Raw genomic sequence first — 54,178 nt, 5'->3', positions numbered from 1 at the left:
TTCCTTTGTTGAAAATCAATTACCCATAAATGGATGGGTTTACTTCTGGCTCTCAATTCTATGCCATTGATATATGTCTATCCTATGCCAGTAACAAACAGTCTTTCTTACTAGGGTTTCATAGTAAATTTTGAAATGAGGAAGTGTGAGTGCTCCAACTTTGTTCTTCTTTTCAAGACTGCTTTGGCTATTCTGGGCTCCTTGCATTTCCATGTAAATTTTAGAATTAGCATGTCAGTTTCTGGGGGAAAAAGCTCTGTTGGGCTTTTCATAAGAATTGCATTAAATCTACAGATTAATTTGGAAACCATGGCCATCTTAACAAGATTAAGCCATCCCATCCATGAACATGGTATGTATTTTTATTTATTTAGGTGTTCTTTAACACTTTCAAAGATATTTTGTAATTTCCAGTGTACAAATCTTGTTCCTCCTTGGTTAAATTCATTCCTAAGTACTTTCTTCATTTTGATGCCATAATTTTATAAATTATAATTTTTTTGTAAATTTATGAATTAAATTTTCTTAATTTCAAATTATTTATTGCTATTGTCTAGCAATGCAATCAATTTGTGTATATTGACCTTGTATCCTGCAACCTTGCTGAACTTGTTTATGAGTTCTGATAGTTTTGTGTGGATGAGGATCCTCAGATTTTCCATCCACAAGATTATGTCACCTGCAAAGAAAGATAGTTTATTTCTTCATTTTCAATCTTTCCCTTTTCCAATTTTTGTTTCTTTTTCTAATTGTCCTGGCTAGAATTTTCACTACAATGTTGAATGAAAGTGGCAAAAATAGACATCTTAAGTTTTTGCTGATCTTAAGAGGAAAGTCTTCAGTCTTTCACCATTAAATATGGTGTTGGCTGTGAGCTTCTCATAGATGCCGCTTATCAGATTCGTGAAGTTTCCTTCTAGTCTTAGTTTGTTCAGTCATGAACAGGTGGTAGATTTTGTCAAATACTTTTTCTGCATTGATTGAGATGATTATCCTGTGGTTTCTGTCCTTTATTTTGTTAACATGATGTATTACATTGATTGGTTTTGTATCTTGAAAAATCCTTGTATTCCTGGAATAAATCTCACTAGGCCATGTAGTAATTTGAGTCTTCTTTCTTTTTTTCTTGCTCAGTGCAGCTAAAGGTTTGTCCATTTTGTTGATTGTTACTAAACACCAACTTTTGGTTTCATTGGTTTTCTCTACTATTTGTTTATTTTATTAATTTTCACCTTAAACTTTATTATTTTCGTCCTCTGCTTGCTTTGGGTTTAGTTTGTTCTTTATTTATAGCTTCTTCTTATGGTGGAAGTTTAGGTCATTGATTTGAAGTATTTCTCTTTTTTAAATAGAGGTTTTTAAAAGCTATAAATTTTCTACTTAGCACTGCTTTGGCTACACCCCCTCAGTATTGGTATGTTGTGTTTTGTTTTTATTCATCTCTTTACTTTGCGATTTAGTTGCTTTTTACATATTAATCTTACACATAGGCACCTTACAAAATTTTCATTATTTTTAATAATATTTCCATAGATCCCTTGAGTTTTCTGTGTAAATGATAACATCAAGTGTCATAAAATTTAGATTTATTTATTACTTTCCACCAGTAACCTTTACTTTTCTTTTCTTTCCTTTTTTTTTTATTTTTTTGACAGTCTACTCTGTCTCCCAAGCTGAAGTGCAGTGGCATGATCATAGCTCACTGTAGCCTCAAACTTCTAGGTTCAAGTGATCCTCCTGTCTCAGCCTCCTGAGTAGCTGGGGTTATAGGCACAAGCCACCTCACCTCTCCAAAATACGTATCTTTTATTTATATTTCTTCTCTTACTACTCTAAGACCTTGAATACAATGTTGAATAAAGCATTTTAGATTTTTAAAAATCCATCATTTTAATGGTAATAGGTCAGGTGCATCTCCCTTAAAATTAGGCACAAGACAAGGGTATTTAAAGGCTCCTGTCTTTCTCTGGGAAAATTATAGTATTACATATCCCCTGGCCATAGTGATTGCTTCAGGAAAGGACATATAACAAGCTGGCCCATCAGCCTTCTTCCACGATCTGTCAAACTGGATTGGGGAGGGAATAAGCTATTCTCGCCTCTTTGATTGGAAAACTATAAGAATTCACTCAGAAATACCAACCCCATATCCTCTGCAGAGTGAAAAAAGAACAGTTGCAGGAACAGCAAAATAGACTGCTACCTCTCTGTCTCTCAGACACACACATACACACACACACACACACGTGCACACACACACACACACCTCCCTAAACCTCAGTTTTCCTGCTGGGAAAATTGGAATAATTCTTACCTCATGGGTTGCTATGGACACTTAATAAAGTAATGATTAAGGATTTAAAATGTTTAGCACAAAGACTCAATAAATACTACATGCTAATTTAATGTTATTAATGTTTTAAACAAGATTATTCTACATGTGCTTCTTTGCGCTCCCCTTACTCTCACCTGGAATCCCCCACTTACCCACCAGTGTAGCATGTGGAAAGAATACTCTTCCCTTCAACTTGCTAGCTTAAGAAAGGAACAAATATGACTCCCTTTATCACATATCAGGAGATATGAAAGTTTTGCTGCACTGATAACTTCCATCTGCTCAGGATCTGTTTCCAGAATGGCAACTCCAGCTTATATAATTTTTAAAAGTTATTATTCTTTTTAATTGTGGTAAAATACACATGGTATGCATGGTAACATAAAACATACCTTCTTGATCATCTTGAAGTGGATGGTTCATTGGCATTAAGTATAGTCACATGATTGTGCAACCATCACCACCATCCATCTCCAGAACTCTTCCATCTTGCAAAACTGTAAGTCTGTTCTCATTAAACAATAACTCTCTTTTTCTCCGGATTCCAGCCGCTGGCAACCACTATTCTACTTTCTGTCTCTATTTGGCTACTCTTGGCACGTCATATTAAGTTTTATAATATTTGCTCTTTGTGACTGGTTTATTTCACTTAGCTTAATGTCCGCAAGGTTCATTCATGTTATAGCATGTGTCAGAGCTTCATTCCTTCTTAAGGCTGAATCATATTCCATTGTATGTATATATTATATATTTTTTTATCCATTCACCCACCAATGGACACTTGGGTTACCTTCTCCTCTTGGCTATTGTGAATAATGCTGCTATGAATGTGGATGCTCAAATACCATTTTGAGATCCTGCTTTCAGTTCTTTTGGGTATATACCCAGCAGGTTGTATGATATTTAAAAAAGAAGCTCTAGAGTTCCAGCACGAGCCATTCCTAGCTGTAATTGCCTGCCCCCCTTACCAGTAAGGACCCTGAGTCTCAGGGAAGATGGAAGCTTGCCCGAAGTCTTACATGCAAGTCATGAAAGGAGGTGTGTTTGAGCCTGGCCCATTTGCCCCAAAGCCCATGTCCTTCCCACTGTTGTTTGCTCTCTCACCAAGCAGAAAAATACTATTAGAGACTATCAATGGATTCCCCAAACTGACATGCTGTAAGACAAATCCACAAATACAATCACTTTCTAATATAAGGCATAAACTAAGAACAGTGAAGGAGGAAATCCAGTTCACAAAAGTTTTAAAGAATATACTTGGAAATTAACCTGGTATGGAAAAAAATTACAAAATTCTGGTGGTAGGAATAAATAAAGTATTGAAGAATTGGGTGTTGGGCTCTGTTTCAGTCTAGGACAATTTAAAATGCTAAAGACCAAAGAGCTCCCTTAGCAATTAAAATTCCCACAGAAATCACATCAAAATCCATCTGGAAGAATAAATAGTTAAGAGTATTGCATTTGGGAAGGAAAATAACAGCAGAACCAGGAGAACTAAACTTCTCAGATAACTATAAAATATATTGTTAAATGATAATCAACAAAACTAGATGATATCAGCATAAGAAGAGGAAAAATAATGAATAAAATAAAGCACAGATTGCTTATATATGCCTAACCTTTTTGGGAGCTATTATTAAGACTAGCTGGGAATAAGAAAATAATGGGAAAGGAAGTGACTTTTAATAGTGTCATGGGGAAGGTGGGTGACAATAACAGCTAATATTTAATGAGAATTAACTCTGCACCAGGAGTTCAAGTGCAATAATTAATTTAATACTAATGACAACTTCATAAGGCATATTATATTATTATCTCTATTTTATGGATGAAGAAACTGAGTTACCAAGAGCTTGTATAAACTTGCCCAAAGTCACACAGCAGCTCTGTGGCAGAGCTGGAATTTCCACCAAAGCATTCTCATTCCAGGCCTCTCAAGCCCCATGCTGTAGCTCCTCTCATGCTAAAGTGAGGAGAGAACCTCAGTCCAACAGTTTAAACAGGCTTTAACAACCCTACTAAAAATGCTAAAATAGGCCGCATGTGGTCCCATTTTAATCCCAGCACCTATAATCCCAGCACTTTGGAAGGCCAGGAGTTCGAGACCAACCTGATCAACATGGTGAAACTCTGTCTCTACCAAAAATACAAAAATTAGTTGAGTGTGATGGTGCATGCCTGTAATCCCAGCTACTCAGGTGGCTGAGACAGGAGAATTGCTTGAACCTGGAAGGCAGAGTGCCACTGCACTCTAGCCTGGGTGACAGAACAAGACTGCCTCAAAAAAATACAAAAAAAAAAAAAAAAAAAAAAAAAAACTTACATGAAAAGTGTATTTAATATGTATCTCAAATGTAGAAGGAAGTAAATATACTGGCACTTAATAAATAGAAGAAATTATCTGCCAGGTGTGTCAATTACACAATTACAGAATTACAGGCCTGTAATCCTAGCACTTTGGGAGGCCAATGCAGGAGGATTACTTGAGCCCAGGGGTTCAAGACTAGCCTAGGCAACATAGTGAGACCCCCATCTTTACAAAAAATAAAAAATTAGCCAAGCATGGTGATGCACGCCTATAGTCCCAGCTACATGAGAGGCTGAAGCAGGAGGATCCCTGGAGTCCAGGGGTTCAAGGCTGTGGTGAGTTAGGATTGTACCACTGCACTGCAGCCCTCACAACAGAGTGAGACCGTGTCTCACAAAAAAAAAAAAAAAAAAGAAAGAAAAGAAAGACAAAGAAATTATCAGTGACAAGTGATTTTTATTTTTATTTATTTATTTTTGTTATTATACTTTAAGTTCTAGGGTACATGTGCACAACGTGCAGGTCTGTTATATATGTATACATGTGCCGTGTTGGTGTGCTGCACCCATTAACTCGTCATTTACATTAGGTACATCCCCTAATGCTATCCCTCCCACTGCCCCCCGACCCACAGTAGGCCCCGGTGTGTGATGTTCCCCTTCCTGTGTCTATGTGTTCTCATTGTTCAATTCCCACCTATGAGTGAGAACATGCGGTGTTGGTTTTTTGTCCTTGCGATGGTTTGCTGAGAATGATGGTTTCCAGCTTCATCCATGTCCCTACAAAGGACATGAACTCATCCTTTTTTTATGGCTGCATAGTATTCCATGGTGTATATGTGCTACATTTTCTTAATCCAGTCTATCATTGATGGACATTTGGGTTGGTTCCAAGTCTTTGCTATTGTGAATAGTGCCGCAATAAACGTACGTGTGCATGTGAGTGACGAGTGATTTTTAAAAGGCTGGTAAAAAATAAAAATTTTGCTACCAAAAACAAGTTTGAAATTAGATACAAGATCATGCTTTGTTAATTTCATGGTGGCTATGCTCCACCACCAGAATGACTGAAATTAAAAGAATAACAATACCCAAGTGTTGGTGAGAATAAGGAGCAACCAGAACTCATTGCTGGGGAGTGGGTTGTAAATTTACTCACCTGCTTGGAAACTGTTTGGGACTACCTACTAAAGCTGTGCACAATCCACTCTAAGGCATGTACATAAGAGATATGAGTGCATATATCTTTCAAATGACATGTACAAGATATTTAGAGCATCTTTATTCACCATAGCCAAGAAACTAGAAACAATCCAAATATCTACCAACAGGAGAGTGAATAAGTAAATTGTGGTACATTCAGACAATGGAGCAGAGCTCAGCAATCGAAAGGAGTGAGTCACTGACACACACAGCAATGCGGGTGAATCTTGCAGACACTTAAGAGTACATTCTCCATGATTTCATTTGTAGAATGTTCAAATGCAGGCATACCAGTCGAGAGTTTTTAAAAATCAAAACAGGAGTTACTTTTGTGGTGGGGCAAGTATTTGACTGGAGAGTTTTTTAGGGTGTTGGAAATGTTCTACATCTTGCTCTGGATGATGTTTGCACAAGTGGAAATGTAAAAAAATCACCGAGCTGCACACTTAATATGCACACTTTAACATACGTAAGCTATAGTTTGATAAAAAATTAAAACCAGCAAATCAACAAACAAAAATATGTTAAATATGTGTGATACAACACATTTTATTCGTTCAACAAACACTTCTAAAATAGTTCTTGTGCCTGGAATGCTGAGGACACCTCACTGACTAAATGAGGCCGTCCTCTAGGAACTCAAGATCCTGAGGGGATACTGATCAGCAAATACATATAGACCTCATGAAATGTGATCAAGTGGGAGGCAGAGGTTGTGGGACACTAACTCTGCTTGGGGAAATCAGGGGAATTTTAACAGGAGAGACGAGGTTTGAGTGAGGTCAAAGATGAGTAGAACCACAGTGAAATACGCCACCCACCCATTAGGGTGGCTACTATCAAAAAGAATGTAAAATAACAAGTGTTGGGAATGACAGAGCAATGGGAACCCTGTGCACTGTTGGTGGGGATGTAAATGGTGCAGCCACTATGGAAAACGGTATGACAGTCCCTCAAAAAATAACACTACCGGCCGGGCACGGTGGCTCACGCCTGTAATCCCAGCACTTTGGGAGGCCAAGGCAGGCAGATCGCGAGATCAGGAGATCGAGACCATCCTGGCTAACACAGTGAAACCCCATCTCTACTAAAAATACAAAAAACTAGCCGGGCGTGGTGGCAGGGGCCTGTAGTCCCAGCTACTTGGGAGGCTGAGGCAAAAGAGTGGCGTGAACCTGGGAGGCGGATCTTGCAGTGAGCTGAGATTACGCCACTGCACTCCAGCCTGGGCGACAGAGCGAGACTCCGTCTCAAAAAAAAAAAAAAAAAAAAAAAAGCACTAGCATATGATCTAGCAATTCCACTTCTGGATATGTATCTCAAAGAGATAAAAGTAGAGACTCAAGGAAGTATGTGGACACCCATGTTCACGGCAGAATTTTTCACAATAGCCGAGAGATGGAAGCAATCCAAGTGTCCGTTGCTGGATGAATAGATAAACAAAATATGAGATAGATACAGATATAATGAAATATTATTCAGCCTTGAAAAGAAAGGAAATTCTGACACATGATACAATGTGATGAACTTTGAGGACATTTTGCTACGTGAAATAAGCCAGTCACAAAAGGACAAAAACTGTATGATTCCACTTACATGAGGTATTTAGGGTGGTCAAATCCAGAGACAGAAGTAGAGGGGGATAAAGTGCGGATGGTTAATGGGTACACAAATACAGTTAGATAGAAGGAATAGGATCTAGTGTTTGACACACAACAGCGTGACTATAGCCAACAGTAATCTATTGTATATTTTTAAATAACTAAAAGAGTAGAATTGGAAGGTTCCTAGCACAAAGAAATGATAAGTGCTTGAGGTGATGAATATCCCCAATTACCCAGATTTGATCATTACACATCATATGTCTGTATCAAAACATTGTATGTACCCATAAATATATATACCTATTCTGTACCCCAAATAATTAAAAATAAATTTTTTTTTTTTTTAAAGAAAGCAGAGTGGAGGTTGCAAAGGGCTGAGGGGAAAGGGAGTGGGAGTTAGTGTTTAACAGGTACAAAGTTTCAGTTTTGCAAGATGAAAGAATTCTGGAGATGGATGGTGATGATGGTTGCACAGCAATGGGAATGTCCTTAATGCCACTGAACTGCATCCTCTTTTTTTTTTTTTTTTTTTTTCTGAGATGGAGTCTTGCTCTGTTGCTGAGGCTGGAGTGCAGTGGAGCAATCTCGGCTCACTGCAACCTCCGCCTTCTGGGTTGAATCAATTCTCCAGCCTCAGCCTCCCCAGTAGCTGGGATTACAGGCATGCACCACCACACCCAACTAACTTTTGTATTTTTAGTAGAGACGGGGTTTCACCATGTTGGCCAGGCTAGTCTCGAACTCCTGACCTCAAGTGATCCTCCCACCTTGGCCTCCCAAAGTGCTGGGATTACAGGCATGAGCCACCACGCTCGGCCTGAACTGCACACTTAAAGATGGTCAAGATGGTACATTTTATTTGCGTATGTTTTATCACAATTAACATTTTTAAGCAGAAAAAAAAAAAAGAGTAGAGAACGTCCTGGCAGATAAGAGCACCCCTAAGTGTGGAGCCTTGAAAGAGCCCAGGGCGTCTTCAAGGAATGGCGAGCTGGTGTGTGGTGAGTGTGAAGGAAACCGGGGGGATGTGGGAGATGGCACCAGCAATGTAGGTGGGCACTAGATGGGAAGGGCCTGAGTTATCATTTAAGGAGATTGAGCTTGAACTGATAGGAGCCATCGAAGGGTCCCAGCCTAAAGCACATCTCCCTTGAGACCCCAACAACACTGCATCTCCACCCAGCCTGGGCTGTAAGCTCCGGAGGGCAGGGGCGTCACCTGCTGCTCCACCATTGCATCTCCGGCACCCAGCACAGCAGATGTTGAAAGAACAAATAGCGCATTTTGCACTTTAGCAAGACCATTCTGTTGGTGCGCAGAAACCAGAATGGAGGGTGGGGCAGGAGCTAGAGAGCAGTTGGGTAACCCCAGCAGGGTTCCAGTTATGGGAAGATAACCAGCAACAACAGCAGGAAGCAGAGGACAGTGGCTGCAGGATGAGGCATGTTTATGAGACAAGGATGAGAGAGCTTGGGATGGATTGGATGTGAAGTGAGAGGGAGAGGTGAAATGTGAGCTGTTTCTAAAGCTTCAGGATGGAGCACCTGGGTGGTTTCCTTGTGGAAGGGATGTCCTGGGGCAGGTGGCAGCAGACGACGAGGATCACTCAGGCCCAGAGCTAGGGTGGACCCCATCAGTCTTTCTCGGTATCCAGGGCCAAGCACAGAAGCAGACACATGGCAGGCACTGAATAAATACTGTAAGAAAGAGAGAGACAAAGAGGGAAGAAGGGAAGGATAAAAATGCTGCCAGGAAGGGACAGAGAGCAATGGGATCTGCTCATTGACCTGGAGGTATTCAGTATCAGGATCGCAGGTGAAGAGGACAGTATCACCTATATGATATGTATGAGCATAGCATTGAGGCTATGGGACAAAGAAGTAGGGAAAACCACGTTTGCAAGGGCTGGAGCAGGAGGAGGAATGAATGATGGTGTAGATGGACAGGGGAAAGATAAGAGGGTGTTGCAGGGAGAAGAGAGCCCTGAGAAGGAGGCACACAACCAGCACCCACCACTGGTTTGAGGACATGCTGACGACAGGCTGGGTGAAGACACTGGATGTCCAGGCAGGAGGTCATCAATCACCACAGTAAAGGCAGAGCCTGCATGAAGGGGATGGAGACAGAGGGCTGGGGACAGAACCTGGATTCTTACGATAGCTGAGGGACCCAAAGAATGGTTGGAAGACTGTTATTTAAGGAATTTATGTTCGGGATAGGGAGGATGGAACATATCTTTAAGCTGACATGAAGGAGTTGGGTGAAAGAGACAGCTGGAGATAGAGAAGTGGGAAGGGTTGTTAGTGTGAGGATGTGGAAGCAGCAGGCCAGACGAGGGCCAGCACATGTTGAGGGTGGGCTCGGGAGAGAGGAAGGGATGAGGATCAGGAAGATGGAGAAGAAAACAGGATGGAAGCACACCTTTGTATTGAGCAAGACCTCAAGAGATGCTGAACCATTTATGGGCCACTCTGGGCAAAGTTGTTAATAAAGCAACTGTGTGGACAGTAATGAGGCCATTGGCCCTCCCAAGGCTTGCTCCCTGAAGCCACGGTGGTCACGCACCAGTCCCTAACAGCATCTCCTCGGGAGCATCTGTCCCTGGTGCGTCTCCACCAGCAGGAGCTTGCAGGTGGAAACCCACCTCCACTGTGGACCAGGCTTGTGTGTCCACGCACGAGTTCCCGGCTTGCGCCCTGTTGTGCCAGGCCCTCCCCACTGTGCAGGCCAAGCAAAACCTGCTGCATAACAGCCCCGTGCTCTGAGATTGAGTCCCGCCCATATTATCAATCAATTGAATTAGAGCAAATTACCAAGCCCTCTAAAGTCACACTTCGCTCCTCAATAAAATAGGGCTCAATGACCTCATGCAAATGTGTGTGGTGGATGAAAATATGTCATGTATTTCATGTGTGAAAGCTACATGGGCCGGGCACAGTGACTCATGCCTATAATCCCGACACTTTGGGAGGCTGAGGTGGGCGGATCACTTGAGGCCAGGGGTTCGAGACCAGCCTGGCCACCATGGAAACCCTGTTTCTACTAAAAATACAAAAATTAGCCAGGCATGGTGGCACACGCCTGTAGTCTCAGCTACTTGGGAGGCTGAGGCACGAGAATCACTTGAACATGGGAGGTGGAAGTCGTAGTGAGCTGAGATTGCGCCACTGCACTCTTGCCTGGGCGACAGAGCAAGACTCTGTCCCCCCACCAAAAAAAAAGTTTAAAAAAAAAAAAAGCTACATGGACTTATTCAAATTTCCCTTAAATAGTGTTGGCCATAACTAAGCTGTGCACACGTAGAGTTCACAGTATGCCCAGGCACAGGATCTACCGCTTAAACCCCAGAACCTGTGAGTTGGCTATTATCAACCTATTAACATTTTAACATTGAGGAAACTGAAACTTCAAGATGTTCAGTGACTTGCCCAAGGTTACTCACCTAATAAGAGGCCAAGCCAGGGGCCAGATGACTTTGCTTTTCCCTGTATTTGTAGTCACATATTGAATAAAAACCTTTCCTTCCACCAGTAGTTTTCAGAATAGAGCTAGATCCTGTTGAATGAACATAGGCAATTGAATGTTGGTGCGGGTTTTACTTCACACGAGTGTGCTTAGAGCCCTCAGGGCTCTCCAGGCAGACTGAGGGGCTCTTTCCTAGTGCTCCCCTGCCCTGGGCACCATCCTCTACTCCAGCTTGATGTCTCTCCCGTACACACAAAGCTCCCCAAGGCAGGACCCTTGTGTTTTCATCTTTGTATTGCCAGCACTTAGAACAGCCTGGTACATTGTAGCTGCTCAGGAAACACCAGTGACTGAAGAAATTTATTCTGGGATCTTTAAAAATGGCCCAGAGACTTTATTCTCTTCTCATAAGGCATCTGCACAGAGCTGCAGCTATTCTTCTAACTTTGTCTGCCAAGCCCGGGAATACCTTCGTTTGCAATTTGTCTCCCCTTGCTTCTCATTGAATTCTGAAAGGTCATAGTAATTTGTTTGTGTATTAATCAGATATTGTTGAGCAGCTTCTGTGTGCCAGGCACTCTGCTAGGTGTTGGGGATGTGGCCCTTGAAGGGAGGCTGTGCACAGTTGTGTAGATTGTACACTGCACTGTCCCAGGGCACAGCATTCACAGCACAGCCTTTCCCTAAGGCATCACTGTGTGCTCCAAGCCTGAGGACAGAGGAGCAAATCAAACATAACACCCTTCCCCCAAGCTGGGAAATGTTCACTTCCATCAAATCTGGTGCTTTGGTGCCTGGGAGGCTGACTTAGGTGAGGAAGGGGGTGGGGCTTGAGTCTCTCCAGTATCATGACTCCTAAATCACTCAGCCTTGGCCTTTGAGGACCACAGCACCTCTGGGGAGATTCTTTCTCTTCAGTTCCCCACCTGGTACTAACTTTCAGCCCCAGCCAAATTTTTCCATATGGATTTCTAACCATGGAAATGGAGGTTTCTAATGGAAATCCCTGCAACCCTTTACTTAGAGCCACTCTGGGAGGCACTACTCTAATTATTCAATTGCCTAATTCCATTTATCTTTCATGATCCATTATGCACCACTGACAGGCTGCGTCTTCCTTAGCAGATACATAACCTAGTCTAATGGACTCTGGGTGAAGCCAACTACATTGACTAAGGGATCTAGCTGGTACCTAATTCCCCTAAACTATTATTTTATAAATGAACAAGGCAGACAGACACATTTTCTGCTTTAGGATAAATATTTTATGAATTGCCCCTCTGATACATTACATTATTAGTACATTATGCTTCATCCCTCCCTGAGGTTTGAAGAGCCTGGGTACACACTCAGGAGTACATTTGGGTGATTTTATTGAATAGGCTGCTTTTAAAATCTGTTTGTATTAGTGGAAAAAGAGGAATAATTTTGTCTCATGAAAAGAAAAGTTCTTTAAATGATGATTTTCTGTTTCAGTGTAAAAGTCGTCATCCAGGGACTTTTAGGTTGACGGAAATGTCTAAGGTCTACTTAAAAAATATCAGCAGTGGGGTGCAGTGGCTCACACCTGAAATCCCAGCACTTTGGGAGGCCGAGGCAGGAGGATCACTTGAGGCCAGGAGTTTGAGACCAGCCTGGGCAACATAGCGAGACCTCATCTCTTAAAAGAAAAGAAAAGAAAAAAATAGAAATAGAAAAAAAATAGCTAATCTTTCCTCCTTGGCATTCCCCAATAGGACCAGACAATACTGGGAAGAGTGTTGCACAATTCCAGAAAGGAGACTTTTCCTTTTTTAGAAAGCAAGGCATCCTAAGAAATTCAACCTTTCCTTTTTCTTAAGATGCCTATTTCTCCCCAGATATGCTTGCATTTTCTTTATACTCTAGATAGGCATTTTAACCTGGAGTGAAAGTGGGGTGGATTGTACCAGTCTAAGAATTAATGTAGATAAGCCCTGAGCTTTCAACATCATTCTACCCAAATTGTAGAAAGAAATTGGATTTGGGTCTCAATGTCCATTCCTTTGTACAGGATAGATATTGCACACATTGTTTTCATGTTTGTAATGTACATGTTTTACATACATTATTTAATTGATATAAAGCTCTAGTCAACCTCTTTATTGTTTGGTGGCCTTCATATGACAACACGAAAGAAAGTAGAGGAGATGCTTAGAAACTGCAGAAAGACTGAATCAACTGATGATGCAGCCTCTCCCAAGCCATAATGAATGAAAGACAAAGATGTGGAACTGAAAGTAAGCATACTAAATTCTAGGGGTTTTTCTAGTAAAAAAGAGTCCTCACATTTGTTCAGATATTATGTCGACATATCTGCTTACAGAAATGAAATTAGTCACCATATTTCTTAGGTATTAATTAGAATCAAATTTATAGAGAATGCTGAATAATAACCTTTGATAAAATGCCATGTGAAGTTGAAATAGGAATAATATGAAAGGGAGGAATGAATGTTATTAATGCATTTACACCTTCTTCGATTCTCCCTGGGGTGTGTTTTACCTTTGCCATAAAATGAAAACATTTAAATTTCTTTAAAATTACATTTGACTTAATTATACCCAGGCCCTGATACCAGTAAGCCCCATTTTGCCTGCTTTTCTCTCAGATAGAGCAACCAGGCTCATCATTTCATAAAGAGTTGTTTTTCTACAGGATGTTCGCTATGTGCAGAATGTTAATAGCTGGCTGAATATGAATAGGCTCTGTGGCTCCACTTGAAATATAGAAAAATGGCCCAGACATTAAAAAAGATAAAAGGGAAAAGGGCAATAATGAATTTAGAGGAAAATGAACATTAATGGTACTAGCATTACTCATGTTCCACATAACAAATTATTGGAAATTTGTCAAGCACACCAAATTATCTACTTGTCGGCTGCTGTGGGGCCCTCTGCAGCCATCCAAAACCAGCAAAAGCAAGACAATTTAAGCTAATTTTACTATTTATAACAATAGAACAGGCCATTAAGATAAATTAATGTCATTATCAAGTTTCTATGAAAATGACAAATACCACTATTTCGAGCAGCTTAGAGGCTGTTGACTATAATGAAATCTGCTGCACAGGTACTAAAGAGAAACACTCCAAGTAATTATTTTCTAGTAGGCTGTTTGTTTCCTGACCATTCATTTGCTTTCACCACAATTAGTTCTGTACACAATATGGTAGTGACTAAACAGTCAACACTACGCAGCATTAGGACTAATTGGGCCATTAGGACGCAGTTTCCAGCCTTTTCCTCCCTAAAGAGAGCTGGGAGTAAACAGACCAGGGGCAACAATGAGAGCGCCACACTGGCATGGATTGTCTTAATTTAAAGGAGCTCCAAACAGGATAATAAACCATAAACCACACAGGGGGAAAGCTCTGCATAGAACCTCCTTGAATGAGCGGGATGATCACAAACTAGACAGTGCTGGACTGTGTGCCCTGGTCCCCCGGGGGATGCCACGATGGGGGTGACTCCTGCGGCAGCAGCTCTGGGCTTGGAGTGTTGCCATCCAAAGGTGTTAAGAATTCCTTGTTGGTCTGAATCTGGAAATTCTTCTTCCACCACTTAGGTCAGTGATTTCTGAGTTATTCAAAGCCACATCATGGGAAGGCCTTGTCTCCCCAACAGAGCTGTACCTTTGATTGCTTCTGGGTTATTGTTTTAGGACCAAATTACTTAGAGACTGTTCATAGCAGCGGTCAGCCTTCTCTAACTCAGATATCAATGGGAAAGAATTGTCCCAGACAAGCCAGTGAGTGATTTATAAGGAATAAATAGTCACACGATTACACTCTTTTGAGATCCTCATTGCATAAAGTAAGTGGTAAACTGCATCAGGCCACTGTATGGCCAGGAGCTGGGTACACTCAGCTGATAAATGGCTGGGCATGCGTGAGGCCCTCAGTGTGGCACGCGGCGCTCCCAACGCCACATCGCCTTCCAGCTCTGAGGACAACACTCACAAACTGCCCCTTGGCCAGTCCCTCCCCTCTCTCCCCTTCTCCAGCTGAGACAATATGCCATTTGTATTCTCAAGGGATACAAAACTCAAGCACACACATTAGATCGCCAAAAAACCCAGAGCATGTAAGGAATTCTGGCAACAGCAGAACTCTCAAGAAGTAGTAAGGTGATGATGACCCCATCTGATCATTGTGACTGTTAAGATAAATTAGTTCCCATTCCACAGCCAGCACAGAGCCTCTTTGACCCGGTCTGGTTGATTTCAGGGCTTCTGGTGCTGCCCAAACCGATTACTGGCTGCAAGAGTCTCATTCTGCAAAAATCACACTGGCTTTTACAGGTCTTTACGGGAAGGAAATAGGCTAATGCACTGTTTCCCATGTGTGTCAGCAGCCTAATCTCTCCCTAATGGGCTCCAATTGCAGTTTTACTATGAACTTAAACTCTCCCACACACACACACAGGACAGGCATCCTCACTTCTTATGCTTCCAGTGAAAATCAAGACAGAGAACAACATTTGGTCCTGCCTTCCTCTGAATAGTTGAGCTGAAAAACAGGTGCATCACGGTGAATGTGACCTCGATTGAGCTTGTTCTTCCTAAAGGTGAGCAAGAGGGAAAGCTTAAGTTTAACCTTCTGATTTTAAAACTTAAAACAGCATTAAACATAAGTCTGTCTCCCCTTCAAACTCCTGGCCTCCCCATTCTGCTGCAACCCCTATCTTGATGCCTCAGGAAATGCAAAACAGAGCCTCCGGGTCAGCTTGGGGGTCAAGAGCCACATCTGTTCACAGCAGGCTGTTAGCCACGTCGCCTTCCAGCTCTGAGGACAACACTCGCAGACTGCCTGTTGGTCAGTCCGGTGTCACCTGCCTGACACCAGCCTCATTTTTGAACTCTGCTACTTTTTTTTTTTTTTTTTTGAGACGGAGTCTCGCTGTGTCACCCAGACTGGAGTGCAGTGACACAATCTCGGCTCACTGCAACCTCCACCTCCCGGGTTCAAGCAATTCTCCTGCCTCAGCCTCCCAAGTAGGTGGGACTAGAGGCACGTGCCACCACACCCAGCTAATTTTTGTATTTTTAGTAGAGACAGGGTTTCACCATGTTGCCCAGGCTGGTCTCGAACTCCTGACCTCAGGTGATCCACCCGCCTCGGCCTCCCAAAGTGCTGGGATTACAGGTGTGAGCCATCATGCCCAGCCAAACTCTGCTACTATTAATATATTTCCGTGACACACCCCAGGCCCTCTGTGCTGCTTAGATTAGTGTTCTTGTTAATCTTGCTTTCAACAAACTGAATTTCTGGCTATGAACTCTTGTTGCGCTAACAGCTAACATCCCCATGTACCAGGCTCTGTGCAAGAGTGTCAGTTCATTGGAGGCTCACAGCAGCCCTACAAAGGAGACATTACCCCCCATTCTACAACTGCAAAGACAGACCAGGACATGCTCAGTTACCTGCCCAAGGTCACAAAACTGGAGAGCAACAGGGACAAAACAGTGACCAGAGCAGTCTTACTCCAGAAGTCACCCTCTGAATCTCTCTGCTGTCTAAGCCTCCAGCCTAGATGGATTCTGCTCCTGGCATCGGCTAAGCTGACCTATCCTGTTAGTGCCCATGTTGGCATATTGGCTAGATTGGCTAGGCAAGGCAAAGGGAACACTTGTCACATAATCCATTCACTGTGGAGATTATTTTTCTTGCTCTCCACCACTGGATTTAATGCTCCTTGAGGACAGAAATTGCATTCACTTTCCTCATCATTTTATCCCCAGCCCAAGTACCTGGCACAGAAAAGGTGGTCAGTTAAAGGCTTATGGAATAAATGGATGAATTGCCGAAGGGTGAAAATAACCAATTGGGCACACCAGTGGAGTCATGGGCAGTGCTTGTGCATTTCTCCTGGTAGTTTTGAACATGGTCCAGGAGTAGACCAGTAAATAGTCTCCCTCTCAATGCTCATGTGACCCAGGGACTTTTCAAAATAGACCCCATGACACTGACCATCAATGGTCCTCACTTTCTCATAACAGCAAAGCAGAGGCCACTCCTGGTTGCAGCCAGTGCCCCTGAACTGGGTCTGGCTGGAGTGAGAAAGCATCAACATGCTCCTGGCCATTCACACACTGTTTCTTCTAACTCGTAGCCATAATTTTCTTTTTTTCTTCTTCTTCTTTTTTTTTTTTTTTGAGATGGAGTCTCACTCTTGTCACCCAGGCTGGAGTGCAATGGCACGATCTCAGCTCACTGCAACCTCCGCCTCCTGGGTTCAAGTGATTCCCCTGCCTCAGCCTCCCAAGTAGCTGGGATTACAGGCACCCCTCATCATGCCCGGCTAATTTTTGTATTTTTTTAGTAGAGATGGGGTTTCACCATGTTGGCCAGGCTCCTCTCAAACTCCTGACCTCAGGTGATCTGCCTGCCTCAGTCTCCCAAAGTGTTGGGATTACAGGCGTGAGCCACCGCACCTGGCCAAGAATTTTCTAAACTTTTTCAAAAATTATCCAACTCCCAATAACCAATGTCATGGAGTGGAGACCAGCACATATTTTTCTTCTCAGCTTGATTATGAAACGAAACATGGTTCACTGTTTCCTGCCTTCCCAGGACCGGTGAATTAGGAAGGAGTCCCCAGCACACACAGGGATTGCATCTGGTGAAGCTGCGGTGCATACTGACGTGGCAATGCTGGTTCTCCATTTTGCTAGATTTGCTCCACTTGTCTGAATTTAGCAGCCTGTTGACTCCAACGACTAGAATCCAGCCAAGCCTAGGGCGATGGGCCACAGCATTCATGCCCGGGTCCCAGAAGCGTGCAAACCAGCAGACTGGCAAGAAAAAAGCAAGTGGGCAAATTTCCCTCTTGGATCATGGGGCCCCTGCAGATTAGCAGCTGGGTCTGGACATCATTCTGTTGTAGCCACCTGGCTTGGAGCCAATATCCCAACTCCTCTATGCCTGGGTTTTCTCATCTGGTGATGAATGCTTGATAATCCCAAATTCCATTCTGGTTCTTAAAAAGAAAAAAAATTGTGATTTCAGGACTATATAAATTCTGTGGTTATACTGGATTTTTGTGCTGCATTTAGAATCTATCAGAATATCATACCCGATTAACTTGGTTTTTGAGTCATTGTGGGTTGAGGAGGGAAATTCCGCCTTTTGTATAAAAAAGTGTCCCTGGAATGTGATGATTTGCCTCCCCCGAAAAGATGTCATACGAAGATGAGGTGGGCGGGATCTGCTTTGAGAATCGTGCAGTTCCTCAGAGTCATATTCTGATATCAACGCAGATTTATAAGGCACGTGATGGTGACAGATCTCTGGTGACCATGGCCGACACCCAGTGAGGAGGGAGTTTGCACCAGGCACAAGCAGGTCATCTTGACCTTCATCTCTGCGTCCCTTAAGCAACAGCAACAATTGTGGAGCGCTTTTCCATTTTGATTCTTAAAACATTGAGTGACAGGCCAGGGCATTTCTATTTAACTGGATTTTTCAATTATTTTGAGTTCAGCTGACAGATTTGTTAGATAGAGATTTTATTGTCAAGATAATGGTTGTAATGAATCTGGACTTGTTGTAATTGCTAAAGTTTATTGATCCACGGCCAGGCGTGGTGGCTCATGCTTGTAATCCCAGCACTTTGGGAGGCCAAGGCTGGTGTATCATGAGGTCAGAAGTTCCAGACCAGCCTGGCCAACACAGTGAAACCCCATCTCTACTAAAAATACAAAAATTAGCTGGGTATGGTGGTGCATGACTGTAATCCCAGCTACTCAGGAGGCTGAGGCAAGAGAATCGCTTGAACCCGGGAGGCAGAGGTTGCAGTGAGTTGAGATTGTGCCATTGCACTCCAGCCTGGGCGACAGAGCTAGACTCCGTCTCAAAAAAATAAAAAATAAAAATAAATAAAATAAATAAAGTTTATTGATCCAGAGCAGTTTGATTTTATTGCCATGTGACTCCCCCCCAATAGGTTCGCACAAGCAAGTGCTCAGTAAATCTCTTTGCACCAGGTACAAATGGGCGATCTTGTCCTTCATCTCTTTTTCCCTAAGCAATAGCAACAATTGTGGTGTACTTTTCAATTTAATTCTCAGAACATCGAGATGAGCCCATCTGGAAAGCCTGGAAATATGTTTTCAAATCGCAGCCTAGGTTCTCACCCTGTCCTTTGTTTGCCTGACTGTGAAGGAGGAACATAACACTGACCCAGAGGGTTGGTTAAAAAAACATAACTTCTCTTAGCTCCATATCATGACTGGTGTTTTTTAAAGTCTGTAACCAACTACCAGCAAATTATTTCTTAAAGAAATGATGACTTTGGTGCATTACATTTCCTAGCCTAGAAGGCACTTTCTTTTAGACGGTGTCATTGATCTTGCTTGGGCAACATTCTGCCGCTTTCTGTCTACTCAGAGAGAGAGAGGAAGGCATTCAGCTTCCCTCGGGATTAGAAACTGGTGGAGAGACAGCCCACTCGAGGCGAGGCGGGAGGTCCCCGTCCTCCAGAGGGAGAGGACTTCTCATTTCGGAAGTGACAAAGAGGAGCGACAAAGAGCCTCAGGACACTGGGAGGTGGGGAAGGATGTGAAGTTCTTGGGCTGTGAAGAGATGAATAATACATTGGAAAGCAAACACAAGCATTATTTCTCTTCTAATCAGGATCATGAAACATTTTGCAAATTAACCACTTTCCTCCGACACTTACCATGTTGAGTGGCTCTAGGTAGAGCCATCAGGGCTGACTCTGCCATCTGCATTTAGAAAATTGCCTATACATTTATTAAAGTGAAATTCACCCATTAATTAATGCTGTTCTCCCTGAAGACTCTCATTAGCACATTGAGCTAATTACTGAAAACACAGGCCCAAGGGTTGGGTGGTTTTGTTTTTTTTTTTTTTTTTTCTATTATGGTAAAATTTGCTCCTGCCTTACCTTTGTAGGATTTAGAAAGAGAAAGAGCAGAGTCAGAATAACCTTTGGATGCAGGAATGGAATCAACTTTCAGACGACTTTTCTTGCTGGTCGTCTTTTCCTTCTCCGGGGGAGGCATATGCAGCTGCTATTTCAGCAAGAAATATTTCCAGTCTAGGAAAGGCCTAAACATCTGGCCACCACCGGAGTCTTCTGATAGCTCAGCTGCTGGGCATGGATGAGTTAGGAAATACATTTGGAATGAGACCCAGGCCAGTGTCTATGTAGTGTGTCCCCTTACATTTATTTTCTCTTCACCATCAAATGTCCCCTTACATTTATTTTATCAAATGTCCCCTTACATTTATTTTATCAAATGTCCCCTTACATTTATTTTCTCTTCTCCATCATCAGTGTGGCTCCTGCATGGCCTTTTCATCCAGTAGAAAACAAGAGGGACCCAATAGATATAAAAGGGTTAGACAGATTTCTATGGCTTTCAATTGAAAGCATCTTAAATTGTTCCGGGAGCGAGGCATCAGGGGAGCAGAGCCTGATGTTGAGGGAGGAATTGTGACACAGACCTGGCCCAGGAAACACAGGCACAGCCTTGTGCACATCTGTTAACCTTAGTGGGTCTTTGATGCTTAAAGGAAGCCTCTTACATCACCCTCTTTTACATTAAAGAATAATTTAACATGAATTCTGAGTTGCAATTATCAATAGTTTAAAATACATGTGGGGCCGGGCGCAGTGGCTTACGCTTGTAATCCCAGCACTTTGGGAGGCCGAGGCGGGTGGATCACGAGGTCAGGAGATCGAGACCACGGTGAAACCCCGTCTCTACTAAAAATACAAAAAAAAAAAAAAAAAAAAATTAGCCGGGCGTGGTGGCGGGCGCCTGTAGTCCCAGCTACTGAGAGAGGCTGAGGCAGGAGAATGGTGTGAACCCGGGAGGCGGAGCTTGCAGTGAGCCGAGATCGCGCCACTGCACCCCAACCTGGGTGACAGAGCGAGACTCCGTCTCAAAAAAAAAAAATAAAATAAAACTAAAATACATGTGGGCCGGGCACAGTGCCTCATGCCTATAATCCCAGCACTTCGGGAGGCTGAGAGGGGCAGATCACCAGAGGTCAGGAGTTCGAGACTAGCCTGGCCAACATGGTGAAACCCCATCTCTACTAAACATAAGAAAAAAATTAGCTGGGTGTGGTGGTGCACGCCTGTAATCCCAGCTACTCAGGAGGCTGAGGCAGGAGAATCACTTGAACCCAGGAGGTGGAGGTCACAGTGGGCCAAGATTGTACCACTGCACTCCAACCTGGGCGACAGACTGAGACTCCATTAAAAAAAAAAAAAAAAAGTGATATTAAATGAAAAAAGCAGAACAGAAAATTGTACTAATCCTATCACTGCAATTATATAAAATTATCACTGCATCTAGCCAAGGACAGGAAGGGAAACAGGAAAAATAGAAATGGTCAATTCATTCAAGTTGCAGTGGGATGATTTTTCTCTTCTAACCTTAAACAAGTGAAATGTTGGTATTTCCATTTCCAAGTGCATTCTCTTCCTGGCATGTTGACCCTTCCCCTAGGCCTCCCCACACCAGATCTTTGTGGTGGTGCTGAATGTGGTTGGCTGAGTGATGGCCCCCATAGGACGCCCCTGGCCTAATCCCCAGAACTTCAAATGTTGCCTCATACAGCAAAATGGATTTTGCAGATGGGACTGAATACGGATCCTGCATTATCCAAGTGGGCCCTCATCATCACAAGGGCCCTCTCAAGAGGGAAGCAGGGGAGATTAGACTACAGAAGTAAGAGACGGGGCAAGGGAAGCAAGGGGTAGAACGGGTGTAAGGCAGGGAGATCGGCCAAGGAATTCAGCAGCCTCTAGAAGCTGGAATAAGCAAGGAAATGGAATCCCCCCAGAACCTCCAGGAAAAACCAGTTGGCTGACAGCTGGATGTTCACTGAGCGAAACTGAGCTTGAACTTCTGACTTCCAGAGCAGTAAGAGAATACATGTATGTTGTTTTCAGTCACTCGGTTTGTGTTCATTCGTGACAGCGGGAATAAGCCACCAACATGCTGGGTGTCCTTGAGTGGGCAGTAAGGCGGCTACGCGTCACCCTGCAGCCTGGGCTGCAGCTCCACTTTCTTGCCTTATACAGCCTGGCTGACTGTAGGATGAAATTTTTTTGACATCCAAGAAGTAGCTGCAACATAATAGTAATGGAACTTGGGGACAGGAGGGATTCAGTGTCCTCAACGTGCTGAGGGCTTTGGCTCTGAGGATTAGGTATCTTAGTGAGTTTATACACTTTCTTATCTCCAAGCAGAACAACACTCCAAGCCTCTGTTTCCTTGTCTGTTAAATGGGACTACTTAGCTAATTCTCACTGGGTAGTTTGTGAAGATAAAAGGAGATCATGCACATCAAAACACTAGCACATAGCATGGGGTAAACATTCTTCTGTCTCCTAGAGAGCATTCCTTCAATACCCATGGGAGATGCCTCCATAGCCACCTGCAAAGGGGTCCAACCCAGCCCCAGCCTGCAGTGGTTGGCGATGTTCTGCTGGGGGTCTGGAAGTACCTGCAGACCCCACGCGTGCACCACACTCGGCTGCCTCACTCCCAGACATCACCGTTCCACAACAGCTATGGAGTGCTGACCAGGTGGTGGGGTTAATGACGTGGAAAACAGCACGAAGCTTGCCGTAACCAGGCAGGCCATTTACTGGTGGAAGATTCACATTTGTAAAAGCAATAACAACTGCAAGGTGTGAGGAGTGACAGGGCCCAGGGGTGCCTTAGGGGGCCTCTGCCACCCCTGCTAAGCAACTCCAAATACATCTGTGATGTAAATAAAAACAAACACAGCTTCTAGACAAGGCCCCTGAGCCCTTTCCTGGGTAGAAATTCTGAAGCTGCCCTTAGTAATGGGAAATGAGACAGAACATGGGACAGGACAGGCTCCAGGAGGTTGTATTGTCCACCTTGCTTTGAGTAATGGCCTCTCAGTAAATATAGACTACTTAATTCCATCCTACAGTCAGCCAGGCTGTATAAGGCAGGAAAGCAGAGCTGCAGGCCAGGCTGCAGGGCGATGTGTAGCTTTCAGCTAGAGACTGGTTTTCTGGAGGTAGATCTCAGAATGCATTTTTTTCCTTTGAAACGATGTTACACGTTTTCACTAGAAGTAGGTCACCATATTTAGTAGCTGATCTGGAAACTTTACCACTAAGAAGAAATTCAAGAAATCCAAACAAGTGACAAATGACTCTTTGGAGCACGATCCATTTATATAAATTGGGTCCTGCCTATGATATACTCTTTTTTGAAAAGTTTTTTTACAGGTCATTGCAACGATCATTTATTAGTTTCATTCTTCTGTTAATTCATAATTCATTTATTCATTCACCAAACATTTGCTGAGCACCCACTCTGAGCAGGCTGTTGTGCTAGAGGCCAGGCACACAGGGAGAGTGGGCATCTCTGTTTCCAAGGAGTCAGATTGCAGTTTGTGGAGCCTGCACTTGGGCCCCCTGCCCGATGACGGAGATGCTCATGGTTACATTACTAAGTTCTGGTCCCCTGATGCCAGAAGGCAGCAGAAGGCTGCTTATCCGGGTCTTTCTCTAAGAAGAGCCTCAGAGAGAGGAGATGCAAGCTAAAAACCCAGTGGCATGAAAAAGAAGGCAGAAATACTTTCTGAACAATTTTTAATTCTAGAAAATTTCAAACATACAAAATAAACAGAATAAAATAGTGAACCCCATGTTCCAAGTTCTCATCCACCAGCTCCAACAATCTGCAACATTCTGTCATTCTTGTTTCATCTCTGTAGCTCCCTCATTCCCCACTCCCCGCACTCAATTATTATTGTAAAAGGTGCATACACTCAAACGCACTGACAGCTTAGCGGTATGATTTTGACAAATAGACACACCCTTGTAATCCACACATTACACAAAGTAGAACATTTCCCTTCTCCCAGAAAGCTTCCTTGGCTCCTTTTCCAGGTAGTCTCCACACCCCTTACAGGTAGCCACTGTTCTGAATTTTTTTCCACCTTGGATTATTTTTACCTGTTCCATTTATCATCATATTAAGGCAATCATACAGTATATACTCTTTGCAGTATGCTACAAAAAAGTAGTATGCTAGCTGTGTTCACGCAGCATAATATCATTGGTGACATTCATCCATGTTGTTTCACGTGCCAGTAATTTGTCCTTTAAACGCTGAGTAGTATTTCATGAGAACACATATTTTTTAAAAATATCTTTTTAGGGCCGGGCGCGGTGGCTCACGCTTGTATTCCCAGCACTTTGGGAGGCCGAGGCGGGCGGATCACGAGGTCAAGAGATCAAGACCACAGTGAAACCCCGTCTCTACTAAAAATACAAAAAATTAGCCGGGCGTGGTGGCGGGCGCCTGTAGTCCCAGCTACTCGGAGAGGCTGAGGCAGGAGAATGGCGTGAACCTGGGAGGCGGAGCTTGCAGTGAGCCGAGATTGCGCCACTGCACTCCAGCCTGGGCGACAGAGCGAGACTCCGTCTCAAAATAAATAAATAAATAAAAATAAATAAATAAAAAATATCTTTTTAATCTCCCTTTGGACAGGCCACTCTAGTGGATTCTAAGAGGGGATCATAAAGGCACAGAAGACAGGACCTCTGCCACTCTAAGGAACAAGCACCAAGGAAACTGACTCAGAGCTGAGGGGACAACGGCAGGTGCTATTGGTTTTCTACTCAATAACCATCCTTCCTTTCTCTTGTTCTTGGAATCCCCTTTTGTCTGGTCAGTAGTATGCTCAGCCATGCCAGTTGACTTGTGATTGATGTCGGCCATGCAGGCTGTTTTGTGATTGGTCTCAGCCATGCAGATTGACTTGTAATTGGTCTCAGCCATGCAGGTTGATTTGTGATTGGTCTCAGCCATGCAGGTTGACTTGTAACTGGTCTCAGCCATGCAGGCTGATTTGTGATTGGTCTCAGCCATGCAGGTTGATTTTTGATTGGTCTTAGCCATACAGATTGACTTGTGATTAGTCTCAGCCATGCAGGTTGATCCATGATTGGTCTCAGCGATGTAGGTTGATTTGCAATTGGCTAGTCTCCTCTTCTTGTTGCCATCGTTTAATTTAAGACTGGGCTGTGGTCCAATTCTGGCAGTGAGACATATGGAGAAATACGTTGGGGGCTCCTTCTCTAAGAGAGGTGCAGGGAGAGAAAGGCTTTGACAACCATCCCTTTCCTTCATGGGTGTTGTCAGGAGAAGCCAATGCTTGTGTCCATGAAGAAAAAAGACCCCTGACCTACGGAGGGTGGCAGAAAAGAGTCGGGGTCCCAGTAACACTGTTGAGTTGCCAAACCCACCCTCAGGCTGCCCACCTCCCAACTTTTTGTTAAGTAAACAATATATATTCTCCTGCTTAAGGGCCACTAGAAAAGTATTCTATTATGTGCAGCCAAAGCAAATATGGGCCAGGTACAGAGAATGGTTAAACATGTTTCAGGGAATATACCTGGAGTTATGACAAAGGCAGCCTAGAGACCACTGTTCCATCATACCGTGTGTGTCTCAGTCACAAGAAGTAAAGCAAAGTAGAAATACAGCATGGGCTTGAGCACAAAAGGACTGGGGAACTCGAGGGCCCAGGGAAAGCCAGAGCTGGGCCTGGGCAGAGAGAAAGCTTTGTGAGGGATTGGAATCATTTTCTAAATATCCACACGAATCCAAAAATATGGAGCTTTGTGGTTTTGGCCAGTGCTAGGGTGTCTTGTCACTCTGTTGCAATTACTCACAGGATGCAAAAAGAAGCCCTTATTTCTGGTGGAGAAACTACAATTTGAAGTGTCAACTCCCACTTCCTGGGAAGTACCAGAATAAGAGTGTCACACCATGTTAAAAAACATTTTAAGAATGCTCTATTTATGAAGAATTTTGCAATCAAAGTTTAGAATATGTATTTAATGAAAACCAGGTTTTCCATGGTGCCTGGGAGTTTTCATGCCATAAGAATATTAAAGATACAGTCCCTGAGTCTGTACACATGTGGGGGAGCTTGTTCTGTCCTACGACCTTCTTCCTTGCCTGTTTGACTCCAGGGCAGAACTTTCCAATCAGCATCTGCAAATGGGTTACAGGTGTGACCGCGTAATTAATCCCTTCCACCTGTGTGGCAGCCAGGTAGGACTTGGGCCAGCCATTGCCCCGTATCCAGTTGGCAGTAACATCAAACATGTACCCCTATTTTCTATGCATCACACGGCATGAAAATGTTTGGGGGGCCCTGCTCTAAAGGCTATAAATGTTAATAGATGCTCAGACTTCCAACTGCCTTTGCAGTTGGGGGTAGTCATATGACACAGCTCTGGCCATTGAGCTTTAAGCTGAAGGTGCTGACTCTGGCCCTTGCTTCCTCCTCCTCCTGGATATAGAACAGGGATCCGCAAACTGTGGCCCACGGGCCCAGTTCCACCTGCTGCCTGGTTTCATAAATAAAGTGTTTTGGAACGCAGCTATGCCCATTTATATACACATGTCTGTGGCTGTTTCATGCTGCAATGGCAGACTTGAGTAGCTGTAGCAAAGACCTATGGCGCACACCTCATGGATTGGAGTAGGGCTCTTACACAAGGGCTTAGGAGTGGGTTTGCCCTTTTGTGTTCTTCATGTGAGGACACAGCGTTCATCATCATTTGGCCCCTTCAAAGTTTGCAGACGCCCGATATAGAAGATGCAACAGGCAACTTATGGCCATGAGGACAAAAGCCCCACAGGGAGGACAGCAGAGCATGGTGGGAGCCTGAGTCCCTCATAAAACCCCTTGTACTAGGCCGGGCACCGTGGCTCATGCCTGTAATCCCAGCACTTTGGGAGGCCGAGGCAGGTGGATCATGAGGTCAGGAGAGCGAGACCATCCTGGCTAACACAGTGAAACCCCATCTCTACTAAAAATGCAAAAAACACACACACACACACAAAAATTAGCCAGGTGTAGTGGTGGGTGCCTGTAGTCCCAGCTACTAGGGAGGCTGAGGCAGGAGGATGGCCTGAACCTGGGAGGCGGAGCTTGCAGTGAGCCGAGATCATGCCACTGGACTCCAGCCTGGGCAACAGAGCAAGACTCCGTGTCAACACACACACACACACACACACACACACACACACACACACACAAACAAAAAACCCTTGTACCCACCTGGCCAGCCCAAGTCAAGGATGCCTGGAGCATGACACAAACTTTCCTTATATTTAAGACACTGCAGTCAGGTTTTCTGCAATACTGTCTTCTACAGAAAATTGCTATATTGACTGGGGGTATTAGGTGCAAATAACAGCAGTGTTTAAGCAGAAAAGGAACTTATGACAGTATGTTAGGTAACTCAAGGGTCTCTGGCAGGGCTAGAAATCCAAGCTCTGGAGCTACACAACTAGGGACGATGCACAATGACATCACAGGGTCTCTTTTAGCAAAAACAGCACTGCTACTTGTTCATTGATGATATTCAGAACCAGGTACCAACTCTGCACCATTGCTGTCCCCCAAATAAATAGATGCCTCGTCAGCATGTGACACAGACTGTGTGGCTTAAAAAACAGAAATTTAGGCCAGGCGTGGTGGCTCACGCCTGTAATCCCACCACTTTGGGAGGCCGAGGTGGGCGGATCACCTGAGGTCAGGAGTTCGAGACCAGCCTGACCAGCATGGTGAAACCCCATCTCTACTAAAAATACAAAATTAGCCAGGCATGGTGACGCATGCCTATCATCCCAGCTACTCGGGAGGCTGAGGCAGGAGACTCGCTTGAACCCGGAGGCAGAGGTTGCAGTGAGGTGAGATTGTGCCATTGCACTCCAGCCTGGCAAAAGAGTGAAACTCCGTCTCAATAAACAAACCACAGCAACAAAAAACAGAAATAAATTTATCACAGTTCTGCAGGCTGGATGGCCTAGATCAAGGCACCAATAGGTTTGGTGTCTGGTGAGGGCCTGGTCTCCTCCGGGGGGGATGAACGCTGTGTCCTCACACAGTGGAAGAACAGAAGAGGGCAAACCCATTCCCTCAACCCTTTTTATAAGAGCCCTAGTCCAATCCATGAGAACTTTGCCCTCAAGGCTTAATCACTCCCAAAAGGCCCCACCTCTTAACACAATCACACTAGCCACGAAGTTTCAATGTATGAATCTGAGGGGAAGCATTCAGACCATAGCAGCAGGCTTCTCTCCTTGGCTTGCAGACACTGCCTTCTCACCATGTCCTCACATGGCCTTTCCTCTGTGTGTCCACATCCCTTGTGTTTCTTCCTCTTCCCATAAGGACATTAGTCCTATTAAATTAGGGCCCCATCCTTATGTTCTCGTTTAACCTTAATTGCTTTCGTTTTTTTTTTTTTAGTTTTTTTTTTTTTTTTTTTTTTGAGACGGAATCTCACTGTCACCAAGGCTGGAGTGCAGTGGCACGATCTCGGCTCACTGCAAGCTCCGCCTCTCGGGTTCACACTGTTCTCCTGCCTCAGCCTCCCGAGTAGCTGGGACTACAGGTGCCCACCACCATGCCCGGCGAATTTTTTGTGCTTTTATTAGAGATGGAGTTTTACCGTGTTAGCCAGATGGTCTTGATCTCCTGACCTCGTGATCTGCCGGCTTCGGCCTCCCAAAGTGCTGGGATTACAGGCATGAGCCACCGCGCCTGGCCCTTAATTGCCTTCTTAAAGGCTTTATCTTTATGAGGGCTTCAACATATGAATTTTAGGGGAACACAATCAGTCCCTGACACTTTGCTCACCCAAGTCCATGTCTCATGGGGATACACCTGATTGGCCAAGACAAGGTCCCATGCCTGGAGCCTAGTTTCAAGGAACTCCTGGAATGCATTTTCTGGCTTCTGCTATGGGAAGGCGAGACTCAATATGGAAAAGTACCACAGTGAGGCCAAGGTGGTTGTCTTGGTCTGTTTTTCTGCAGGTATAACAAGAATACAGATTGGGTAATTTATAATAAAAAAATATGTCTTTGGCTTATGGCTATGGAGGCTGGGAAGGTGAAAACCAAGGGGCCACATCTGGTGAGGGTCCTTGCTGCATCATAACATGGAAGGTATCACATGGCAAGAGGCCAGAGCAAGTGAGACTGAGAGGGAAAGGGGGCCCAACCCTCGCAGTAACAAACCCACTCCCATGGCAATACCATTGCTCCGTTCATGAGGGCACAGCCTGCATGACTAATCACCTCTTAATACCATCACAATGGCAATTACATTTCAATATGAGTTTCGGAGGCATCATTCAAACCGTGGCAGTGGTCAAAATATTAAGCAGCCACAAATAACAAATGTTCACTCCAGCAGACATGCAGCTCCATACCAACACAGTCCGGATCAGCAGCATTCTCAACTTTGTCACACTGTTTTCTAGGCTGCTTTATGAATGAAACTGGTTCCAGATCCCTCCCTCCAGTGGAGCTGTGCTCCAGGAGAGGCCATTCACATAGATAACAATGTGTCTCTCCTGTTTTTTCTAAAGAGAAAAATAAAAATATTTTAAAAAAAAACAACCCAGCAATATGAATGCTGCCCATATAGTAGCGTACTGTGGCAGCCCTGTGGCCAATTTTGCCTGCTTCTGGATCTGGAGCCCAGTAGGCTTGTGGTTTTATGTAATAATGTCTTCACGTTTCTATCCTGACTCTGGTTCCCAGACATGTTTATCTTGTTTTTGAGATAGCTATGTCTTTCACATGTTGCTAAAGATGTTTTGTCTATCATTGTTATGTATTTAGAGCACAAATGGAAGTGGGGGATGATTTCCATGTGAACCAATTTTTCTACCATAACTGAAACCATATATAGCAAAGTTGTTTAACTTTGCTATATATGATGTTATTTAAATTCGTCATCTGTTCAGCTTTTATATAAAAGTAATTTTTTAAATTAACATAGATTTTTCTCATGGAACATAAGATTACATAAACACAGTGCCAATAAAATGAAAGAGAATAGAAAGCCCAAAGACAGATGTATACAATAATTTAGTAGATAATAACAAACACAATTCCATTTATTGAACATGCAGGTGTCAGGAGACAATTCTCCATGGGTCTTTCACTTTTATGCAAGTCTTGTGGGGGACTAACTCTCCTTTCTTTTAGATTATCTTTTTATGGCTGCTCATTTAGCAAACAGCCTTGGAAAATAGAAAGAGGTGCTCCCACAGAGCAAAAGACAGGCATGCTTACTGAATGCTTTAGAAGATTTGGATAAGCTAAACTCAGAGTTCCTCTCCTGCAATGCAACCCACTGCATGTTTAGGTAATTATCTGGGCTCATCCTTTCACCACCATGGGACTTCAGTCAAGGAGAACTGATGCACATATGGTGATGCTCTTGCTGCCTTCTGTGCATTAAATAATAATGAAGTCCTTTGTTTCTGATCCAGGAGTCTTGTGTCTTCTGCCAGCATCTGTGAAACTGGCAGGCTAACTTTTCAGCTGGCAAGTAGGGTAAAATCTCAGGGTCTTCACAGTTATTAAAAAAGATACTTGTCAGGAATTTTGCATTTATTATATTATTTAATCATTATAACTCTACAAAGTAGGTGTTATTATCTCCATTTCACAGATGATAAAAGCAATGTTTAAAGAGATTAAGTAACTTGTCCAAGGTCAAGCAAGAATTCATCTCTGGGCCAGGATTTGAGTTCAGGACTGTATCAGTGTTGTACAAATTATTACTTATTTGGGGAAATAAAATTAAATTCCCATTTCATAACATAGGTTAAAATTTCACATGGAATATAGAGTAAAATGTAAACAAAAACCAGCAAATATGCATATCTGATTTTTAGATGCATAAGAACTTATCTAAGCACAAATAAATTTTAAGACCAAATTGAATCATTCTGAATATGTCAAAGGGCATTATTGAAAGGCAATTAAAAACTGGGAAAATATTTGAATGAAATAGGATAAGGAATTAATGTCTTTAATATGTGAAAAGTTTATGAAAATCAACAAGAAAAATATGAAGTCTCTTAGAAAAATGAGCAAAAGACTTACAAAGCAACTTACACAAGTTATATAAATAGCAGAAACAAAAACGATCTCCCCCAATTCCATATATGTTCTATAGTTTCAAATAAATGGAATCATAATTGACAAAAATAAGTATATAGAAAAAATGTTAGACTTCAACATTAATGAAGTGCTACCCCTAAATACTCTTATTTTTAACAAATTGGCTAATTTTTTTTGTTTGTTTTGTTTTGTTAGCCGTGTTAGCCAGGATGGTCTCCATTTCCTGACCTAGTGATCCGCCCGACTCGTCCTCCCAAAGTGCTGGGATTACAGGCATGAGCCACCGCGCCCAGCTGCTAATTTTTTAAAATTAAAATATGCAGTATTGCTGCAGTTACAATGAAACGGTTATTGTGCAGTATCGATGAAAGCGTACATTATACAACTGTTCTAGCGCAGGGATCCCTGTACCAGTCCGTGACCTGTTAGGAACTGGCCCACACAGTAGGAGGCAGGCTGCAGGCCAGCAAGCATTACAGCCCGAGCTCTGCCTCCTATCAGATCATTGGCGGCATTAGAGTCTCATAGCAGCGCAAACTCTATTGTGAACTGCACACTCCTTATAAGAATCTAATGAATCCCATGTGGTGTTTAACTTTCTGTTCCTGGCTTATTTCTCTTAACAGAGTGTCCTCTAGTTCCGTTCATGTTGCCGCAAATGACAGGATTTCACGCTTTTCATGGCTGAATAATATTCCATGGAGTAAATAGACAAGATTTTCTTTATCCAGTCATCAAAAATATGGAACACTTCACAAATTGGCATGTCATCCTTGTTCAGGGGCTGTGCTCTGTGTCATTCCAATTTTAGTGTATGTGCTGCTAAAGTGGGAAATGAAACATTTTTAAAATCCTGTTTCAATTCTAGCAGACATATCTGAACACGTAGTTTTCATCAGTGTCAAGAATTAAACAATATAAATAACTCCCCTGACTTAAAAAAGGGTGATTCACATACTTCTAATTCCTCTCTGCCCCCCCCCGCTGGGTATTTCCAGCTCTGCTAAAATCATCTAAATGTTTAGATTGATGTTGTTATTTTTTTTACATGATGCCTCTTCTACTTTAAGAAAGCTTTAAAGGCCGGGTACAGTGGCTTACGCCTGTAATTTCATCACTTTGAGAGACCAAGGCAGGTGGGTCACTTGAGGTCAGGAGTTCAAGACCTGCCTGGGCAACATGGTGAAACCCCGTCTCTACTGAAAATACAAAAAAATTAGCGGGGTTTGGTGGCACATGCCTGTGACCCCAGCTACTCTGGAGGCTGAGGCAGGAGAATCACTTGAACCTGAGAGGCAGAGGTTGCAGTGAGCTGAGATTGCACCACTGCACTCCAGCCTGGGCGACAGAGTGAGACTCCGTCTCCAGGAAAAAAAAAAAAAAGCCAAACCAAAAAAAAAGCTTTAAAATGTACTAAGCAGCCATGTTACCAATAATTACTTAAACTTTACGGGTCTTATTGTTTATTACTGTTTTTTGTCTTCATCTTTTCTGAATTATTTATTTTTATGCTTTTTTTTTTTTTTGGATCCGGAGTCTACCACTGTTGCCTGGGCTGGAGTGCAGTGATGCAGTCTCGGCTCACAGCAACCTCTGCCTCCCGGGTTCAAGTAATTCTCCTGCCTCAGCCTCCCAAGTAGCTGGGATTACAGGCTCATGCCACCTGGCCCAGCTAATTTTTTTGTATTTTTAGTAGAGATGGGGTTTCACTATGTTGGCCAGGCTGATCTCAAACTCCTGACCTCATGATCCATCCACCTCGGCCTCCCAAAGTGCTGGGATTACAGGAGTGAGCCATTGTGCCTGCCCTATTTTGATGTTTTTAAAAATGTCTTTTTTTTTTTTTTTTTGAGACGGAGTCTCACTCTGTCACCCAGGTTGGGGTGCAGTGGCATGATCTCAGCTCACTGTAAGTTCGGCCTCCCAGGTTCACGCCATTCTCCTGCCTCAGTCTCCTGAGTAGCTGGGACCAAGGTGCCCGCTACCACGCTCGGCTAATTTTTCGTGTTTTTAGTAGAGACGAGGTTTCACCATGTTAGCCAGGATAGTCTTGATCTCCTGACCTCATGATCTGCCCACCTGGGCCTCCCAAAGGGCTGGGATTACAGGCGTGAGCCACCGCGCCCGGCCTTGAGGTTTCTTACTGTTGTTTTGTTTTTAGCAGAGGAGGTATGTGAGTAGGATACTGACTGTGCCTTCCTTCATCCTGACACAGGATAAATAAGTGGAGTGGGTATGGAATGCTACTAACAATCCTTTCCAAGAGGAAACCCTAGGAACGTGGTTTCACAATCTTCTAGCATTTAGTTTGTAAGTTAAAAGTTTGATTCTCTTTTCTATGACGGTATTTTTTTTTCCTGTCATGAAGCTTATAAATTTTTCCCTTTAACCATAGGATTGAGAAATTTCATCAGACTATGTTTAGGTAGTTTTTCTTTTTTTCTGTCTCTCTTTTCTTTCTTTCTTTTTTTTTTTGAAACAGAGTCTTACCTCCTGTGCACTATTGATGAAAGCGTACATTATACATTCACCCAGGTTGGAGTGCAGTGGCACTATCACAGCTCACTGCAGACTTATCCCAGGCTCAAGAGATCCTCCCACCTCAGCTTCCTGAGTAGCTGAGACCACAGGTGTGTGCCACCACATCTGGCTATTTTTTTTTTAATAGAAATGAAGTCTTGCTGTGTTGCCCAGGCTGGAGGTAGTTTTTTGAGAATTCCTACTTGGGATTCAATGACCTCTTTTTCTCCACTCAGGAAACAATATCTTACATATTCTCAGTGATTTTTTTCCTTCTATTCTCTCATCATGAAATTCCTATTATACAAGTGATGGTGACATTGGATTTATATTTCACCATCTCTCATGACTTCCATCACCTTTTCCTCTAATTCACTAATTCAGTTTTCAGCTGAATTACTATAAGTCAGAGTATACATAAAGGTGTTTTGTTGTTGCTGCTGTTGTTGTTTTTGAGAGGGGAGTCCATTCATGTTGGTCTTTGTCACCTTTCTTAAATTGCTGTATAATATTCATACAATAGAATGCACAAATTTTAAGGGCACAGTCAGTTGTAATGAATGCATACACATAACCCATATAGCCATTCAATCAAGATATAAAACATTTCCATGACCCCAGAAAGTTTTTTCATCTCCTTCTGGTCAATTCATGACCCCTCCCCAGAAATCACAAACGATTTCTAATATCATCAATTAATTTTGCCTGTATTAGAGTTTTATATGAAAGAAACCATATAGTATGCTCTTTTTGCAACTGGCTTCCTTAGCTCAACATAATGCTTTTGAGGTTTCTCCATGCTGTAGAGTGTATCAGTAATTTTTTTCCCTTTTTATTGCTCAGTAGTATTTCAGTGTATGGGTATATCATCTTTTGTTTCCATTTGAATTTTTTAATTTCTAAAATATGCTTCTTTCTTATCTAATTGCTCTTTTCCAAGTCTGCTCTTGCTTTATTGAAGGATTATCTGCTTGGATATATACATATTCAAAAACTGTATATATACACACACACACACACACACACACACACACACACACATATATCTATATCTATATCTAGACAGAATCTCACTCTATTGCCCAGGCTGGAGTGCAGTGGCATAATCTCAGCTCACTGCAACCTCCACCTCCCAGGTTCAAGTGATCCTCCTGCCTCAGCCTCCTGAGTAGCTGGGACTACAGGTGTGCACCACCATGACTGGCTAATTTTTGCATTTTCGGTAGAGACTGTGTTTCTCCGTGTTGGCCAGGCAGGTCTCGAACCCCTGGCCTCAAGTGATCTGCCTGCCTCAGCCACCCAAAGTGCTGGGATTACAGACGTGAGCCACTGCGCCAGGCCATGCTTGGATATTTCTAAGAATACTACTTATAAGTGTCTTATTTCTTGTTTCCTGAAATAACTCTATAATATGTAGGGACAGGTATTTATATTGATTGCTTGAAATACTTTCTTTCCTTTGAGGTGCTGATTCTCCACAAGCATCCAGTGATTCTGTGTTGTTATTGTCTGTTTCCATGTATCATATGCCATGGTACATAAGCATCAGTAGTTCCCTCAGCAACTGCATCTGATTCCAGATGGACACACTCTCCTCAACAACTAGCATCATGTGTGGCTGCAGATGGCAGACAGCAGTTTTTGCCCTGCTGTGCTTATTCTTTTTTTTTTTTTTTTTTTTTTTTTTTTTTTTTTTTTTTTTGAGATGGAGTCTTGCTCTGTTGCCCAGGCTGGAGTGCAGTGGTGCGATCTCGGCTCACTGCAAGCTCCACCTCCCAGGTTCACGCCATTCTCCTGCCTCAGCCTCCGGAGTAGCTGGGACTACAGGCGCCCGCCACCACGCCCGGCTAATTTTTTGTATTTTTAGTAGAGACGGGGTTTCACCGTGTTAGCCAGGACGGTCTCGATCTCCTGACCTCGTGTTCCGCCCACCTCGGCCTCCCAAAGTGCTGGGATTACAGGCCTGAGCCACCACGCCCAGCCGCTGTGTTTATTCTGAATACCCGTGGAAAGTTCCTCTTTTTAAGCCTGAAACCCCTCTACCCATTATCAAAGTAATAATTTCTCCTCTATTTTGAAGAAAAGATGAAGCTAACAAATAGCAATTAACAAATATATTCTACCAAGGTATATGAGTGCCTTTTTCCAACGAAAGATTTTACGTGTGATGATTGCAAAACTCTTGTTCAAATATGTTGCTGGGTGGCTGCATGATGTTACTATAGATGAAGAGAAACAGATCAGTGCATTTAACCTGCCCCAATTCATCACAGGAGGTACGGCTTGACCTTCCACTGCCAATCATTTACACCCCAGGTTATAAATGAGGTAAAGAAAACACCTGGTCCACTTTAAGTTTATCATTTGGTTGCAGGCAAGACCCCTTGGTCCACCTCCAAAAAGTGGGCAATTGAGATCTGCTGCTGAAGGCAGCTCTCCTTCAGGCAGAACGCTGAGCCAGTGGAGGCCATGGCAGGTTGTCCTTGAAAATGGCTTTGGACTGAAAATCAAGGGCAGTAAGGACAAAACCATAAGGCGCCTTGACTGGTCTCTGTTCGTAGAGTCCTAAAATTTTCACCTCCCAGCTCACTGGGAAAGAAGAAAAGGCCCAGCCAGGAAAAGGCGTTCCCCTGATTTTGGCAAGTGAAACAGCATGGCAGTGGGTCCAGGCACCTGCTGGAGGGTTGGGGCGCTGTGGGGCCCCTGTGAGAGAAGCCCAGGAGACAGCTCGCAGTCAAGCATTTCCAACCAAAGTGCTCACTCTGCACCTGCTGGAGTTCAGACAACGTGAAGGGGGCTGCATCACCTTGTCCCCGCATCACTGGAGGGAGTTCTGAGGAGGTGGAGCACCTGGGTTTCCAAGCTGAGCTTCATCCTCGTGAGTAGACTGAGTCCCCGGTCCTACCTTTGGGTGCCTGTGTTGGAGAGGGGTCCCAGAAGCACACTGACACATTTGCCCTTCAAACCCTCCCCGCACCCTCACAACACCCCATGAGCAGCTCACACTTGGGCTAAGCTGGGAAATGCATCCAATTGGGTCTCAGAGGAGCCCGCCTCTTCTTTTCCTGCGTGAAAAAGGAGAAACAGGAGTGTTGCTTGATGTGCTGTATTAGTCCATTTTCACACTGCTATAAAGAACTTCCCTGAGACTGGGTAATTTATAAAGGAAAGAGGTTTAATTGACTCACAGTTCTGCAAGCTGGGAAGGCCTCGGGAAACTTATAATCATGGCGGAAGGGGAAGCAAGCACCCTCTTCACGAGGCAGCAGAAGCGAGAAGAGAAAGTGAAAGGGGAAGAACCCCTTATAAAACCATCAGACCTGTGAGAACTCACTATGCGGAGCACAGCATGGGGAAACCGTCCCTATGATCTAATCACCTCCCTACCTCCACATATGGGGATTACAGGTCCCTCCCTCTACACGTCGGGATTACAATTCTAGATGAGATTTGGGTGGGGACACAGAGCCAAACCATATCATGTGCCAGCAGTCCAGTTCCATCTGCTTGGAGCTTCCACCTATCTCACATGATGCATGCATGTAAAGGCATTGAGCAGGGCTGGGTGCACAGTAAACCCACATAGCCATTATTATCACATCAGAACGTCTCCATGTTTCTTCTCTATCAATGGTGTTTTCCCACTATCTCTCTCTGCCAGAGATGTCCCCTACTGTTTACTTTTTTGTTGTTGTCATATATTTCAGTAAGATACCAGGAGGGAGTGGAAATAAACACATGACAATTTCACATCTTTAAGCCAAAAGTCAGCATTATTTATTATTATGACTTTTAAAACATGGTAACAACTTGAAGTCCAGCAATAGAACAACTGTCAGGTCATGGGGGTACATAGAGGATGAGATTTTTATTTAGAAAGAAATTTCAAGATAGGTATAGAAAATCACACTGAAATGAATCTTCAATTATAAAGAATTATGTCAATGATCTCTTATAAACAGAGGACAAGGAGGCACCCATTTTACAAAAAAAAAATGACCATAAAACATTTCATTTCCCTGAATGGCTTAGCAAAATCTGACATAGTCCTTGATTTGCAGAGCTGTCGGCTGGGGAAGAAGTGGGCTGATTTCCCTGAGAAGCTCAGAGTTTTCTAAAGGGGCCAGCAGTCCAATCACCACTTTCTCAAATTTGAAACTAGAAAGGTCTGATTTGAAATTAGAAACGTACAAAAGGGGGACTCAAATCTAGTAAGAAGGAAGTGAACAAGACCTTGAAATAGTTACCCTACAGGAAGGAGATTCAAGTTTCATGTCCCAATTTCACAACAAGGACCAAAGAATTGGTAGTGGAATTGATTCCAGAGCATTAAGTATATGGCTGACCTTGGAAGTACCTCCGACCCGTAAAAGCCTTGCCCAGTGGCTGTGTCTAAGAGGGCAATGTCTGAGCATGGAAATGTAAACTACAAGGGGCTAGACGCGGAGGGACATCCCAGGATGGATGGTCATTGCCGGCGGCAGTATACAGGACTATTCTTCAACACTGACACCACGTGGCAACCACCGGAAACTGCAGGCTGGAGCGCCAGCTGTCATTTTGCTGGCCTGTTACATGGAGTCCTCTTGGGGCTGAGGAAGGATCCAGCATTCTTGGACAACTTGGGTCAAATGCAGGGAATTTTGAGAGAGACAAGTTGGACTTTCCGCTCAAAGGGCCTGGGATGCTTCAGCAATTAATTTCAAAAGAATATAGGCCGGGCACGGTGAGTCACGCCTGTAATCCCAGCACTTTGGGAGGCCGAGGTGGATGGATCCCTTGAGGTCAGGAGATCGAGACCAGCCTGGCCAACATGGGGAAACCCCGTTTCTACTAAAAATACAAAAAATTAGCTGAGCGTGGCGGTGCATGCCTGTAGTCCCAGCCACTCGGGAGGCTGAGGTAGGAGAACTGCTTGAACCTGGGAGGTGGAGGTTGCAGTGAGCCAAGGTCGTGCCACTGCACCCCAGCCAGGGCAACAGGGCAAGACTCTATCTCAAAAACAAAACAAAACAAACAAAAAGTTGGTGCAAAAGTAATTGCAACTTTAATAGAAGAGGTATGACCATATTTTTACACTGTGTAGAGCAAGTCGTACAATCTACATTTAAATTTTGAGCAGCCATTCGATGACCTGCTATAAACCTGCTAATATAATGTTTTAGAAGAATACTTACTAATATACAATATATAACATAATGTTATTTTTTAAAGCAGAATTTAAAACTATATAGATGTATGATCCACTTGTATTACATTTACCTATCAAAAATAGGACCATCTGAGGAACTGGAAATAAATGTAAACATGAGGCGAAATGAGGTTTATGAGAGATAAACAGATTATCTCTTGGTTGTCAGGTATGGGTGGGTTTATTTTGTCCTACTCAATTTGCTCCAGGTAGCCTTTCTTTCTATCATGACTACAACTTCAATGCTGAGGGAGCCCCCAAATGCCCCAAGTTATCTTCACAGTTGAGGGTGGAGGTGTGGGTGGGAGGAGGCCTCCCTCCTGTTTCATTTCTTTAATTCCTGCATTGGCTTATAAAATAGGATCTTCTATGTACATTCGTACCACTCAGTGAAATATTATAAAGGGAGCTTCAGATGCCTCACCTCTTTTTTCACTGCTTGTCCTAATCTGTTTTCTGTTGCTTATAACAGAATACCTGAAGCTGGGTAATTTATAAAGAAAAAAATTTCTTTTTTACAGTCATGAAGTTTTAGAAGGTCAAGGTCGAGGGGCTGCATCTGGTGAGGGCCTTCATGCTGGTGGGGATTCTCTGCAGAATCCCCAAGCAGCGCAGGGCATCACATGTGAGGCACTGAGCAAGCTCACGTGCTAGTTCAGGTCTCTCTTCCACTTCCTGTAAAGCAGTCAGTCCTATTATCATGATAACTCATTAATTCACTAGTCCATGAACAGATTAATCCATTCATGAGGGTAGAGCCCTCTCATGATCCAGTCATCTCCTGAAGACCCCACCTCAATACTGCCCCTTCGAGGAATAAATTTCAACATGAATTTTGGATGGGATGGACATTCAAAGCATAGCACTCCCCTACAAGGGAGAGATAGTAATCTAATTAGCAAGACCCTCTGTCTATTGGACCACAGTGGCAGAGGTAAGATCACTGTGCCCAAAAAGCAACACCAGCCCCAGCCCTCCTCTCCTATTCCTTGGATCTATATGCTGTTGGGGTCGCCCCTCCTGAGTTAGAGGACTTCCCTTTCCTGCTTCTCGGCCAGCTGGCAATCAGGACTTTCAGTTGGTGACTTTGGGAAAGGGAGAAGAAAGCCCCTACCTTGCCCAGGGGCAGTCTAGTTTTCATATGAGTTTCAGTTATAAAGCTGATCCTCTCTGGCCCCTGAAGTTGTTCTCAGTTTGGTGGAACTTGGAAGCAAGGGCTGAGAGGGACTGCCATTCTGAAACTTCAGTTCCCTCATTTATGAAAATGACTACGAGGTCCTTTTTAACTAATGTAACGTTTTCATCTTTGTGATCTGGCAGGTGATATAGACTAGGAAGAAATTACCTGGCATGATTCAAGTGCATCCTGCTAACAGGCAGGGGGGTAGGGTGGAGGGAAAGGGACAAGCTGGCAGCTCACAGGCTCTTTGACCCAATGATAGGTGGTTTCCAGTCTGTAGCTTCCCTGCCCTCAGACCTGTTACTCCTCCCTCCCCTGCCCTGCTTGGTGTCACAGTGGGATTCAGGGGCAGCTGCTGCCAGCTGGGTTTGGCATGGGAGGTGCTGGTAGAAGACGAGAGGAAGGAAGGGAGAAACCAGGACATTCTTTCCCTCCCTCTGTGGTTTCTTTAGCCTTGGGTTTACCAGAAACGATCAGTCCAAGTGCATGGAGTGGCTTCCTGCTGGTACTAATCTCTCAGTGGCTTCATGGTCCCTGTTGGCCTCTTAGCTCTTCCTTCATTTATGAAGCCAATTCTTAAATTTATTTTCCTCGTTTTAAATATTTGGAGATATTTTCATTTTCCTGGTTGGACCTTGACTGCTAATATCTGCTATGATCTGAATGTGTCTCTCAAAATCCATATGTTGGAAACTTAATCTCTATGCAACAGTGTTGGGAGGTGTTTGGGTCACAAGGGCTCTGTTCTTTTGAATAGATTAATACTGTTTTAAAAGGGCTTGACAGCAGAAGTTGGATTCTTTTTTGCTCTTCCATCTTCTGCCACGTGAGGACTCAGCAAGAAGGCCCTTGCCAGATGACAGTGCCTTGATCTTGGACTACTCAGCCTCCAGAGCTGTGAGAAAAAAAGTTTATGTTCTTTATAAAGTTTATGTTCTTAGGTATTCTGGTATAGCAGCACAAAATAGACTAAGACAGTATTAGTTTTATTATGGCCTTAAAGCCTGGGCATGGAGATATTCCAGCTGCTGGATTGAGGGCTGCTCAGGGCTGAGTGTCAGAACTAGGAGGTGGCAGAAGAAGAGGCTGTGTATATGTGTGTGTCCCAGATAAACGCCAGTAAGAAAGCCATAGCATTGGTAAGATCACCCTGCATGGCCATGCTCCTCTCCTCTTCCCTGTCACCACTCTATCTTTCCCTCAACCTGGAATATTAATGTCATGTTCTATTTCTCCAATGCCTTGCTCTAAGCTAGCTGTTAATTCCTCTGAAAAATTTGCCTGATGACTACTTAAGAATTAATCAGTTTCCAGGGTAGTTTTATAGAGGAAAAAACATTAAAAGATTTTACTTTATAGAAGAAACAAAATAAAAGATTACTCTTGTTACCTTTTTTGATTACAAGAGTAATATAGGCTTCTATAGACATTTTGAAAGAAAAAATAAAAAATAAACTAAAGACCAATGATAATCCCAGCCACTCAGAAGAAGCTGTCTTAACATTATGATGTATCAGTATGAAGTCTTTTTTTAAGTTGCATATGTGCACAAGCCTGTGTGTGTGTGTGTGTGTGTGTGTCAGGGTTGGTTGTATTCATAGCTAAGATTATATCTTATATATGGTTCTGTACCCTGTTTTATCACATAAGAATCAAAGGCTCTTTGAAGTCAGAAAGTCCCTACCTCCCACCCCAAAACATGAAATTAATTCAGCTTAACAACATCGAGTGAGTTCTCTCCTATGTTTCCCTACTAAGTGCTGGTACAAAGGAAGAATGAATTGGAAACATGCTGACGTCACCATATACAGACCGCAGAGGAGCATTCTTGTGTGTTTGTGTGCACAGATCAAGTGAGAAACTGTAAAGTGGTGGCATTGGGAGGAAGTGGTCAGTAACAGAATAGGACTGTGGGGGTGCCCACCTCATCCACCTGACCCTACCTGGCAAAGCAATGAAGCATGCTCTCCCAGAAGACAGGGTGGTGTAGAAACCCCCACTTCAGCCCCCTCCTACACAGAATAAATTCTCCATCCAGAGGAGATGTGTCGTCAGTAATAAGTGTCTTTTGCAAAGAACACATCCCCTGCACAATTTATTCTTAGATTCTACCTGGTATCTGGCCCATCTTGTAGATAACAAGCATAGTATTGTGCACTGTGTGCACACAGGTAGAATTCACAATTCCCTTGAGATTTTGGGGCATCTGAATCCAGGAGTAGTTCATCTCAGCTTTATTTTGTTCTTTACTAAAAAACAAAGCATTTTGGATGTGGCTATGGCATACAGTAATATATAGCAGGCAGAGGAGACACAAAGACTACCGCCTTAACAAAGACGCTGGTATCACCCCTCTTTCTGTTGAGCTCCGTTTGACTGTGAAATGTTTAAACAAGAGAGGCTAGGGTGATGGCTCAGGAGATATTATGTTAATGAAAAGCAGGATAAATGCGCAAATGATTTGCATAGAAGGAACCTGATCCAGCTGATATTTGAAGAGAAAGTCCTGGGGGAGATGCCCCACATCATGGGCCTTCCTTTGTCAGCCCTGGATCTGAAAGAAGTGTCTGGGCCTAGAAAAACAAGTTCACAGTTTCTGTCTCACACAGTGAATGCTTGCAAGGCTCCATACCAGTGTTTCCAATCAGAGCAATGATTCTGCAATTGTGTGTGTACTTGTACCAATGTTTGCTCTAGTAATGACTAATAATGGGGGGGCACTGCTCCTGGAGGCTGGTGACGGGGCCAGCTGCCCATGTGTGCAGATGTTTGTGGTTCTGAGCTCAGCCTGCTCAGGACAGTGTAGGAAAAAAGGGATTCCTGAACCACTGTGATCTTACACAATCATATTGAGGCTTTCTCCTGCTGGGTGTCGTTCAAGTTGTCCAGTTCTAGGGAGAATTTCACCCCTGCCCTAAGCCCTCGCTCCTGCATCCCCAGCTAACACCAGGGCTTATGGCTGAGGACAAGGTCAGGTGGTGGTAATGCTGGTAGAGCTGAGGTAGGGCGTTCAGGCCTTGCCAAGAGGGTTTCTGGACCTTATAAGGTACCCAAGGCCCCAGACCCTTTCCACCATTCTTCTCTCCAAGGGAAATGCCGCTTTACGTGTCAGCCAATACAATTCAGGGTAATTATGGGAGCAAATGTGTTCTCACCCATATCTCCCTTCAGAATAGATTTAGGGTAAGAGAAAGGAAGGGCGGTGATGTTGCTGAGCGTCTACTATATGCCAGGTGCTGTGCTGGTGTTTTATTCTCTAAATTCTTCAAGCAATGGCCAGGCACAGTGACTCACACTTGTAATCCCAGCACTTTGGGAGGCTGAGGTGGGCAGATCACCTGAGGTCAGGAGTTCAAGACCAGCCTGGCCAACATGGCAAAACCCAATCTGTACTAAAAATACAAAAAATTAGCCGGGCGTGGTGGTGCATGCCTGTAGTCCCAGCTACTCAGGAGGCTGAGGCAGGAGAATTGCTTGAACCCAGGAGGTGGAGGTTACAGTGAGCCAATATTGTACCATTGCACTCCAGCCTGGGTGAGAAAGCAAGACTCTGTCAAATAAATAAATAAATAAATTAATTAATTAATTTAGCCTGGCTCCAGCCCCATGCTCCTTCCGTTTATTCTTTCATCACATTCACGTCTGTGGAGCGCCGTCTATCTGTCAGGCATTCAGGACTGCCGGGGTGAGCTAAACATTGGGTTTGGAGTCCGCTGGCAGAAACAGGGGTCCCCCACAGAACCAGATGTGTAATGACGGATGTGAGCTGTGCTGGGAGGAAGCACAAGGGGCCCTGAGAGAGGAGGCTGTGCTTCTGACTTGGATGGGACCCTGGGTTTGGATTGGACTGGCGCGGGGAGTTAACCAGGTGAAAAGCTGTGGGAACAGCTTCCCAGGCCCAGGCCCCAGAGGAATGAGAGGACACTGGGGGCCTGGGATGGAGGGAGGCTGGTGATCCTGCAAAGGGGGCACAGCCTGATGGCTTTTTAAAGATTTGGGTCTCATCCCATCTGCAGTCATACAATCGGACTAGCATTTTTGCAAAGAACATTCTAAAACCACCCAGTGTCCATCAACGGATGAACAGATACACAAAATGTGGAATATGATTTAGCCTTAAAAACAAAGGAAATCCTGTCACATGCTACAACTGGATGAGCTCTGAGGACATCATGCTATGCCAGGCACAAGGGGACAAACACTGCAAGATTCCACTTATGTGAGGTACCGGAGCAGTCAGGTTCCTAGAGACAGAAAATAGAACGGTGATTGCCAGGGGCTGGGGAAGGCAGGAATGGGGAGTGGTTGTTTAATGAGCACAGAGTTTCTATTTGAGAAGATGAAGGGAGTTCTGGAGATGGATCATGGTGCTGGTTGCACAACAATGTGAATGTTCTTAATGCTGCTGAACTTCAACTTAAAAATGGTTAAAATGGTAAATTTTCTGTTATGTGTATTTTAACCAGTTTTTATAAACAAAGAACATCCTAGCTGCCAGGTGCAGAACAGATTAGAAGGAGGGTTAGATCGTGAAAAACAGAACCAGATACGACGCTTTCAGGAGTGCAGGTGAGAGATGATACTGTATTCATCTCCTTAGGTAGGAAGCCCCACCTAAAAATTCCTCGGGGGATGTTCTCTTGTTTTCCACAATGTCTGATTGGTGTTTGTTCCAATGGAGGCTGCCTCTTTCAACCGTGAGCTCCTGTACAAACCCAGCAGAGGGTTGGAGCTCTGTAAACTGGGGGCACCTGAGCTTCCATGGCATGCCGTTGGCTGTCTTTACCTGCCAGGTGGGCTGGGGCTGAGCCTGGCTATGTTTGTCATCATAGGCCTTTGAGGATGAAAGCAAAAGACTGTGGCTAGGATCCCCAGCGAATCACCTGGGACAAGTCTTTTCTACAGTTTTCAGGCTTCTGGCAATTTAAATATAAAAATGACTAAGTGATGCCAGTCGTGGGTGGGTACCCAGACGTGGGCGCGTGGGAGATTTGGCTTCCGGAGCTTCACTAGACCTTCTTGGGTCTATGTTCCAGGAGGAGGAGGCCCTTCCCAGGCAGCACCCCTTTCCTGCTCTGTGTCCCTGACCAAGGCCTGAGGTGTGTCATGGTGGCCACGCTCTCCCTGGATGTTTTCGCTAGGGAGTATCCGAGGCTGGTCCCCGACCGTGAGGCAGTAGGTAAGTAGAAGTAAATACTGTACCGGCTTAAAAATGCATATATGAGACTTGGTCTCATAGAAGTGTAATGTTCTGATTCATAAGCAAGTGTGCATCTAGTCTGGGTAATTCCCTTCAGCCCTGCTGCCCTTCCCCATTCTAACCAAACCATAAGGCTGTCTCTTTTTCTGAGACAGTCTCACTCTGTTGCCCAGGCGGGAGTGCAGTGGTGGATCTCGACTCACTGCAACCTCCGCCTCCTGGGTTCAAGCGATTCTCCTGCCACAGCCTCCTGAGTAGCTGGGATTATAGGCGCACACCACCACACTCGACTGATTTTAGTATTTTCTTTTTTTTTTTTTTTTTTAGTAAAGACGGGGTTTCACCATGTTGGCCAGGCTAGTCTCGAACTCCTGACCTCAAGTGCTTCTCCCATCTTGGCCTCCCAAAGTGCTGGGATTACAGGTGTGAGCAACCATGCCCATAAGGCTGTCTTTATCTCAGAAGTAGAGGAAGCAGCAGGAAAGCTGAGGCCACTCTGTTTCAGAAGCCAGCACATCTCTGTATCAAATGCCACAGTCATGAAAAACTCAGGCCTTAAACCCCAGATTTGGAAGAAAAGTGAGCAGTCACAGCCAGTTGTCCATGCTCTGGAAGAGATAATGATGTATTTTGCTCAGGAAGGAAGACAGTCAGAGAGTCTGAGTCCTTCACCAATTGGTTCTGGCCATTGGCAAGCCGTGTCACCTGTCTGGGCCTGTTTCTTCATCTGTACAAAAATCCAGGAGGTCATGCACTACCCCTAAATCCAGGGGGACACACACTACCCCCCAAATCTAGGGGGTCACAAGACACTCCCAAATCTAGGGGATCATACAGTATCTACGCAAGCCAGATGGTTGTCCATGGACCGTGAAGTTGGAAAACCCTCAATTGAATCATTCTTTCCAGCTCTGATATCTTGAGTCTGTCTCCAACACATCTGCACTTCCTGCAGATTGGAGCCCAATTCTTGCCTCCACATGGATGCTACCTTTGCTGGAAGGGCAGTGTGGGGCAGTGGGAAGGACAGAGCATCGGGGTCAGACAGAGGCAGGTTTAGAAATCTGAGCCAATCACATGTTAGCTTTGTGACATCAGGCAAGCTATTTAACATCTCTGAGCCCTGATTCCTCATCTGAAAAATCAAGATAAATAATATCTTTCAGGGCTATCTTCAGGATGAGAAATAAAATGGAAACCACCCAGCACAGTGCCAGACACACATAAATGGCAGCATTAAGGCATATTGGTTAAATCCACTTTCATCACCCCTAGCTGTGAGATGATTGGCAAGCACTAAATAAAAATTAATATTAGCTGTTATTGGGGCAGGGTTCTAGTTCTGTGCACAGGTTAAGAGGGGGTTCTTATTTTCAAGTGGGTTTTAAGGACAGCAGCCATAAATCAAAGTGCATTATGGTGCTCCAAGTTGACAAACAGAGCACAGGAAACATAACCTAAAGAACAGATGTCACAAATAGTAGCAATTTTATACAGACAAGCCTTCTTCAGTAAGCCCAAAACTTCCTTCCTGCCCAATAATCTCAGTGTCCTCTTTTGGGAAAGAATTGTTTCAGCTCTTGGGTTCTGTGCCCACAAAGCCACTCGAGAAGAAGCATGTAGTTTCCAATAAAGAAGCCTGGGTTAAAACTTAGGACTTCCCCACCCACAGTGTGGCTGTCCACAGGGGCTGGGCTGCTACAGGTGGTTAATGCTATCTCGTCACTGGGGCCTATGTGGATGGGTGCTCCAGGTGCACACCACAGAGGGATGCTGCTCCAGCCAATCCCCAAAGGCCTCTGCTGGTAACCCATCAAACCAATCTGGTTCAACTTTCATTTAACAAACCTGTGAGTTTTTCAGTTGCCATGGGCTCCCAGGTTGAAGATCACATAACTTGAGCATGCCCAGATGAACCAAGCATGTAACCACTGGTGGGACCTAAGTGCTTAACGAGCTTCACCAATTGGTGAAGGACTCAGACTCTCTGACTGTCTTCCTTCCTGAGCAAAATACATCATTGAGTTAAGATGCAAACATTCCATGGCAGGATCCAGTCAGATCATGCCTCCTGGCATCATCTCATTGCAAGATCCAATCAGATCACACCTCATTACCTTGTGCTTATAAAAACCCAACCCAGCACCCAGCTCAGGGAGACAGATTTGAGCATAGCCCCCTGTCTCCTTGTCAGTCAACTCACAATGAACCTTTCTCACAGCCAAAACCCAGTGACTTAGTGTTTGGCTTTCTGTTGCATACAGGCAAATGGACCCAGTTTGGTTTGATGACATGCTTTGCTCCCAACGAGCAGTGCACAGGCCTGGGCCAGCCTCTCAGGTGAGTCCTCAGCAGAGCTGCTCACCCTTTAACACAGATTCTGACTCCGTAGTTTGGGGATTGCAGAGCCTGAGAGTCTGCAGCTCTCATGAGCTTGTAGGGGGTGCCCATGGACCCAGAGTCCTTATGGGGGAGACGGCTCTTCCTTGAGACTCTCCTAGATGAGTCCCAGGCAATCCAGGCAGAGGGGAGGCTCTGGAGCTGCCTCAGCCATGCTGCAGAGACCATCGGGTCTCACCTTAGTACTAGCATACTGGGCATTCTCAATCAAAAAGAGAAAGGAGGCAACGGCTCACACCTGTAATTCCAGCACTTTGGGAGGCCAAGGTGGGAGGATCACTTGAAGCCAGCAGTTGGAGGCCAGCCTGGACAACATAGGGAGACCCTCATTTCTCCAAAAAGCAAAAAATTAGCCAGTCATGGTGGCACAACCCTGTGGTCCCAGCTACTCAGGAGGCTGAGGTAGGAGGATCACTTGAGCCCAGGAGGTCAAGGCTGCAGTGAGCCATGACTACACCACTGCACTCCAACCTGGGTGACACAGTGAGACCCTGTCTCAAAAAAAAAAAAAAAAGAAAAGAAAAACAAATCTCAAAGGATTTAAGGAAATGGATGTGTTTTCAAGGCTAAAATAAAGCTATTTTGGAGGAAGTTCTACCTTCTAAGCATCTTTAACGGTAACCCATTCAACCGTTTAAAAAAAAGCAAAAACAGAATCCCATCCGTTTCTGGTCTTTTTTTGTTACCCCTCCCAGGAGAAGAAACTGGAAGACAAGATTCTTGGCCCCCTTTTCCAGTTCTCCTGTGGTGCTTCCATTACACTGAGGGTGATGAACAATCTGTATCCAGACAGACCACTCTCAGTCCCTGGTTAGCGGGAGGGGTGGCTACTGGGCTGAATTCAGATCTGTGTGATTCCACAGAGTAGGACCGCCTTCCTTCTAAGGCCAACTGTCCTGTCTTCTTTTCTGCAACCTTTACTCGTATTATTTTGTTTGTTTGTTCTAGACAGGTTTGTTCTCTCACCTAGGCTGAAGTGCAGTTTTGCAATCACAGCTTACACTACAGCCTTGACCTCCTGGACTCAAGTGATCCTCCCACCTCAGTCTCCCAAATAGCTGGTCCACAGGCACATACCACCATGCCCGGCTAAGTTTTAAAGATTATTTGTAGAGATGGAGTATCCCTATGTTGCCCAGGCTAGTCTCAAACTCCTGCCCACAAGCAATTATTCCGCCTCAGCCTCCCAAAGTGCTGGGATTACAGATGTGAGCCACCATGCTCAGCTTGCAACATTTACTCTTTTGTTGATTTATTATTTTGAAAACTTCCGTATATAATACATATATAAAAACAAATAACAGGCCGGGCACAGTGGCTCACACCTGTAATCCCAGCACTTTGGGAGGCCGAGGCGGGGGGATCACTTGAAGTCAGGAGTTCAAGACCAGCCTGGCCAACATGGTGAAACCCCATCTGTACTAAAAATACAAAAATTAGCCAGGCATGGTGGCGCATGCCTGTAATCCCAGCTACTCGGGATGCTGAGGCACAAAAATCACTTGAACCCGGGAGGCAGAGGTTGCAGTTAGCTGAGACTGCGCCACACTCCAGCCTGGGAGACAGAGCAAGACTCCATCTCAAAAAAAAAAAAAAAAAAAGAAAGAAAGAAAAAAAAAAAGAAACAAATCAAATAACAAACAGAAGATTCCAACCAATTCCTTAAAAAATTAAAGTGATGATTAATTATAATTGAACTCCATGCTATTTTTTTTTTTTTTTTTTTTTTGAGACGGAGTCTCGCTCTGTCGCCCAGGCTGGAGTGCAGTGGCGCAATCCCGGCTCACTGCAAGCTCCGCCTCCTGGGTTCACGCCATTCTCCTGCCTCAGCCTCTCCGAGTAGCTGGGACTACAGGCGCCCGCCACCACGCCCGGCTAATTTTTTTGTATTTTTAGTAGAGACGGGGTTTCACCGTGGTCTCGATCTCCTGACCTCGTGATCTGCCCGCCTCGGCCTCCCAAAGTGCTGGGATTACAAGCGTGAGCCACCGCGCCCGGCCACTCCATGCTATTTTTTAATAGACTTTATTTTTTTAGAGCAGTTTTAAGTTCATAGCAAAATTGTACAGAGTTCCCATATAGCATTGACCCCATTGACTCACAGCCTTCCTTACTATCAACATCTTGCACAGAGTGGTGCATTTATTACAATCCATGAACCTACATTGACACATTATCATCCAGAGTCCATAGTTTACATTAGCGTTCACTCTTGGTGTTGCACGTTATGCGTTCTGACAAATACATTACATATGTATCTACCGTTATAGTGTCCTACAGAACAGTTTTACTGCAGTAAAAATTCCCTGCGCTCTGCATATTCATCCCTCCCTTCTCCCTAACCCTAGGCAGCCACTGATCCTTTTACTGCCTCCATAGTTTTGCCTTTTCCAGAATGTTATATAGTAAGAAATCAACCCCACGCTACTTTGTTAACTAGTTTTCCTTACTCATGTAAGCCAGGAATGAAAATGAAATTGGCAGATCCAAGCTGGCCTGACATTGGGACAGTTGCTCATTCTCTTTATGCTTCAGTTTCCTTATCCATAAAGCGAAAGGGGTAGAGAGCTGAACTTGGACGTGCCTCAGCACTCAAGGTTGGTAGAAATTAGTTTAACTCTACAAGTCCCTTGAAGGCAGGACCAGTAACATTCTTCTAATCCCAGCTGCCAAAACAGGATTTGAAACATAGTGGGTGCTCAGTAACTGAATAGTGAATGAATTTTATTTACATGCTTAGTTTAATGGTCATAATTTATCCAAACATTAAAGAAATTGATATTGAAATCTATATGAATTGATACCTCCAGAGCCAAACTATAAATTTCAACATGACCCCTTATTCTAATTGTAAAGATAAATTAGACTCTACTAAATTTCTCTACCAAAAAGTGCAAAAAGTATCAAAAAAGGTACAAATGCATCACAAGAATAATCTATGTGATTAATAATTCATGTGATTAAATGTCAGAAAGATATGGATTTTGTTTAGGGGCTACTAAACCATTACCATTTTACACATAAACTGGATAAAACTCACTTAGCTCATCCCTGGGATTACAAACATAATTGTATAAATAAATCCCACATCACTGATGTTTCACAAAATTAAGATTCATTAAGTAAGTACTTTCCACAACATTTATAAGTTATTTTCATAAGTTTCTAATAGGATTGGTAGACACAGTTCTTTCTTAGCCCTGCCCTAAACCATATAATGAATCTATCATAGACAACTGGTATACTTCAGGTTTGAGCATGTATTTGCATTGCCATAGGAAACAGCCCTTTCTTGGTCAGTTTTTGGAACTATGTTCCTGAGATAAACCATCCCGGTCTTTGTCTACATGGTTATGAAACTGACCCAATCATCCCAGAGATAGTTTTTGTGGATAAACATAGAAATGGACTTTTCTGGCTGGGCGCAGTGGCTCGCACTTATAATCCCAGCACTTTGGGAGGCCAAGGTGGGAGAACTGCTTGACCTCAAGAGTTTGAGACCAGCCTGTGCAACATGGCAAGACCTCGTCCCTGCTAAAAATACAAAAAAAAATTAGCTGGGTGTGGTGATGTGCACCTGTGGTCCCAGCTACTCGGGAAGCTGAGGGGGGAGGATAACTTGAGCCCAGGGGCGGAGGTTGCAGTGAGCCAAGGTCCTGCCACTGCACTCCAGCCTGGGTGACAGGGTGGGTCTTTAAAGCTTGAAATTTACATTTGTTTTATCTGAGTTCCTTCCTTAGAAAGGACCCCCAGGCCTCTCAAAAAGTATCAAAGATCTCAACCTCACCAGATTACTGCATCCAGACAATGAGAGCCAGGCCCCTCCCTAGTTCCTGTTTTCCAACACATTGTTACATTTTTTCCCTGCTATATAAACTCCTAATTTTAGCATGTCAGGGAGACGGATTTGAGACTGATCTCCCGTCTCCTCCTCGCCTACAGCACCCAATTAAAGCCTTCTTCTTTGACAGTAATCATGGTCTCAGTCATTGGCTTTCTGTGCAGCCAGCAGCAGGCTCTAAACCAAACCCCAGGCATTTCAGTAAGTTACATTTTTTTTTTTTTTACTACTTTTTGCCATCACATTCTTGCATTTTGTATTTCTTTGCTTAACATTATAACATAATGCTTCTATATTACACAGTGTTCACGTTTAAAGGAGAGGGCCTCTTTACTGCCTTCCACTGAACCAGCCACTCATGGTACCTGCCAATCTCCATGGCCTCTGTGGAGCATTCTCTCTGACGGCCGCCAGTCAGGGACACTGGAAGACCGGAGGCTGTGCTCTGGAGCACACCCTCCCACTTCTGCTTTCACCTGTTGGACTGTCTTCTAAGCAAAAGTCTGTTGTGTTTGTCCCCATACCTGTTCTTGCCATCATATTTGATTTTATACTTGCAAAATTTAATTAAATATTACATAAGCCATTAAAATGTGAGCGCAAAAAGAACTATAAAGACTAAGATGCATATTTCAATAAAAATGAGTCACTAAAAATAAAGGCTACTGAAATGGATATAGTGAGATAACTATAAAAGCCTGGGGGGAGGGGAATCTAGGTGATTCTGCAGTCATATAGATCCCCAAATGTCTTTAATTTCTTACACCATGGTAGTGTATAGATGGGATTAGGCACAAGATAATGTGGAAGTCAAGGCAGCAGACTTACACTAGAAGAAAAGCTTGGGCTCTAAACTGAAAGACAGGAAAGTAAATGTAACTGTGTATTCTCAAAGTAAAAATAAATATTTAAAATATGTTTTTTTAATCACTGGTTTCAACTTAGTTGCGCAAGAGGGATTTATTTTAAAAAGTACATTAACATTTCCATGTGTTGATGTATCATAATTTAGTAAACCTGTAATTAATTTTCACTCCATTAGATTATTTGTAAGTTTTTTAAAAATAGTACTACACTGAACACTTTTCATACTATGGTTTTTTGCTTGTTGAATAATTTTTAGGATAATATTAGAGTAGTACAATTTCTGCTTCCAAGGATATAAATAAATACCTTTCTAGATTTTGGTACGTACTACCTTTTTACTTTCCAAAAGAGTAATAGTTTCATCTAATTAACAGTAGTCTAGTGGGTTATGTTTTGGTTATCCATTATTACATAACAATCTAACTTTATAGCTTAAAGCAACCACTGGCTGGTCAAGGTGGCTTGCACCTATCATCCCAGGACTTTGGGAGGCCAAGGCAGGAAGGAGGATGGCTTGAGGCTAGCCTTGATAATGTAGTGAGACCTCGTCTCTATTTTTAAAATAATTTTTAAAAAGCGACCACCATTCCATTAATTCTTATGTTTACAAGGATTGATCAGGGCTCAGCTCGGAAGGTTGATTCTTCTGCTGATTCTTAGGCTGGGCTCGCCTGGGGCTGCTTATTCAGCTGCAGGATGAAAGCACTTGGACATGTCCTGAGTCTCTGGCATGACATCTCCAGGCTCTGACACTGCTTCCAGCCTTCTGGTAAATAAACTGCCAACATAGGAATGGGAGGGAGGCAGAGAATTCAGGAGTGCGAGAAGGAAAGATTACCCTTAAGATCAAACCTTTCAGTTTACCTCGGCTCCCCTCCCACCTCACCCCCACCCTGGCTTCATTCCACGCGAAGGAGGAGAGATGAAAACATCACAGTGCAAAAGTCAGAAGATGGACCTGAAAACCCAAGATAGCCTTATTGCATTTCAGGGGCATAGAAGCCTTTATTTATTTCAAGAACCTTGCTTTAGGATTCCAGATTCCCCTTGAAGCAGTGGGAGTAGAATGCTTCTCTGCAAGTCTTTGTCTGCATTCATTCTGATCCCCACATTTGAGTGTGCAATCAATAATTACTACTTTCTTTTTTAAACACGACTTCAGCAAAGCTGCAGTGTCACCAATATAAGAGGCAACTCGGAAACAAAGACTAAAATGTATAAATAGCCCCTCTGAAAGCACAACAAAGGCTGGGCTGTGACCTCCACAGAGGAATCAATATTTCAAATGAGCCTCTGTGCTCTGGGAGCACAATTCTAATCACCCGGCCCATCTCCACCCTCCTCCTCAACAGCTTCCTCCCCACTTCCCACCTCCACACAAAAGAACAGTGCCAGAAAGCTCAGATGTCATCAAATAAGATCTCTGGCAGCACTGCCACACCGTGGCTCTCAGCTGAGACCTTCTGGAAGGAATGTGACCCTCAGCAGAGGACCATGGCATCAGGCCTACATTTAGGAAGTTGGCAATGTCTTCAGAATGTAATTGGAAGGGTACCAAATGATCAACCTGTCAAAAACCATCTCCCCGGGTGCTGACCTGAAATTTTTCCTGGGTGTAGAATGCAGACAGAAGAGAAGAAAAGGGCGAGTTATGGGTGGGAAGACAACATTAAAACGTGGGAGAGGAAAGACAGCCCTTGGTAGGGAGCCAATTTCAGGGGCCGTCAAACATAAACTTCACCTTCCTCTCAGCATCATCCATTCTGGCCTCTGCTGTGGTCCTGCTGAAGGCCTTCTTACAGGTCAGATTCAAGGTTCATGGTTCTTTTGTAGCAGTTCCAACATCACCAGTTTATAGAAACCCTGAACTTGCCCCCCTGACAGCACTTCATGTAATATTTTATCATAAAGCAATAATAATAATAACAATGTGGTATCTAACATTTAGGAGACATCCCAGCTATATGTTAAAATCACTGTCTTCATTTTACAGACAAGTGGGAAACATTTGATAACCTGCCCAAGGTAACAGCTAGTGAATGTCCCAAGCCCAGTTTTCCCCGATAG

General features: G+C 43.8%; 1 long non-coding RNA gene and 1 pseudogene across 1 annotated transcript; both read right to left on the bottom strand.

Moving 5' to 3' along the window:
- Positions 1-31,648: 31,648 nt before the first annotated feature.
- Positions 31,649-31,743, bottom strand: LOC129464242 (uncharacterized; annotated as a pseudogene).
- Positions 31,744-35,532: 3,789 nt separating this feature from the next.
- On the bottom strand, positions 35,533-36,672 carry LOC134732673 (uncharacterized). The gene is made up of 3 exons (XR_010116095.1): positions 36,621-36,672; positions 36,437-36,497; positions 35,533-36,347 (listed from the first exon to the last, which is right to left on the bottom strand). It is a non-coding gene; the product is annotated as an uncharacterized lncRNA (long non-coding RNA).
- Positions 36,673-54,178: the final 17,506 nt, after the last annotated feature.

This window comes from Symphalangus syndactylus, chromosome 15 (assembly GCF_028878055.3).
Source record: "Symphalangus syndactylus isolate Jambi chromosome 15, NHGRI_mSymSyn1-v2.1_pri, whole genome shotgun sequence".
Classification (NCBI taxonomy): Eukaryota; Metazoa; Chordata; class Mammalia; order Primates; family Hylobatidae; genus Symphalangus; species Symphalangus syndactylus.
The sequence above is the reverse complement of the archived record's forward strand: the minus strand, read 5'-3'. Positions and strand labels throughout refer to the sequence as shown.